General features: G+C 27.8%; 2 protein-coding genes across 2 annotated transcripts in view; one reads left to right on the top strand and one right to left on the bottom strand.

The window, feature by feature from the left end:
* Positions 1–704, top strand: part of LOC119675661 — a 3076-nt gene extending 2372 nt beyond the window's left edge. Inside the window, exons 3-4 of the mRNA XM_038086866.1 lie at positions 313–432; positions 497–704. Of these exons, the coding sequence (XP_037942794.1) occupies positions 313–432; positions 497–704 (328 nt within the window). The remainder of the gene's footprint in view (positions 1–312; positions 433–496) is intronic.
* Positions 705–22188: 21484 nt separating this feature from the next.
* On the bottom strand, positions 22189–71340 carry LOC119686102 (acetylcholine receptor subunit alpha-like 1). Its single transcript, XM_038100567.1, has 7 exons — positions 71299–71340; positions 65045–65154; positions 47206–47386; positions 38071–38531; positions 36028–36242; positions 32293–32558; positions 22189–22611 (listed from the first exon to the last, which is right to left on the bottom strand). Exons 1-7 carry the CDS (start codon positions 71323–71325, stop codon positions 22405–22407), a joined length of 1467 nt encoding a protein of 488 aa, XP_037956495.1. The 5' UTR covers positions 71326–71340; the 3' UTR covers positions 22189–22404.
* Between the last annotated feature and the right edge of the window lie 749 nt (positions 71341–72089).

The following is a 72089-nucleotide window of genomic DNA, read 5'->3' as shown; positions in this document are numbered from 1 at the left end:
AAAGAAACCGTCGGAGACCATATTAATTACAAATATTTCTAACTAACATAACATGATGAATAGCTTAAGTGATACACACCTGTTAGTCTGTCCATCTAAATATCAATAAATTAGTCTTTATTTTTAAATTTACAGATTTAAAACTTAGAACTAATCTACTGTACCATAAGCACTATCTCATAGATCGGTAAAGCATATAAGTAAATAAATATGAAGGTGTCGATACAAAATAATTGTTATTATATATTTTATATTTAGCATTTTAAACCAACAAATTACTTAATATTAAATATACATCTCTTTTAATATTAGCATGGGTTTCAATGGTCATGCATGCATTGCTCGTGCGTTATGCGAAAGTTCCAAATACTTAGGTGCTTTTAGAAGGAAACGTGGCAATATGATTGAAGAAATTGTCAAAACCATTTTCAGGTATTTAGAATATTCTTTATTTTCATAAATTATATGAATCTAATGAGTACAATTTTAATTCCAGTTTACCTACGGAAAATGTCCATTCACATGAACCACAGGCAGTACATCAGTATGATCGAATTTACCGTCGAGCAAAACGTGAGGTTGTTGATTGCAGCACAAAATATGCTGAATGTCAGTTTTCATTATTAGAGCTGGCACTTGGAAAGTATTTGGTGCAACCTAACAAACATGGTCCATTCGTACAACCTATGAATAGTTTTATGTAAAAAATACTCTTATTAAAGCGAAAATAAAAATATGGAGAAAAAATAAAATTGTATCACTAAAGTTGATACGCTATTTAACCCCGTCCTAACAATCCTCAAGTCCACTTCTGGATTCTCAGGAAGATATGCTGATTTAAAGTCCGTTATCAACTAAAAGACAAATAAATGATATGATTTCTTAGCCTAGTTAAAGCCTAGTGTGAGGTAGTGATAAGCCCCCAACCATTATAGAGTAAAAGTGCGTAATAGCACTAACTCAAGGACAAGAAGAAGAAGAAGAAGAACTAGAGATATTGAATATGACAAACAGCTTCTTTACACATCTGCGGTGTTTTCATTAGTCACCTTTATTTAATGAAGAATATAGTAAATAAATTAATTGTGGATAATATTAAATTCAATATATATATACATATACATTATATTATTAATATTTAAACTTTGATAACTTTTAGCTAAGTTGCTAATCTTTGCTTTTAGCTAATCTTTGATTTCAGTTATGTCCGAGTTTCGGATGTGGGACCTATTGGATACAAACTAAATCTTTTAACAAAAGGTTTTGAAATTTGTTTAATACCAAACTAAAATATAGTGTTATTTGCATCAGTACGTCTTGCTTATATTGAAAAATATTTTTTCCATGTAAACAATAATCCTTCTTATTTAACAAACGATATATAATATCATAAAAGTATGAAAGCGAGTAATGCGCTATCATGTTCATTGATGTAAGTCGAAAATGGACATTGAAACTATGCCGATTTTGCTACTATAGTACTATATACTTTGCACAATACTACTTTACATTAAGTGATAAAACATGCATCCAGAGTTTTGAATAAGAAAGTGAAACATCATATGTTTTATTCTTTATATGAGATAAAGAATAAGATATGAGATATTGTCATTTTCAATTTTAATATATATGTATTAAGCTTTAAATTATTTTATGTAATCACCTTTAACAATAGTTTTTTAAAACACAAAAATATATATTGTATGTTATTTCTATTTTATATTATTAAAGTCAATTATGACGAAAGAGAATAGAAATTTCTTAATAGATATTTTTGTTTTAATAGGAAGGTATTTTGAATAGTAGTGAATTACAACAACAAAATTTATTATTATTTATTGAATATTTGGCTGACTGCAAGTACCAAGGATTAAAACTAGAAGCAGTGTTAATTATCCAACTGACCCAAAGCCGTGACTTGTATATTCTAAATTGAAGTTTTGTTAATTTACAATCAAAGTGTTGTTAACAAATTTACTTCCTGTGTTAAATAGAACGAAATCATATTTAAATAATGGAATTATTTAATTATAGTTATTCTTAACAAGTGATGCACAAGTGGAAGAGACACCTAGGAGCATATTTCATGGAACATGGGGATTCAAGCCAGAAGAGACAGGGTCAATACTGTCTTTCATTAAAGAAATCGGACTTGGAGAAACAATCTAATCCGACTAAGAAGCATAAAAGATTTTTTAGGTCGTAGTGTGCTATCCGTTTTCCTAATTATAGTAATAGTAATTAATAATAACAGTAATAATAATAATAGATTTTTGAAATAACGACAGTACGAGATGGGAAGCTATTTTAAGGCAGGAACACTTATAAGACACGTTTTTTTTATATGACTTCACTTTGTTAGACAGCACTTTGATTAAAGTTTTTTTCAATACTTTAATAATTATTAATTATAATCAATAATTACCTATAATTTTAAATATACCGCTAACGGCTAAATGTAGGTTCTCACTAATTCCATACTGTGTAGTTATTGATCGTAATTTTTTTTGTCAATTATTATCTCCAAATCTTAATAGACTAAGCAGCTAATATAGTTGGGTAAAACATGTTAACCTGTATTCAGTAAGTCTAACTCACAACAATGTGTTGAATTACAATCAGTAAGAACCGGAGGTTTACGCGTAGCATCCTGGTATCAACCAGTTCAACTTACTTGCCTACCTGTTGTATAATGACCTGGTAGTAAAACTAGAATTAAGATACAATAGTTCCAAAATTTTCGACTTGAAGTATAAAAATATTCAACTGTGAAGTATTTATCCTTTTTTGATAGCGGTAAGGCGCCTGTAAATAGTCGATGCCTACCACTCATAATTGGAACTCTTAAGCAGAGAGATTTGCAATTAGAGAGAGAACTTTTAACAGTTATTTTAAATGTCTACAATTTCTAGAAATCCTGGATATATTTTTAATAACTTTGCTTTTTATTAAATCTTCTAAGAATCAACATAGAACTAACAATAAGTTATCGCTAATTGCAGTAGTAAAAGAAAGAATGTAAATAACTAATTGTCCTTAGCAAAAAAATGATCCAATTTCATTTCCATGCCGGGCGTCATTCTTCAATAGCCTGGTTTATATAGTTCCTTTTGATTTTCTGGGTTCCAGTGCTTCGGGTAAGATTGCTTTGAAGTGGTTTTAGGTGATCTATGAGTTTGTATATTTGGTGTTACTAGTAATCACATCTGTGACTATTTTAATTTGAAGATCTCCATGAATATTTGGGTTTTTCATATATCAGGAGGCACCAATTATTTACCGAAGAATTTTCGATTGAGATCTTTGGAGTTTTTTAATGTTTGATGGAGATGTACAGCTTTAAAATTCAATTCTTCAGGTCTATATGGGTTTTATCATTGTATTATAAAGTTTCACTTCACTATGTGCACTTTAATCAGCCAGTTTATTTCATCTTGTTTGAGTTTAATTTCGGTTACTTTGGCTTCTATGTACTTTTTCCACGTATTTTGTGTACATTCCCCTTAATACGAGGGGAAGGGCAGGTATCCAGTCGTAGAGTGAAGGTTAAGTGTGCAGTTTTCGATGCGTTGACGTTTTGTTTCCAAAGACCTAAACATTTTCGCAGTTTGTTGAGGTGGTCTTGAACTGATTTAGTGGCTGTGATTAAATCATAGCTATGGTTTAGGATGACACTGTCGTAGATATGTCGTTGGCATATCTACTGGGAAATATGTACACTTTAGAGATATATTACACTTTATATCTCTCATATATACAATTTAATTGTTATATTCTTCTTGTTTTGCGACTTTCCTTATTATCATTCTGATCGAAATAAAACAAATATTTTTTTTAAAACAAATTTTTTTCATCCATTTTTATTTAATAACGCGTAACATTTATTTATAATAATAATTAATTTTTTTTCATATATATATATATATATATTTATTATATATATTGAGTTAATTTTATTAAATTTATTATTTTTAAATTTTCTTCACATTTGCTCAACTTAGTAGATTTTTCTTTTATATTATTATTTTTTATCTATAATTTTTTTCAATGCGTTAAATTATTTTTTTGTTAAATTTTTGATTTTTAAGTTTGTAAAATTTTTTTTTATATTTATTATTTTCTCTTAATGCTTCTTCTCTTTAATTTCATATTTCATATTAATTAAATTAATTTTATTAATTTTTAATGTTTTTAGTCTATATTTATACAGAGTTTTTGTTTTTGTTTTAAATTTGCAGTACTTATTTCATTTATTTATGTTAAATTTAATGCATAAACTTTTTTTTATTAATTTATGTTAGTTTTGCAGATATTTTTTTGTTTTTTGTTTTTTTTTGTTTTTATGCATAAAATATTTCATGTATAATTTTTTAAATTATTTTTAATAATAGAAGTGTTATGTGTGTGTGTGTGTGTGTGTGTGTGTGTGTGTTAGTGATGCCTGTGCCTTAAAAGGAATTAATTAAAATATGCTTAATTTTTTGATACATAATATATATGTATTATATTGTTTTATTTATTTTTTCAGTTGGTATTATTTTGATTTTTACACACATTTATATTTTATGCTAATTAATTTAATTTATATAAATGTTTATGTATAACTTATTGTATTTAATATATTTTTTAAGTGTTGTGTTAGTTTTTACTTCATATGTGAAATGTAAATGCAATTATTTTCTTCTCGTTTTTGTTTTTTGTTTTTTGTTTTTTTTTTTTGAAATTTAACTAGATTGTTTTATATTTTAATAGAATTTTGCTTAACGTTAGTAATTTTATCAATGAATATTGTTTAAATTGTTAAAAAATTGTTTACACTTAACTAGACAAAATAACTTATATTATTACATATTTTTTATATATATATATTTTGTTTTTGGATTTAATATAATTTAATTTTATTAAAATTAAAAAATAAGTTTTTAGTAGTTTTAAGGTAAACCCAAACGAAGTTTTTGGCACAAGCAAAGCCGGTCTGTTCTTAGGGGATAGATCCGCACTTGTGCGCATTCTAACGTAGGGCTAATATAGTGGTGTTGTTTTCCCAGTGATTTGCAAGTAATTTGCTAATATGTTCATCAGTTTTTTTTTTTTGGTATTTCCGAAGTGCTTTAAAATTTTCAGGCTAAACTATTTTTTTAATTTATACTCTTTATATACAAAACTAAACTAATTATAAGTTTACATTAGTACATACAAAAAATATATATAATTTAATTTACTAATATTTAATTATTATAAGTTGACACTTAATAAAAACTTACGTAAAGATTTTTTAAGAGTTATATTATTTTTTATAAACTTTATACAATTTATATCAATAATTTTTAAATTTGGTTTATTGTTAATCTATAGCATTTGCAAATGTAATTATGTGTGTTCATAATTTTTATAGTGTAATTATTAATTTTTTATTTCTAGTGGTATAATTATTTCAATGTTCAATGTGTAATGATGCAAAAAGTGTTAATAAAATGTACTTAATTGTATATATATGTATATATTTTTATAGCTACTCTTAATTTATTTTTTATTTTCGTTTCGTTTTTTGCAGTACTTGCAATATTTGCTATACTTTTTTTATTATTAATATTTCAACGATTTTAGAATTTTTTAATTGTTTTCATATATGAAATATTTTATAAATGTAAGTAAAAACGATACAAATTCACTGCATCAAATTCGTTTGTTCAATTTTATATTATTTTTTAATTAGTTTTGTATTTAAACTGCTAATATTTGTTTAAGTTTAAACAAATAATGTACTTAATAGAACTCATTAAATTGGTTTTAATCGAGCACAGAAAAATGTGTGTTATTAGCAGTAAGGAGACATAAAAGGTTTTTGCAAGTTTGTGAGTATGAAGTATAACTAATTATTCTGTTCGCGGTTAAAACATAAGAAGTAACTGAATACTTCATACGATTATTTTAAATTTTATTTTTAAAAAATTATTGTAATCCAATACAGATATGATATCTCCGGAAATAAATTTTTGCTTATTGCACATTTATAAACATTTGATCTTGATCTTTCACAGTAATTTATTAAGTATTGCATATTTATAAAGATGTTGAAAAATATTTCATAGTATTTGATTGCATATTTATTGGCGCAAATGTATTGTCATTAAAAGACTTGTCTATTAAAACCCATGGGAATTTGAAGAGCTGTTGTATTTAATATTTTTCTGATGATTAAAAGACAGGTAGGTAATAGTATGTGTTCCGGATCCTGAGGAATATGGATTATAAAACTTTATAAATTGGTTTACTAATAGTTCATAACCAAAATGTATATCTACACTGATAACGGAACATAATGTTGATATTTTAGTATAATAAATACTATAGTGGAAATATAGTTTATTTAAGATTCCTATGTCTAATAAAATAAGATGCATATCATACAAATAAGAAATGGTATAAAGTTAAAAATATCTACTTTGTTTCTCTAGTTTTAGTTCACTGCATTATCTAAGCATATGTTCTGTTGAAATTAATATCATTTATGAAGTAATAAATATGTTAAGATTACATCTTATTCAGATATTTAAAATAGATATCTTTATGTGTATATATGCAATTGCATCAATCAGCTCTTCACACTACAAATTTAAGATTTCTTATAGAAGGAGTCGAAACTACGCATTCACATTCTGTTTGTTCCGAAAGCAGCTGTAATTGGAAATTTCAGCGACACGTGCATAAAATGAGAGATTATCAAAGGAATTTGTGCGATAATGCAGGAGTTATTCACCTATACATAAACCCACAAAGAAAAAAAGCAACAATATTTATGTAAGAATAGAAAAAGCTTTTTTTGTCTCTTTTCTTCAGATATACTCGTAATAGCAATAACTTTAGACGGTTGAAGAATATATGTACGTTTGGTTGTAGTTGCGAAAATAGATGATCCAGCCCATGCATAAACAATGCTACGTATCTGAATAATAAGATACTGGAGTAGAATGTTAAGCCGACATTTTAGTGTTAAATACTATATTAAATAATTAATGTAAGAAAAATTGTACAACAGGCTCAGAAAAAAAAATCACTGAAACTACAAAAACAAAAAAACGGGTGAGGGATATAAGTGTAAAATAATAATTCTATTCCTTGAATATGTAGTTCCTTATATAGCAAAAGCCAGTCTCTAATAAATGAAACGTGATCTTATCTCTTAAACTTTCTTTTTCATTACTTGATAATACTTCATACTCCATCATTTAAGTCTTAATTGATAAAAGTGTTTTGGTTAAAATTTAATTGTGAGAAATTAAAAAAAAAACTATTAAAACTCCAATGTTTTTTAAAAGTTCTGTAGGTTAAATAAAGTATATTAAAATAATAAATTGATTATTTTATATTTAAATAGGTTATTCAGTTATTATTTATTTTGTTTATTTTTTGTTTTTTAAATTGAAACCGTTACAATTAAGTGCTCAATTTGTATAACTATTATATGTATTAATTACCCCATTGGCATGCTAATCTATATATATTTATACAAATACCTTAAAACTGTTTAATATTCGAGCTTAACTAGATTATGAGTTCTATATACAAAAAACAAAACAAAAAAAAGAAAACAAATAACAGACAGCTAATAATATATATATATAATAAAATTAAGTATACTTAATATATACGAAGGAATAATATATAAATTTTAATTCGAACTTTTTTCTTCTTCTTCTTATAAGTTTTACAACTAATAATAGGTATATAATAAGAAAAAATAAAATGAAATAATTTATGGGAAGGATTGCTAGGTGCAAAATACTTTAAATAAAATTTTCTCTATTGTCAGGTACATAATTTTTTATTTCAATCTAAATTTTTGTAATTAATACCATTTTATATTCTATTAGAATCTCAAATTTTCTAGATAATTAATACCATAATGTGTTAATTATATTAGCATCAAAATACTACGATCAAGTACACAAATAATGAAATGTGCTTATATCATGCAAAATTTTTACTGTGGACATAGAAATTTTTGGTCTCTGCAAATCGCGTTCAATATCAAGCACCCAGAAACGCCGATTTCTGTACTACATATATAGGGTCTGTAAGGCCCATGTAATGCAGGCGATTATATGATCGTTTATAATTACATTTGTTGTTGCTTCCTATTTTTTAACGTACATTGAAAGTGAAAATTGTGGTGGTCAACGATCATGATCGTCTGCATAACATGGTCTTGAGTAAAATGTATAGGAGTGAAGCAAAGAAGATAAGTTTGTAAGGTAGAGAAGTGGTTAAAAGAGAGTGAGAAAGATAGATAACGATAAACACAAAGAGAATGACAAAAGAACGTAGCGGATTGATACACTTTTAAGGTGAGAAAAGATTTAGGAGTAGTCATAAATATAATTACTTCATATTTTGATTGCTTTTTGGTCCACTTTCCTTAGTAGTTTTCATTATGTACGGTTTACTATTCTCTAGTTGTATTATAGAATTGTAGAATAGTATCGTATTTAACTACTATACAAGTATTAGTTTAAATTGCGGAAGTGAAGAAGCGAAATAAATATAATAGATTTAGATAACGTAAAGAATATACGTACAGAAGTACATATATTACACATAAAATTTCTTAACAACATCGCGAAAAATTTGGGAACTAGATATAGTGACGAATTTCTAAAAATTATAAAAATCATGTATGAACAGTATTTTTATTTTATTTTTATTTTCAATTGAAATAAAAATTCGAGATTAAAAGGAAGAGTTGTTTCAAAAATGAATCCAAAAATACAAAAAATATGGTTTTATCTATTCGGCTTTTGTACATTACAAGAAAGTTCTTTTCTCATTCTCGTTTACTTATCTATATTCATAGTATTTTAAGTGATGTGAAAGGTAAAATTTTGAATAAGATTATTTGTACGGTTACAAGATATTACCTTGCTAAATAGAATAAATGTTGGAGTTATTTTCTCCATACATAGAACAAAATAATGTGAATCCATTTTCATGACTAATAGAGTTTCAGAATTATGTGCAATATAAACTTATTTTCTTTTGAAATATTTCCAATCAGTTTTTTAAAATGCTCCAATTACTTAGAGTTTCCTTTTATATAGCTAACTATTTTTGCAATATCTCCAGTGAGATGAGTTTGTACCTACAATAGGCTGCCAAGGTTTGCCTCTTTACGGTTCTACTCAACAAAAAATACTCAATAGTATAATTTAACAAATTTTTGCGTTGTTATTAAAAAAAAAGGATTTTACGGATATAAGGAAATGAAAAAGAATTTATTAATAAAATTATTTTTAGCTTAAATAATTACTTATAAAAGCATTAGTATATAATGTATAGCTTATATTAATTCTAATTTATAATATATATGTATATATACGTACTACTAGATAGTTAGTTTAGTTTTTTTTTTAAATGACGTCTAATAAAGTCATAATAACTAAATGCGAAAATATGAAATTAATCATAAAAACAATTTATATATATATGTTTTTTTTTATATATTTATTTGTCCAACCATTTTTTTCTATATGATTTTTGTAAGTTGGCGTGAAGATACATACAATACATATTTGTAAGCAGTACGCAGACACTACAAAAAGACGACCTTTGTTTGGAAGACATTTGATTTTATAAATCAGGGTCATGCCGCATATTTAAATATTTAAAATTCATATTTTTATTTTACTTCTTCAAGTTGTTTTGTTTTATATTTTATTTATTTACTTAAGCAACTTTTATATATATATGTATAATTAATCAAATTAAAAAATATATTTTTGTATTAAAAAAATATTACACAAAATTAGGAAATAAGTAAATTAAAATAGTTTAAGACTATTCGTTGTTATATTGCAAATATTAATTCTTTTTAAGTATATGGTATATATTGTACTATTCTGTGGTCTATTAGCTTCAAAGAAATAGTATATGAAAAACTTATGAATACCACTAAAAAGGGGGCTGTTATTTAAATATTGGCTGCTGGATAAAATCATAATAAACATTATTTTTTTTTGATAATTAAATTTGTAAAGGCTTTCATGCGCCAACCTGGTTTTATTAATTTTTAAAATATTTCATTAGATATATATCGCCGACGCTTCAAATATCTTTGATTTTTTATTCAGAACAAGTTGTTATAAACTTAATAAAATCTATCAAAAAGTTTTAAAATACGATATTCATGAGCAAGTCATATGAGTTGAGTATAATTTTTAATAACGGATGAATAAATAAAAAATTTTAAGCTTTAGATCACAAAATACACTAATTGTTAACTGCTTAATTGAATCAATAAATAAATTTCGGAAAACCTATAAATAAATTTCAAACTTTGGTTTTGACTTTGACTTTGGTTTAATGAGAAATTATATTATTTTGTTTTTATAAAAATAATGCTATAAGAACAACATTTTTTATATTTCTTTAAAAAAATAGGTATAGTTTCAGAATAAAAAAAAGTTTTTAAAATTACCGTTAGTATTTGATCATTAATATAGAAGTAGTTTAAGGGGTATTGACAGAATAGTTTTCCTAACTTTTAAACTTAATTACATATCACAAATTAAATAAAATTATTAAAATATATAGTTGAAAAATATTAAAAATAACAAAATGAAAATATTAAAAAAAATTAGTTTTTAAACACAATTGCATTTACATTAAATTATTTTTGAGTGTGTTTTGTTGTGTGGTGTTAATGTTATAAGCAACCCAGTAGGAAAATTTGACTTCTATGAAATGTTGACATAATATGTATATGCGAGAAAGCTGTTTTGGGCAAGTAATATTATTTTAAAAATTATGAACTAAGTTTATGTTATTTTGAATATCTTTAAGTTATCTGTGGCTAAACCCAAAATTGTGCTGAATGAGTTTTATTGCACAAAAACAACAAAATATATTTTGTAAGTAGAAATCACAAGAAGAATTATGTACTGGTGAATACACTAATGCTAGGTGCATTGATATAAAAATGTAAAACTTGATAGGAATGTAATGATTTCATTATCTTTATTTAATTTGATAATTAAAATTTCTTTGTATGTGGACAATTTTTTACAACTCAATTATATTTGTAAATCCAGAATATTAGTTTCAACTTACTTTGGCTAGCTTTATATTAATAAAGATAGTACTGCATGTAAAATAATAGCATAACTGTAATTATCATAATAATAATATGCAATGCTATATATGATTAATGCAGGAATTTAAAGTACTATTTTAAAACTAATTTTAATAAGTATGTAAGCCGATTATAATAATTGTGAAGATGTTATTTAAGATTAAATTGTGTTTCTCTTGCTACAATTCTTAATTTATATCCACGAATCGTTAAAATAAAGTTGAATAAAACATTTGTTAAAAAATTGAAAAATAGCTAAAGTTACAAATATAATATTATTATCTATTACATATTTTTTTCACTAAGAATTCATGTAGGTCTTGCACTATAGGAAAGGGCTTAATATATATGTTCCTCATGATATCATTTAAATATTGAGTAATATTGAGTAAACAATTTAAATAGATTTATTAAAAGTTAATTTAATTCCCATTTGTAGTTCTAAATTCAAAAATAATTGGTAGAGTTTTTGAATGTGTTATTTCAAGGAAAACAGATTGAAACAAATATTATTTCGATATGTTAGTAACATTTCATAGGAGAAGTAATTTCATTTAACTTTTAATATTTTCTTTTATTTTTAATCCTGTTTTCACTATTCATCATTATTTTGTAAAATGTTCTTCTATTGGTGGAAAACTTTTCAATCTTTCAGAAATAATCTAACAAATTTATGTTTACATTTCATTAATTGTAAAAGGTTATAGTACATTACCAACTTAGGGTTATGACGTTCAGAAAACTGTTAGTATTTTGAAAAGTTCGCCACTTTATTTTTCGAAAGAGAACTTATACATTTAGTGGGTAAGAACAGAAAGAGAGTTGGTAGAAAAAGAATGTCATATAGTAACAGAGTCAAAATTTAGTCAGAGGAAAAAATGTTATATTCTAACAATTAAACTGAATCGATTATAGATTTTAAATTAGCTTTGAAAATTTTGAAAATATTTCCTACTGGGTTTTTGTGTTAATCTTAATCTCACTTATAGTTGAAAATTTTGTGTGCTTCAGTTTTATTATAACTTACACTAACTTTATACAAATTTAGTTATTATATTAATACTTAATTTTAATTATATATAATATGTATACTATTATATGCATAGATAAAATTAATTAATTTCATTTATTTATATCTTAAATGCATATACTATAGACTTACCCACAATGTTAACTTCGAGCCCCGTTTTTGCTAGTTTACAATGTTTTGTTTAGCAATCAAAATTATTTAGTTTAACTAAATTTTAACTTAACATTTATATAAATATAACTAGTTCACTACATTAATGTATATATATATATATATATGTATTTAATTTTAGTTGTTATATTAGTCTAAACTTATTGTAGTTTATTGAATATTTCATATTTTTGTAGTGTTAACAAAAGTTTATTTTATTTTACAATGAATTAAATTTTAGTAATAATTTTTTTTGTGTCTTTTTGTGGCAGTTTTAATTTACCAATATAAATGTTTTAACATATAACTATATTCATATGTACTTATTTATAGACATATATGCACATATGTATATATGTTATGCTTACAAATATTGAATTTATACACTAAATACCCGTATTTATTTTAAAATTAATATCAAAAGTATTTTATATATTGAAAATGAAATAAAATAGGAAATTAGCCTTTAATTTACAACAGCATTAATTTTAAAAATATTTTATAAATATTTAGATAAAAAAACGAATAAAACCTTTTAGTATTATGAAAAAATTTTGCACTTTTTATATTTTTACACATACAATTTTTTATCTAAAAACACAACCAATGAGAGCATATTTTTTTAATTAATTATTTTATTTTCGTTTAATAAAAAAAATAAAAATTAAGTGTATTTTTAAATTATTATTATATATTGTATTTGTTTTACATATTTAATATATATTTAATAATAGCGTGTTGATTTCCCAATTTCAAAATAAACATATTTCACAAATAATATTGTTAAAAATTATGTCTTAAATATGAATATATATGTATTAAGCTTAATTATTATACACGACTTATTATGTTTTTTTAAAAAATTTCAAATGTGTATTTATTTGTTTAAAATTTTATTTTATTTTTCATTGGATTATTTTGTTTTGATTGTCTAAAAATGTATCGAAAAAAACGAATATTATTGAAAAAAAATTGTATTTTAGTGTTTTCGCTAATATCTGCAAGAAGCAAGTATAGTGATCAGAAATAACCAAGTAGACATTATCTTAATAAGAAACATATTATTTCAAAAAATCATAAAAAATTAAATATGAAAATAGGAAAGAACATAAAGAGGGTAGGATCGTGTATAGACCCTGCCTTAGTAAGAGATTATCGAAAGATTAATGAAGAATCAATAGAAGAGAATAGATGCAATGAATAATTAATTATAGATTATTGTAGCAATTGTTTCAATAGAATTTTGGATACTGAAAAAATCATTATATGAATCATGAACTCAAGATTTTAAGTTAAGATTAATCTCAGTTTGCTAAGACCTTAATCAGTTTGTAATGACTAAACGGTAATGACTATATATGTGGGGACACGTCATTTTGTTTTGGTGTATAACATCTAGTATATGAGTTTCACTTACGACACTTAACCAGAAGTGAACCATGGAATCCGGATACAAAAGATGTCCATAATGATATTAACTAAAATACAAACACTTTTTCTTAAACTTTTGCACCCAATTAAAGTATATATAACTGGTCTACTTCTAACTTCAAAGTTAGCCCGTCTTTTATCGGTTGTATATTTATTCACAGATTTATCTGCGAGTTAATTCTGTGATAGTTAATACTCCAAAGAAGACTCTGAATTGTATGAATGTGATGATGAAACGTAATTTTATCATCAATTCGATCATTTTGCGTTCGTTTATTATAATAAATCGAAATAACTAGCTTGAAAACGTGTTCTGAAAAATATTTAAATTTCGATTTATTTTTATAAGTTGCTTGAAATTTTTTTTATAAAATAAAACCTTTTATAAAAATAAAAGCTATTTTGACAATTAGACTTACTCCTTATAGATTTTGTAGTAAGTTTGAAATATATCGCAGCCCCTATCCCGTCAAAGAAATAACCCAATAAACTATACCACAATTGCTTAGATTTAAAAAAAAATGATTATATATAGTTTAGATGGGGATGGTAATTTTCTGATCACGATTTACAATTCACAATTTTAAACTAAAAATGGTTTCATGCTGTGATTAAAATAATTTTAATGTGTCAAACACAACAACAAAGAGAGGAGTTTAATTAATAATGTACACATATGTAATATATATAAAATCTAAATTGTACACTGTTAATACGTATATTCAATTTCAATTAGGCTTACATAATTAAAATTAATTATTTACAAGCATTTTTTAATTAATTTACTGTTTGTTTACATATTTGCATTTTGGCGCATTGTTCTTGTTTGGTTTGCATTTATTTATATGTTAATTATATTTAATATTTAATGCCATTTTTTGTTTATTTTAATTTAATTTAATATTTAATAGGTGTTTTTTTATGTGTAATTTAGTTTATTGTGTGCAAAGAGTATGTTTTATAATAATTTTTTGCATGTTTGATGATAATTTTTTTGTTGAATATTTTGTGTAATTTTGTGTTTATTGTTTAAATTTTTAGGATTTGTGTTTAAAATTTATTTGAATGTTTTTAAAATTTTTGTATGTTAAATATAATTTTACATCAGACTTTAAAATTGGGACTTACATCAGTTTGTTATTTGTTAATTTTTATATTTTTATGTTTTTTATGTTTTTTATGTTTTTTATAAACAAATTATTAAAAACACAAAACTGCAATTCCCGTGAATTAGTATTTTGCCATTAGCTTGCATTTTTTTTATATTTGCTTTGTTTCCATTTAAATTTAAATATATTTTAATTTAATTTTTTTTTATTTATTATGTATTTAAGCTCCATTAAATCGTTTACATCGTTTTTAACAATAATAATTTCTTTGTTTATTTGTTTTTATAATTTTAATTGCCAAATATAATTTAACTATAATTTTTTATTATTTTAAAGCATTTTTACTATAATTGTTATTTTTTTTTTAGTTTTTGAATGTGTTTTTAGCCAGTTTTGTATATAAAAAACTATGAGACCATTTAACATTTAATTATAGACTTTATTTCATTTTTATAATATTTAAATATACATTTAATTCATTTTTTATTTATATTGTTTGCTTTAAGATTTAATCATTTTAATTTTTTCTTCTTTAATACTAAATTTCAAAAATGTTAACTTTGCTTTATATGCTTACAATTTAAACAATTTAATTTTACATATTGATTTTTTTAACTTTACTTTTTTGTTTAATTCCATGAATTTCAGAACAACCACAAGAAGTAAAGCAGAAAAGTTAAAATTTTAAAACGAATTTTAAAAAATTGTTATTATTAAAAACCGATATATAAAAGAAATTGAAAAAAATTACTCTGAACCTAATTTATGAAAGTAGTTACATCAGACATTAAAACAATAATTTTAAAGTGAATTCGCTTTATATATGCGGAATGTTAACAATAATTTGTTGAATCATCTACAAATTGGGAAATACTGCATATAAAGTACTATATTAAATTGAAGTCATATCACCGAATATAGTCTATCATTCATATCTTACCATATATATAAACAAAGAATTACAAAGCTATAGTGCAAACTGCTATAGAAAAGCAGAATAAGAATACAAAATAAAAAAGTTGAATTAGAACGCTAAAAAATGAGTAACATAATTTAACAAAAGTGCCATCTAATGCACTAAAAAAATCAACAAAATGAATTACTAAAGCAGTTAAGTCTGTTATTGACAACATATCATTATTATGGAGTAGAAAAAAATGTAGTACAATTTAGAATTCAATACAATTTAGAAAATCGAGTGCTACCTAGAAGCACTTAAAATACGGATAATAGATTAAAAACATTTCTCTATTGTTTTTCTAAGTAAAGAATTTTAGTTTTGAAAAGGCAGAATAATTTAAAAAATATTTTGGTTAAAGTTCTTGTATTAACAATATTAATAATAGATTAGAGCTTATGGGCATTTATAATTTTAATTATAACATTTGCTGCTCAGAGAGAGACGGGAAAATTAATTTCAATAATAAATATTTTCAAATTAATATTTGGGAATTCATATATAAATTATATACTTAAAATTTTAATATATATTATTTAATTATTTTTTTTTATTATAAATTATTAAACTCATCTGAATTATTATAGTGCAAAACAAAATAAAAAATATGTTAATTTATTTATGAAAAAATAGTTCAGATATCAAAACAAACATTAAAAAATTAAAAAAAAAAATAATATTGAAGGGATTTTCAATTAAGTTCTACTACTAAAAAAAGGTATACTATACCAGCATATTATATCTATGCCTATGCCAGTAAAGACATAATATGCAATATCCATATATTATTTGCGAAATAAAATAAAACTTCTACCTATTATGAACACGATCACTATGCAATATGTGAACATTGTGATCCTCCGAAATAATTTGAATTCCACCAAAACAGAACAAGAAGCAAAATTTGTTGCTTTAATTGACCGTCTTAATAGGAGATTTAGTTTGGCTTGTCAAAAGCCTATGGAATAAATAGGCCGGAAAGTCAATTGTATTTAATAATGACCTTATTGAACTTTTTTTTCTAATTGCAATAAACTTTGTCTAAACGTATTTGTTTTGCCAAATCCCTCTAATCAAAGGATATTATATTTGTATTTTGAAATTATTTTAGAAATTAAAAAAAAAAGAAAGCTAAAAATCTCTATCGAGTTTCATTTAGCGAAGTACTTGATCTTGCTGAAAGCAACAGTGTTAACTTAAAATGGATCCCAGAGCACAGCGAGTTTGAGGGAAACGAGAAATTAGATGAACTACCCAGAAAAGGGGCGTCCTTATATTATATTAGGTTACAACTAATCTGCGGTTCTTCATGGAGCTTTTTCAAACTTAATGAATTAATGAATGACTGGAAAGAGCAATTTAGACTGATTGGGATAATGCAATTGGTTGCAGACAAGCTAAAGAATTCATGCCGAATCGATTAAAAGCCAGAACCAGTGAGATTCTAATGCTTCACAGAAAAACCATCCGACTTGTGACAGGATTTCTCACTGGACATTGCAGAATAAAAAAACATCTATCGAACCTAGGTATTACTAGAGCCGATAGCTGCAGACTTTGTTACGAATAAGTGAAAACAGCAGAACACATTCTGTGTCCCTGTGATAGTTTCGCGAGACTCAGACTTCAGTACTTATTGACTGCCTATTAACTTAAAACGAAAATATGCAATATCTCTCCAAACGACTCACTAAAGTGAGTTTATCACAATTATTCTCAGAGGATGCAGTGATGTGGTGACAAGTTTCCAATCCGTCAAAAACCAAATGAATTAAATCAATCGGCATATCCCACTAAATATATGCGAACCATAAGTGTTTAAATTATTTAAAAAAATAATGGACCAAAGTTGTCTATATTTAGTAATCGACGAAAAATATTTCCACTAATTGATTATTGATCTAAATACTTAAAATTCAAGTAGATTATCTTAGTACTTGTATTTATACAACGAGTTGAAAGAAACTTCTATATATGCTTCTAAACAAAATGATTAAGTAACTGCTCCATAAAAGGACAAGCTGAACTATTGACAGCTAATAAACTAATATACTAGTTCATTAAAATAAAATCAAGACCACCACATTAACATAGCGTTTTATGATTTTTGATAATTTAATGACATGCTGGTCATATTATTGTTCAACATACAGATTTGTATTGATTACATCTGGTAATCAGAATGCGTGTACCTAATAATGACTTATAGCACCAGGCACTTCTCCGGCTACCTTAAGACACAGCCTTAATTCCATTACATAAATCTGTTTTTAAGTACTGGCAAAGTTGACTTCAATCGTTTCCATAAACTTTATGAAGATTGTTATTAAAGCTGGATGGTTTAGTGGAGGTGTTTGAAGAAATTCTGAAAATTTTTCTAATGGTGTCACATTAATACCAGGCTTATATAAATTCAATTTTCTACGTTTTATATATATTTAGCACTGCCAAACCTTCAACAAAATCTGTAAAGTATTTATTAAATATTTTTTAATTATATATTCGACTTCCACCAGCAAAACTTGACTTTACAACTTAATGTATCTATATAGTTATACACACACATATTGAATTCATAAATTTGCTTTAAGTAGGTTCAAGCCGTATATATAACATAAACATATATAAATTATAAAAAATATATAGAATTTTAATAAATTACATTGTTGAAATTTTAATTTGTTGGGAGATGTACAATATATACTACGTAATACCTATGTACTCTACTTTTTAATATTTATCCAACCACAAGGTTGAAATTTTAAAAAGTCATTTTATTTAAATTTGAAAAATATTTATTTTTAATCAAACTTTTAATGAAATAATGAAACTTTTGTATATTTTACATTTTACATTATTGATTTTAAAATTTTTGAAAATAATTAATTTTTTATATTTGTTTTCCTAGTCGTAGCATTTCTGTTCGGTTGAAAATAATCTTTAGTTTATTTGCAATTTTCTGTTGGCATTTTTAGTTCGTGTTTTATTGTTTGTATGAATTATTTTGGTGTTTGCTTAAGTAAAACTATTTTAATTACTTTTCTGTATAAATTAAAATTCTAGCAGGCATTTTAATTAAATATTTTCACACTTCACGTATCAATAGCACAAAAACGGTAAACTATTTGAACAACTTAAGCACTCATCACACAAGAATTTCAATTTCAGTCATTTTAAAGTGAAATTAAAAATATAGAAAAGACAGCTAATATTTTTCACAATAATTACAGATATGTACCATATACAATTGTGTACCAGATATAACTAAGGGGGACTCCTAATAATTTTTTTAGAGTTGTTTTATGTTTTTAAACAAAAACAAGAAACGTTACCTTTTCAGATTTGCTTGGACTGGACTGTCTTTCTACAAAGAAAATAGAGACAGCTCGAATTGGGTTATGTTATTATAAACGGAAGAGAGAACTTCAGAAATGTGATTTCTAGATAATATTGGAGAACTAAAGGAATTATTAATCTCTGATATACGTTGTGAGCAATCTAACATGGATAGAAAGTTACGATCATTTTCCTGGGTGCCACAGCTACAAAACTACCTAATCTTTCTATCAATTTTTTTGTTTTCGTAACGAAATTTTTGAAACATATTTATTATGAACAATGAGATGAGTTGTTATTTGCCCTGCTTCGAGAAAGTTTTTAATTTTTGATGGATTACTTAATATCCAAAACTTTTGTGTTAAATTGAAACATTTTGACACCAAATCAACCTAGAAAAGTTAATAATTAAATTTCTAGTAAGGAGAAAAAGGTATACAATTGGTAATTTAGATCTGACTTCTAATATGGAAAGTAAATTCGTAAATATAAGTGATTCACAGCTTTTTTTATTTGGAAAACAAAACACTTAGATAAATGTTATATAGTTATATGACAAATGGTCATGGCATTTTTATGCCTTTAATGATCATGAACCCATCTTATGCAGACAGTCAAATCACAACTGTTACGTACATACTATTGCTACTATTTTGATACTTTTTATTTCCAATTACGCACATATATATATATATAAATTTATATATATATATATGTAATTGCTATTCAAAGCTAGAAATTCTGGCATTTATTAGTAAACAACACTGTTCTGATGAGCGTGACAATTTACACAGAACTACCTCTCTGTATCCGAATTTGTGTTCTTACTTCCAAAGTCAAATTTTAAATGTACATTAAAAACAAAAACAACTACAAATTTGACGTTATCTAGGTTGAAATGTCAAGTTGTGTTATGATATAATCCCAGTAGATCCTTTAAATAAATTCTCAGCTAAATTTTAATCACTTCATTATTGTCACAAATAGTTACTTTAAAGTCACTTTAGTAACATATAAGATAATTTTCAGTTATTCATAACATGGGGTACATTTGGTTAGGTTGGAGTGGTGATCTTAATGTACTAAAGCTCACTTTAGGATAAACAATCTTTAATTAGCGGTTATCGTTGAACAAGGTTTGAAAATCAAGTCTAATAAAAGTGAACTAATCCATGTAAACAATAGAGTATAGTTGCTCTTTGTTTAGTACGCTCTAGGCCGGAGGCCGGAACGGAGAAGCTGTTTGAATGAAGTAATAGCACATATAATTTAATGTGTAAATAATATAAAAATAATATAGTTTGTCAAAATAATAAACAAATAAGAATTTAACTGAGAAATATTTAATTCTTATTTAACGAAAAATGCAGTAATAAAATATTGATCATATTAATAGTTAATATAATAGTGTTTTTTTTTTTTTGATAAAGAAGGTGGTTTTTCATCGTTCATATATTTTCTTTATGGAATAATTTTATTTCATAATTTTAGGAAATTTTTTTTAATTATTTAATGTTTTACTATATACGCTTAGCACTATTTAATATTTTCAAGTTGCCTTGCAAATTTTCATATACATATACAAATGCATATACATACATATATAAGATATATTTCTATAATTTAATATATATACATATATATATTATATATGCATATATATTATATATTTTTATATATGATTTGACACATACTTATGTAAGTATGTGTACATATATATGCATTGATATATATGATATTTTTAGAAACTATACATATTAATAATAGTTTTTCATCTCAAGTTTTGTTGATTTTTTATTTATGTTTATGTTTATGTTTTGTTTTTTTTATTGTTAAACTAAATTAATTTCAGAATTTTATACGCTTTTCATTTGTTGGCATTTTGAGCAACAAATTTTAATTGTTAATACTAAATTTCTTATGCATAAATTGTTAATACACGTACTTAATAATTTATTTAATTACATTGAATACACAATTAAAAACTTATACTAAAAATGCTTAAAAAATAATTAAATTTAATAATAATAAAAATTCAATTCATTTTCATTTTCATTTAATGCTTAAATGAAACGTCAACACATTTAAACTTTAGTTGAGCGCACACACACACGCAGACATAAACAGCACATTCAGTCGTTGAATTAAAATTTATAAATACAAATACAAATACAAATACAAATACAAATATAAATACAAATATAAATACTTTTCCATGTAGTTTGCCTTAGAACGAAAAGTTAAATATTTTCCATTATTTTCTATTTATTGTTAAGTTACTGGAAAAAATGTTCGTATTATTTAACTTAAAATAGTGGCTCGGCTCGCGGCTCCGTGGACCTGTGGCTTGGGAGCCGGAGTGAACCACGATTTTAGTGCAATTGTTGTGTTTCTTTGGCTTAAGTGTTAATCGGGGAGAGAAAATGCTTTAAAAATTTTCAACAATTTCCATTTTAAGATTCATATTTTCATATTTTCATTATAGTTTTTTTTTTACTTTTTGGTTTTATCAAAACGGAGTACCTAAATTTGCGGCGTTTTTGCACACAGTTTTTAATTAGTAAAATTTCCATAATATATATATTTTCTTTTATTTTTCATATATTTTTTTGTTAGTTTTTGCTAGTTTTTGCTTATCAATTGTTTTTTAATTTCGCTTAGTCAAATCATTTGTTTACTCTTAAATGCTAAAATTTTTCTAATATCTTGTTTTTTTCTTATTTTTCATTTTTGTAACTATTTGCCTTAATTTTAGTTTTTATTCAGTAGAAAATAATGGCGTTTGATGATTGTTAATTATGCTTATCCGTCTGTCTTTCATAAATATATTTCAATTATTTGTTATTCATTTCAAACTAGTACAATTGTTAGTTTTCTAATTATTTTCTTTACTAATTGTTTTTGTTTTTGTTTTTCAGTTTTTGTGTTAGTAAATTTTTATTATGAAAATTTTGTATCGTACCTGGATGGCTGAGTGAGTTGAGTCATTGATTAACTCATTTATGTGCTCTGCTCTTCTCCATAGTCACTCACTTCATTCGCTCTCCCACTCACTCCCATTTAATAACTTGCTATTCTCCTGCAATTCTATTTTGATCAATTGCTCTCCTAATTGTTGCATACGAGTATTTGTTGTGTTATTGTTCGCCGTTGCATTCTCGTTGTACAGGTATTATCCGCGATCATCATCGCGTGCGGCGAACAGGGTTCGCATCGAGCTGGTGATTAAATTCCACCAGCCCGCTGCGAACCCAAGTGGACGCTATAAGCTGTTTTCGCTACCCATTTTAAGAAGTTCGAATTTCTTTTTGGCAATTTTCGAATATAGTATATCGATTGGTTGTGATTGATCGTACAAACTAGGTGCTTGCAATATAATTAACGCTGTACCAACAACGCAAGCAATGGCAAATATCCATAGGAATAGACGATCCAGCACCATGGCAACATACTTCCAATCTTCTTCCACCTTTAATAAGTAAACAAAAAAATCAGTTATTTAAAAACAAAAATCAGTTATAAAAAACAAACCACATTTAAATAATGTGGTTAGAATAAATATTTATAAGAAACTATGAATTTTTGTCAATCTTCTTTTTGTTACATCCTATCTTATATTTTCTGTAGCATTCTATTTTCCTAACAAATGAGGTGTTATAGAAATCATGATAGCAGAAGTAAGAGCTTTATCTTGTTTATTGACATAAGTAATCATTACAACATATTTCATTTTGTTTTTTCGATTTAATTAAGAATTTATTCCGAAACGATTACAGTGGTTAGCATACGAAAAAATTTGAAAGACACGCTTTCCCCATTCATGTGACAGTGAATCAACCTGACAACTCTATAAACTTGAGAGAAGCTCCATAGATTTTGCATCTATGAGCTATGGAGTACACTCTCATCCCCATTCACAGAGCCACAAACCTGATAAAAGTCATTATAGGCTTGATCCAGTCTCATAACATATCTTCGTAGTATGAAGAGATCTATTAACACCAACACCGTAGTGCTGAGCAGGTTAGGCTTTACTTAAAGTAGTTGACTAGCACGTGTCTACTTTAGACTTGATCAGTATAAAGATCTGACAAGAGTCGTCAACTGCCCAAGTTAGTTTAATTAAATACTTGTAAGTTACTAAAAAGAACACAATAAAATTTCCTTTTTTAAAAATAACGAAAATATAATACAAACTCACAACTTTGATGATTATAGCTAATACTTTTTAATGGGAAATTTGAAGATATGGATTTAGAAGATAATTTGTAAATCGTTTGTATGAAAGCATAATGGTTAAACAACAAAAAACAATTGTTGAGTTTGGTGTAGCAAGTAAATTTTTAAGTTATTGACAATAATTCTATACTGCAAAGATAACCCTTTAACATTCATTATGATAATTACTGGAGTGTTTGCTGACCTTAATATGTTTAATAAAAAGTGTACATAAAAATTAATTTTCCCACAATAGCTAATTATGTACTTCCATTTACAGAATGACAAAAAAATATTAGTTTGTAACATATTGAGTTTAACTAAATTATGTGGGTAATTTGATTTCAGTTCCAAAAGTAACTCGTAATAATGCAGGCTTTAAGAGGATTCCGTGTTTTTTCTAGAAATAAACCTCCCAAGAAAATACATTTCTTATTTGTTTTTGGCAGGCGCATGATAATTATATTTAAAATGTTCGGTTTCAAGAACTACAAATATAACACAAGACTTAACAGATTGGAGGAAGGACACTACAATTTTTACTATAAGTGCTTAACTAATTTAATAAAAATCTTTTGCCTTTTTATACAATTCACACATGACGAATTTTCCTTCACTATATTTTATAATTGCTATCTAGATAGTGACTTTTGTGATAATGTCAAACTACAATACAAAACTCTACAATTTATTATAGTGGTGCAACGATCTATATCACTTCTCATATTTTATTATAAGTTTCATTCCACAGAACAAATGAAAATTGTCATATATATTTGTAACCAATTAATAAAGTCAAACGAAATTCTACATAAAAAAATCAATTTCGAAATAAAATATGAAGACTTCGGTATGATAGTTCTGATCAATATGAAGAAAGTCTTTCTATTTGCAGAATGTATATCATATTATCTATACATAATGTATGTGGCCATTTGGTATAAGTTTTTATTTGAAATAGTTTTTAAAACGATTCAAATGTATCACATTGTTCTGATAACACAGCAGAGAAATATTTCACGTTATGCACAGCTTATCTTAAAGGATGTGGAGTCTTCAAGGAATATCAAACATTGTCACCAGGAACTGAGAACTATTATACGTTTGACTGAGCACCTAGAGAAATGTCAGAGAATGTTTCTGGAAAATGTGAATTGGTTTAACTGGATTATGTTTTCGCATGTAGTTAGTTATATTTTCAATACTTATTTGGGTTTATACTGTCTAATATACGCTCACGATTATCTGAACATAATAAAAACGTTTTTCAGCTATATACCGTTTGTAGTTAATTATGGTATAAATATGTTAATTCTTACTAGTCAAAACGACCAATTCAAAGAGGCACATAAATACACAAAGGATTTGATTTACATAATATCCACAAAACTGGAAAAGTATTCCGATAAAACAAAATCGTATGCTGAATGTCAATATATGGCAAGTCGATATATAAATAATTTTATATTTAATTCATCTAATTATCAAAAATTACAATTTTAGGTTCAACATTATTCATTGGGTTGTTTAATTAATTTCAACTACTCGCTTACGCTACTTGATAATCTGAACTTAAATCGAGAATTCGTATTCGACTTCATAATAACAGTGATTCTTTACGCTCTCTCCTGTCTGCAATATAACAATAACCTTATGTCCGAATATGGAGAATGCTTTTTGTGATTATTATAATTTTTTTATTTTTAATTTTTTTTTATAGATTTATATAATTTCTTACAGTATATTAGATTCAAATAACTTCACTAAAAGTCATTTCTTGTTCAAACTTACAGATTAATAAAAATAATTCAGTACATTTCCACATATTAGACTCTGTCAGATGATATGTATTTTTAAAATTTAATAATTAATTAATAAGGAAATAATTGCTTTATCTACAAAAATGAACATCTATCTATCAGTTCATCTATCAGTTCAGATTCACATTGCATGCCTTTTTGATCAACATCGAACATAAGAAGATTTCTTTAAAATAAAATTTGGATATAAAAAAATCGTATATCACATAAGACAAAATTGGCTGTAAGTTTGTTAGTTTTTCTTTAATTAAGTATTTGCATTTGTATTGTTAATTTTTGTTCTTTAATGTTCTTTTAAAATATCAAACTTCAACTCAACTCAAAAACTTAATACATTACGTAGGGTGTATCAACAAAAGTGTGTGTGTGCGTGTGTGTCAATACGTACACACGAAATTAAAAAAAATTTATATATACTAGTATTCAGCGAATAATGGGAATTCAACATTTAATAACGAGTTTATTTGATCTGCAATTTTAATTTCTGAAATTAACAATAACGACGAATGTAAGTTTATTGAACTCTATTCGACATTTGTAGAAGACCTGTTCGGTGTAAATAACTGAACTAAATACGGGTTCCATTTGGAACCAATAACGGAACCAACAACAATAGCAATAACGATCATGCACTGGAGAAACAAAATCTACTTGAACACTAGAGATCCAAACAAGCATGTGGTAGGCAAGAAGATTCATTGATCCTGAACACATCCAAATTGACGCTATCCTAAACATTACCAGAACAATATTCAACTCTACACTAAACTTCTTACAGGACACTGTAAACTCAATCACCACATGAAGAATTTAGTTGCGGTTTATAAGTGATTCCTGTCCACTCTCTCATGAGGAGTAGCAAATATTAGGACATATTTTATGCAACTGCCAAGATTACGAGATTTATAAATAGTCTAGAATTGTTTTAGTTGGGCTTTTAGGCGTACAATAGCTCTTTTAGGTCGGGGTGCATACATAGCCTATTATTTAATAATAATAATAATAACGATCTTGCATATACACGTAGAAATCAAACTTTTTATTTTATTTTTAGTTAAGGGGAAAGAAAGCAGCAGTGGAAATAACAAAAATATATTACGCAAAAAATATACAAAAATATATACATTTTGACTTCACATGTTGACGAAGGTCTTCATATTCCTTCATTTTATTAACAGCGAGTAGTAGCCAGAACAACAACAACTGTTTTACAAACTTGACTGATAAAAATGCTCGCTTTTACGTTGAGAGTATGAAGCTTTGTACGTGTGATATTTGTGATATTTATGGTAGCAGTTAGTAAGGACTTTAACCTGTTTTTTTCTTGATCTACCCACAAAATATTAAGAAATGTGTTACATTCGACACTGTTCCAATGCACAACTTTCAATTACAAAAAAAGAAAAATAGACGAATATGTTTAATACTGTGGTTTTTCTTATGTGGAAGCAGGGTTTGTATTTGCTCACTTATGAGAAACTCAGGCTCATGAGCAAGAACCAATTATTGCGTGAGCACAAAATTTGCTCATGAGCTTGAGCTCAAAATTTACTCATGTGCGTGAGCCCAAAATTCGCTTATATTGAAGAGCTGCTCATCAGCGCTAGCGTTCAATTTGCTCATATTGAGGAACTGCTCGTGAGATGTCACGAGCCAAGAGCTCAACTAAGAAGCCGGTTTACTGGAAATAGTTATTTATTACATTTAAGGCATATAAAATTGATTACACTTGTTTTTCTAAGCAATTAGTTTATTACGTTCACAAAAAACCTTAAAAAACTTAAAACACTTGATTTAAAATAAAACGATTAATTAAGTAAACACAGAAAATTAAAAAAAATAGTGGTACGTGCCAAATTGTGCAACGAAAACAACAACAACAATGTCATATATTCTTCGTTTTCTAGCATGCAGCACTTTCTTGTAAGCAGCGCATGAGTCTCATGAGCCTCAGCTCGTACTCTTGCTCACAAGCGTGAGTCAATGTATAACGTAATGGCGGCTCTTGCTTATGAGCGTGAGCTCTGCAATTTGGCTCGCTCGTAAGCGTCAGCAATCGTTTGAAAAGAGTTGCTTGCCTGCTTATGAGCTGTGAGTATAATGAGCTGAAAAGAACCACTCATGGGTACGCAAATACGAGCTCTGAGTAGATGTACCTATATATACTCTGCCCATGTTATAAAAAATCGTACAAATAAATAGACTGTACTCGAAAGGACATTTAAGAAAAAGCTATAAAGAGCGTAATAAGAAGAAAGGCAAAAAGAAATTAAAAGGAATAAAATAAAAAGAAATTAAATAAAATATTAAATATTTGCAATGTTAGAAATGTATATACACAGTATTGTGCAATATGAAGATACGCAATATCTGCTATCGATTAAGAAAAACTTGATCAATATATGATATAAATTTGTGACTGTGACGTAGTAGCTTAATTTGATAATTAGCTTCAGTATTTTGCAGCGATACATGGCGCGTTCTAATTTTAAGCTAATTGTTTTTATAATGAAATTTGTTATTCGACTGTTATTCGACTGCGTAGAACACTCCATTCTTATATACATGTTAGTATGCCTACAAAGAAATAATTATCAACATATGTAGCCACATAAGTAGGTATAACTATATTATATGCAACGCTAAAATATCAATGACTATCCATAAGCAAAAATTTCCAAAATAAACTCCGACTTTTCTTTTAGGTGAAGCAGAATTTGAATGTGAAAATATGATTTTGTGACCGGATGGTTAGAATCAGTTCGATGCTGTTATTATGATCTTTTACTAAACAATTGTGACCTGACGTCACTGATATAGATAATATTTGGATTTAATTAAATTGAATACGACCTGTTCCGAATGCTACTTTTTAACTATTTTTCTGCTTATAAATGAAATTTATAAGTTAAAATTACACCTAATTTTATAGTTGAGAATGTAATAAAATAAAGTCTTTTTAGAAAATTATTTTTATTAAAAAATGGTAAAAAATATTAGTTAATTTGTACTCTTTTTTCATATTATATACTTAAAAAGAACAAAAGTTTTATGGCATGTAGTACTATATGTGTTGAATATAGTCAAAAGATGTTATGTGGTTAATAAATTTAAATTTTATTTAGTAAACTAACAAAAGCTCCTATCTGTACGAGTTAGATATATTGAATTTGTAAATTACGTTTCAAATTATTTAATGTAATTCTATACTGTAAAGATAACTCTTTAATATAAATTATGTTAATTACTTAATTACTGAAGTGTTTGTTGACCTTAATACGTTTAATAAAAAGTGTACATAAAAATTAATTTTCCCACAATAGCTAATTATGTACTTCCATTTACAGAATGACAAAAAAATATTAGTTTGTAACATATTGAGTTTAACTAAATTATGTGGGTAATTTGATTTCAGTTCCAAAAGTAACTCGTAATAATGCAGGCTTTAAGAGGATTCCGTGTTTTTTCTAGAAATAAACCTCCCAAGAAAATACATTTCTTATTTGTTTTTGGCAGGCGCATGATAATTATATTTAAAATGTTCGGTTTCAAGAACTACAAATATAACACAAGACTTAACAGATTGGAGGAAGGACACTACAATTTTTACTATAAGTGCTTAACTAATTTAATAAAAATCTTTTGCCTTTTTATACAATTCACACATGACGAATTTTCCTTCACTATATTTTATAATTGCTATCTAGATAGTGACTTTTGTGATAATGTCAAACTACAATACAAAACTCTACAATTTATTATAGTGGTGCAACGATCTATATCACTTCTCATATTTTATTATAAGTTTCATTCCACAGAACAAATGAAAATTGTCATATATATTTGTAACCAATTAATAAAGTCAAACGAAATTCTACATAAAAAAATCAATTTCGAAATAAAATATGAAGACTTCGGTATGATAGTTCTGATCAATATGAAGAAAGTCTTTCTATTTGCAGAATGTATATCATATTATCTATACATAATGTATGTGGCCATTTGGTATAAGTTTTTATTTGAAATAGTTTTTAAAACGATTCAAATGTATCACATTGTTCTGATAACACAGCAGAGAAATATTTCACGTTATGCACAGCTTATCTTAAAGGATGTGGAGTCTTCAAGGAATATCAAACATTGTCACCAGGAACTGAGAACTATTATACGTTTGACTGAGCACCTAGAGAAATGTCAGAGAATGTTTCTGGAAAATGTGAATTGGTTTAACTGGATTATGTTTTCGCATGTAGTTAGTTATATTTTCAATACTTATTTGAGTTTATACTGTCTAATCTACGCTCACGATTATCAGAGCATAATAAAAACGTTGATCAGGTATATACCGTTTGTAGTTAATTATGGCATAAATATGTTCATTATTACTAGTCAAAACGTTCAATTTGAAGAAGCACGTAAATACACAAAGGTTTTGATTTACATAATATTCACAAAACTGGAAAAGTATTCCGATAAAACAAAATCGTTTGTTGAATGTCAATATATGGTAAAGCGATATATAAATAATTTTATATTTAATTCATCTAATTATCAAAATTTACAATTTTAGGTTCAACATTATTCATTAGGTTGTTTAATTGATTCCAACTACTCGCTTACGCTACTTGATAATCTAAATTTTAATCGAGAATTCGTATTCGATTTCATAATAACAGTGATTCTTTACGCTCTGTCCTTTCTTCAATATAACAATACCCTGTTATCCCAATATGGAGGATGCTTTTCATGATTATTGTAATACTTTTTTATTTTTAATTATTTATTTTAAAAATGTACTGAATGTATATATTGCATTATTGACGGTTAATAAAAAATGTATGTAAAAAATATATAATTTGTTAGAGTATAAAATTGAAATCAATTTACTTTAAATTAATATTTTGTACTTAATTTAAGTTGCATAGAGAGCAGATTATAAAGTTGTTCTTACTTAACCATCAATTTTCATTTAGTTGCTTTAGGCTTTAATAATCAGAGACATGTTTTTTCAGTGGATGAGTCTTGCTTCAATAAGTCTTGCTTCAATAAGTTTCGCCTCCAAGATAACAGAGCTTCCAGTAAATATTGTGTTTACTGCTTTTGGCATAGTTTTGTAATTTTTTTGCTAAAAGAAATTTTTTGTTAAGATATACCCTCTTCTAGTCCTTTTTCCAGTACAAGAATAATATTTAGTGGAAGTATTCGGGAAATATTCATATATTCAAACCTTGCTATTTTAACCAAACCATGGAAACAATATTTTACTTTAAGTTTGTTTCAACTCACATATATTTCAATATATGTATATATAATATGTATAATATGTTGATATAAATGAATATTTTCCACGATATTTACTAAAGTAATTCTATCAGATAATAAAATATATTATATATACTTTAGTAAATAATGTAAATTCAGTTTTCATTATCCAGTTAATTTGATCTAAAATTTGAGTTGATGAGATTTATTTAACGATTGTTTGTTTTTCTAAATACTCTACTAGGCGTCTTTAAAACGCCTAAAAAATTAACACGGAAATTTATTCAACTTTTGCAGAAGATTATTCATTGTAAAAAATTGAATTAAAAAATGGGTTCCATTGACTCCAACGCCTATCAATAACGCTACCAATAAGGAGAAAGAAAGAAGAAATAAAAATAACAAAAACAGGAGATTCTATACAGAGAACATATAACATTTTGACGCCACATACTGACGAAGTTCTTCGTATTATTTTGCTTAAATAACAGCGAGTAGAAGGAATAACAAGAACAACCGTTTTACAAATTTCACTGTAAAATGTAACCTGGTTTTTGCGTTTCCTACCCACAAAATATTAAAAAAAATCCACAAATATATTTATACACACACATATGTTATGTGGATAATAAATTTACAATACATGTTATAAAGCCGTATTTTTTTTCTTTCAGAGTTGTAAAAAACAGCATTAAGTCTGGTTAAAACAAATTGGCATCACTTCTTAAATATGTCCAATGATTTTTTTGAGACATGTTTTTTGTTGTATAGTGTACAATTTGAAATATAATAATTATAAATACTAAAAATTAATTAATTTAAATGAAAAAACAAAATGAAAATGAGTATTTGTAGATTACTTGACAAATTAATCATTATTGATAGTAATGAACTAGAAACCTTTACTCCTGAAGCAGTCGAAGGACATATTCATGCGCTCATACAACTAAACTACTTGTATTTTAAGAGGATTTAAAATCAATCTCTAAATTATGAACTAAAAATATTTCAAGAGCTGCCACTTAACATTTGCAAATTAATGTGAATATCAAAAATTAACTTTATTTGCATTAAAGTAAAAACCAAAGAAGGAGAAAAAAGTGGCAGCATACAATCAGTAGATTTTCCAAAATATTTTTTGCTGTCATCGATTGGAAGCAGGAAAAAGGTTGATGAGCCTCATTATACCGTAGCTTTATGACATTGATATGGGAACTCACAATTTGAACCACTTGGAACCATACAGTTTTACGCTCTTTTGATCTTCATTTGCTGGTTCAATAAATTCACTTTTATTTTTTATGCCACAATGCACTTTTTGATTTTTGCACCTTGATTAGAACCAATTTTACATACATACATACAGGCCCGCACTAATATGGGTATATATATAAGTGCACCCAAATGCTCATATATAAGTACACAACCACTTACTTAAAAATATGTTGGAAAATGTAAGAGTTGGCATAATCAGGCCATGCACCAGCAGTTAATGCGGGTTATCAAGTGTATTTGCAGAGGAAAAAATAGAATAGAATGTAGTTGGCAGCACTGACAGATGATGAATGTCTTCGATGCCTGAGGAATTTTTTTTATCAGTTTGTTTTTCTAATTTATTTTTTTGCTTTTTTTGAATTTTGTTTGATTGAATACATGAAATTAATCTAAATTTTACCTAAATTCAATCATTTAAAGCATCCGAAGTGAAATAAATATAATAGTATTGAATAAAGTGTTAACAAACGAACATGTTAATTTTGGATTTTTTTATAAATAAAGTTTGAAAATATGTGCAATATTTTTTCTACTAAATAAAAATGTATTAATACAAATTCAAATAAAATACTTACACTTTCAAATTTATCTTTATTTTTCACATGTTGCGCTATAAATCTTGATCCTTCTATTGTCTTCTCCATTTCGCGCATATACGGCTTATCAAATGTGGGACTTAGATCTGCTTGGCAACAGCCTGGACTTAAATCGCCATTGCCCGATGGACTAAATAGGTCATCGTCTGCTCCAGGTAGTGGCAGTGCTGAGGGCAGGGGTGGATCACCAAAGCAGGGCGCTACGCCCCCTGCTGCGGCCAGATCAAAACGATGCGCAGGTAAAGCTAAAAGGATGAAACGTGATTTATGCATTGATTATTCATTATTATTTTGATTATAATAACTAAAAGAAGAAGAAAAAAGTTTTACGTCAACTCTTTTTCAATTTTCAATGTTATGGCACACGAGCTTTGGAGCAATAGAACATTTTTCGGACAAACTTTTAAAAACAAATGTTGAGAAATTCCTGCTTTACTAGAGTTTTGACAGCTAAGACGGTTTAATTCCTGACACTTGCAGTTCAAGATTTCTATTCGGACAGTTCCACCAACAGATTTTTCCAAAAGCATACTGATGGACTTGATTAAAAATCAGAAAATTGTATTGCATTTGAAAATGGCATTACAAAAGAAAGTAACTCTTCTATTCGTAAAAGATTTCTTGTCATAAAGAACAAATACTGATTTTATTAAGAAACAACCAAAAGAATATCTTAAATCATTTTCTTGGACTAGCGGAACTTCATACTGGAAACCAATAAATATAAAATAATATGATCAATAATATGACCACAATCTATTGTAAAGAAAATTGTCCGAGTAGAGTTGGGGGGATGCAGCGAAACTTATTTATTGATCAATAAATACCAATAAATACGTATTTATTGTAAAAATACGTATTTCTTTTAACTAGAATGAATGACATCCTCAGGGACATCAAGCTTGATCCCATCAAAAAATACATAAAGGACAGAGCCCTGAAATTATTTGCGAAAACTGACAGACATACCAACACCGCGTTATCAAATCTCAAAATGGTTACAGGCTTCTCGGTGTGGTATGCAGATCTGAGGTCAATTAATGCTTAGTCTTATGAAGTGATAAACAATAATCTAGTCAAGGTGTAAAGAGGGGGTTTGAAAATACCTCGAGTTAAGAAAGAGTAAAAGTTCTTAAGTGCACTAGCTCAAAACAGCTTCAACATAATAATTAAACTAGAATTACAGAATACGTGGCAAGGAAGAATAAAAAAAGACAACTAAATCTTTTCTGCGTAAATGTTCAAGTGTTCCAAAAATAAAAAAAATTCAACTATGAACTGTTTGGAATGTAATGTTCATCACATACTAATGGGCCATGCTAATGTCTTAAATAAGATAATAAATAAAAATTTAGCTAGTTATAAAAAATTAAGAGTTTCTTTACTGTATATGATGCTTCTAAATACATTTTTGAAATATATGAGCGAACAGTACTATTGGAGATTTATTTAGAACTTGAGACAGAAGCTGATAAGTAATTAATTTTGTAAAATTTAGAAAAAAATGTTATTTAAAGCACTTCCCCCCTTGGTAAGGAGTGAGGTCCATGCAACCTCGGTTGATCTTTGGTTCATAGAACCCGGTGTAAAAACGCAACTCAATTGGTTAGGATAGCTGAAGCTGCCTGCACTGATCCCCGTGGTACCAGATACACATTTTTGGTCAAGTGACCAGATGGTGCCGGAGTTTTAGTCTGTTTACCAAACCTCTCTTTATAAAAGAATATAAAGGATATTGAAATAAAACATATTTATATTTTATGAGAGAATATATAACCTCTTCATATAAGATATTTTTAAATTTAGAAGACTTTCACGGATCACCACTAAACTTAAAAGTTCCATGCGGAATGGATATTTTTATCTCGCAGTTATATTGAATTTAATTTGAATTTGTATTGAATTATACAACCTTTTCTTGAGAAATAGTAGGTTTTATTGTAACCTAAAGGTATTTACTTTAAATAACTGATGACTACATTGCTGTGTCGTCTATATGGGAAGTTAAAAAGGAAGTATTAGAGATATAATAGACGGCAACTGACTTTCTATTATGTCATATAAGATAATTGAGGTTTCAAATATACGTCTTACCATTTTTACAATTATAATAATTTTAGGATGTCTGAAGTATAGATACATGAATCTTGGCTACATAATAAAATCTAAAATATGAATTTGTTATTTATATATATATCTATATACTCGTTTTTACCCTTTTCAATACCAAAATTCAACTGGTTAGGATAATTTTAGGATGTGTCTGAAGTATAAATTTATGATTCTTCGCTACATAATGGAACCTAGTAGATGAATTTATATGCATATATTAAATATATTAATTTATACGTTATTAATTTATATATATATATATATCTTTACCTCTTTTAATACTAAAATTCAACTGATTGTTCTGTCTATATGCCTATGTTATTGTAAGCATAATACAAATACATTCATTCCTTATGATACATTTCTTTTATGGTTCTGAACAAATTTTGCAAGAAGATATATTGTGTAATAATAGCTGAACTGATTTTGTAAGTCATATTATCTTTGTTTTATTTAAATTTTTGTACATTATTTAAATTTTTAAGTTATTTTTAATTTTGAAGTTTTAAGGAATGAGTTAAATACTTCCGTTTAATAATTTCACGCTTTCAAAATTTGTAACTTTGAATTATTTGTGTATGAAATGTAAATTTTTGTTGTAAAAACTATAACGTTAAAGATTAATTAGTGCGTAAAGTGTAAAAAAAATTATGTTAATTTTTTTCAAATCCAATATTTTTATTTTGATCTCCACAGGCGGTGTTGCGTAATTCAAAAGGAAAGCTCTCAACTTAACAAGATACTGACGCTTCAGATTACACTTGTTAATAGCAACTTAACACAGCATCAGTTGCATTAGGGCATAACTTTGATTGCAACAAAAGTTAACTGCAAGAAAGAAAGAAAAAGGACTAAGGACTAAGACATTTGCAGAAGAAACTCATTCATCTTTTATCTTTTCTAGTGCTTTAATTGTGCACGAACGCAAACTCGAATGCCAGTAACTTTTCAAGAGTTTCGCTGCACCGTTATTTAAAGTCAAATGTTGGCAGCGTCTTCGGAAACACCCAAACGCCCATTTAAAAGTTGAAATTTTGAAAATTTTTTTCTTCTCGTTTTACACATCTACGCTTTATCTACTTTGCAAAATCAAAAATCCGTCTACTTTAATAATTCTTCGTTGTTCCTATTGGACTTTCCTGCTTTCTTTGCAACTCCGTAAATTGAGATTTTTTTCACATTTTTTTGTTGTTTTTGTTTTTTTTGTAAAAGTTTTCCTTCCACTACTAGCTATATTTTTCAAATTTTTTATTTTCATTATATATAGTTTAATTTTTTTCTTTTGGAACTGCTACTTGCTTGTAAGCATAAATTTTAACAAGTCTTTTAGTTGAATTAAGTTGGCAGCACTGACAAAGTTTTGCAATACTTCATTGTGTAGCACTGGAAAGTCATTGAGAGAAATTACTGCAAATTTACATAGCTTTGAGGAATTTGAAACGAAATCTCTTTTAATGCAAATCTTGATTAAAATGTTAAATCGAAAAGTTTTTATTAAAATTTTAGCATAAAAATAAATTGCTTTATATGAAGTTTCTAAGCAGATTCATAAATAAACGATTCTGAAATTAGGAGAAAAAAATGGTGTTTGCGAGAACTCACCCGGTATTCCATAATCGCCGCTAAAACGTTTCGTGTCGTAATTCACAAATTTATCTACGTCAGGCGGCAGATGAAAAACATCTGTCAGCACCTCAGGCGGCTGCTCTTCCTCGCTGCCATCGTCCTTCTTTGGTCGTTCGATGCATAACAGTTTCGGCAGAATTTGTATAAAAAGACGCTGCACCCACGGTGCCATTTTATGCGTCACAGGAGATCTAAAAACGTTAACGGTGAATAATAACACAAGATAAACAATTAGCATCTTAAAATCATATAAAATGAAGGAAAAACTTAATTAGAGCTTAATTATTTTATATAAGGTTAAATTTGTTTTTTAAACTTTAAATTCACTTTTATTTAATTTTTTAATATATTACAAAAATTTTAAAATGGAAATATTTTAAAATGTACGGAATAGCTCTAAGCTAATAAACGTGGTCGTTGTAAGGGGGCGGTATCATTACAACTTCCATAGAACTGGCATTAGTTAAAAATATTACCATTCAAAATGTCAGGCAAAAGCTTTAAGTTATTTAAATTGCTTCTTAAAGGAGGTTTTGAATTATCATCCCTATTGCGTGACTGGAAAATAGGACGATTTGAGGGATTGCCCTAAGCTAAAGGGAACAGTTTGTATTAAGAAACTACTGTTGAAATGATTATCATCATAGTAGTCAAAAATTAGTTACAACTAGAATACACAAAAGTCATGACTGAAAAATAGAACGATTTAAGAGATTGCCCTAAGCTAAAAAGAACAGTTTGTGTGAAGAAACTATTGTTGAAATGATTATCATCATAGTAGTCAAAAATTAGTTACAACTAGAATACACAAAAGTCATGACTGGAAAATAGAACGATTTAAGAGATTGCCCTAAGCTAAAAAGAACAGTTTGTGTGAAGAAACTATTGTTCAAATGATTATCATCATAATAGTCAAAAATTAGTTACAGCTCGAGTACTCAAAAGTCATAAATTAATAATGATATAAAGGGACTTGTGTGATAATGGTAATCACACTGATTTTAATTGGTCTGTTGACAATTTTGTTCTGCACAAAGCCAGAACTAGGGAGCTTTTATTACTGAATAGAAAATATATTCGACTTGTTACATTGCGGAGTAAAAAAACGTATATGGAACATAGGTATTACTGGAGACATTGTTACGAAGAACAAGAAACAACACTGTGTCACTGTGTGGTCTCGCCAGACTCAGACTTCGGTACTTATCAACTGTCTATCCACTTACAACTGCATTAGGCAACATCTCTCCAAAGGACATAATGACATTTTTAACTGCTACTTCGTCTATGGAACTAAAGTGGGTTTGTCACAATAATCATTAAAGGACGCAGTGACGTGGTGTAAAGTTCTCAACCCGATTAAAATCTAATCTAATTTAAGGTCACAAAGAAGTTATTTGTAATAACACATAGAAGTTTTATAGTGCGCTATTTAATTTCTTGAATAGATATTCATCTAGTTTGGATAAGATAATCACTGTTTGGTTTTACTTTCACATACAATATCTTTTGCTTATTGGTGAATTTAAGAAATTCTGATAAGTACAAAAAAAAAATATGCCATAAGCAAACCATCTCCAGAAAATCAGTACAGTTTAGGTTTGATAATGTCATCCCACAAAAATGTTTTAGAAAATGGTAACTGAAAAATATTATAGGAAGAGTTTTGCTTCTACATTTTTGATCTTAAGAAATGGTCTCGATATCAAACAGAATATGTATGTTTGCTAAGTGAAGAAATATTCGACAAAGATATTCTGTATATATATTGGACAAGGAAACACTGTGTCGGTATGATTTAACAAACCATATCCTTAATTTGGACTTTGGACATACATAAAGCGTCACTATCGGACGCTTTGTATTCACTATTATTTCTCTAAACATAGTCGAATAAAATTTGTGTTAAATTTTGATACTTGATACTTTTCCGATTATCTACTATACCAATTTTGTTAATAATTTTTATTAATAATTTTTGAAAAATTTATAAAGTTATTTATAAAAAAGTGGACTTACCTAAAATTTACATTCAGCACCGCAATCGTCACAACAACTGACAGCGTAACCAGCATCATAGTAAATAGCAGGTATTTTCCTAGCAGCGGTACCGTTAGTGATGTCGGCGGTATAATTTCGGCGAGCAGCAGAAAAAACACAGTCAACGATAGCAAAATACTTATACAGAGTGAAATTTTTTCACCTGAATCGCTTGGCAGATAAAATACCAAAACCGATAAGAATGAAATACCCACGCATGGAATGATCAGATTGACAGTATAGAAAAGGGTCTTGCGTCGTAATGTTAAATTAAAAACAATATCTAAATATGGTTCCTCGCAACAACTGTAAAATTTCTCATTACGTACAGCGGGCACTCGCATTATATCCCATTCTACGGATATATAATAATCTTGTAGGTCGATGCCAACTTCGATGTTATCCGAATCGGCAGTTTGTTTTAAATGGCGCAGATCAACCTGCAAAGGAAAAAAAAAATAAATTAAATAAAATAATTTTCATAATATATATATAGGTAATAAAAATTGAGCTTGATAATATACTTTCAGATCACAGTTTAATATAATTTAATGCAAAAGCTCGAGAGAAGATTGCGAAACAATTCTATGGAAAGGCGATATAATGCTAAATAGTTTCAAAAGCAATCAGAATAATATAATAGAATGGAATAGAATAAAAGGTTGCTAATCGAAAAAAAAATCAAACATACGTTGAGGATCTAATCAGCAATATGACATTCCCGTCCAACAATAAAGCAGCGATAACTTTACCGGCTATCAACATAGTCTTTGCTTCTAAGACCTTTCATTTCTTTTGTTAAAATGCCTTCAATATTTGGTTCAACAATAAGGCATATGCGTGAAAAATCCATAAAATTTGGTTAAACCGTTTAAATAAGGTCAACAAATGCAAATTGACGACTCCGGAGAAAATTTTCGTATAAGTTTCAATCTTGATAAAAATTTTTCCAAATATTATTAAGAGAAATTCTTATAGTTTCAGCAAGCCTTTTAATTGTTTCTTAAGGAAAATTAAACACTATTTGATGAATAGTGTTGTATATTTCTTGGTCAATAGCAACTCTTTTTGGTTACCATTGATAGCTTTAAAAAGTTTCTTGCTATTGTATATAGAAGCGTTGAATTCATCAAATATCTATTAAATTTACAATGAAGTATTATATTTCAAGTGGACAATTTCAATCCAGAGTAAAACTGTTTATTTCTGAGCACTTGCGTCGGTCAATTACAAAAATATATATGATATTTTGAATAATTTAAACAGTATTGTTCATAAACTGAATATAATATTTTTTGCCAGATGATGATGCATGTTTCTCATTGAGTAGTTTACTGTTCTACTGTAATAAGGCGGGTCTAGTCTTTGTATTCACTTGTTTGTGCTCCATCAGATTAGTACCTGATCAAAGTACCTCTGTTTTGTCTACATAATACCATAAGTCATCCAACAGAATGAGAAAACAATCAGGACATCTGTAATAATTATGTCATGAATGTTAGATATCTAGTTCAAAACATAAACAGAAACTGTTCTATATATATATATGTTCATTGGAGATATCTAGTAGAAAATTTAATATTATAATAGAGAATAATAAGTTTCTTATATAAAATTTCTTGAAATATTCTTTGTAATGTCCTTAAGTAATCTTGCAGCTTTTTCTTGTTATTAGAGTTCATAAATAGAACTTGCACATTCTGTGAATCTTTGAATTTATTTAAGTTCAAAATAAGTGTCCATTATAACTCATTTCTTGACCCTAAAACATTTCTTACGATATCGAGTGATTTCATTACAGCGTCGTAGAAGCACAACTTCATCATTAAGCATCGCCAACAGTCTTGCAACTCAAGTAAATCAAATTTACGAATACTTATATTTTTTATGGTTGACTGTACAGTGCAACAGCCATCAATATGAGGACGAACACAATCACACACACATACGTGGAACACTTTATATATATCATGTTATAATGGTTTTTATTGCTTTGGTTTGTTTTTGTTGGGCTTGTGTGAGCACGTCTAGCATAGCATTTTAATGTGCCATCGGTCATTTTGCGCGTCATCAAACTTGTTGCGTTTCAACGAAAACAATACCAAAGACAGCATAAATTTTAAACACACATAAGCCATAATAACTCCAGCAACAAAGGCAGAGCACAACGACACCAGAGTGGCAGCGATAAAGCCTTGCAATCAAATTTCAACTGCATGGCCGAATCATTAAAATTAACAACCAACAACAACGATGACGACACCGTCGAGGGTGACGGAGCAATATACTACGTTCAACCAACACAAACTTTATTTGAACATTTTGGTAGAAGGATCCAAACCAATGGTAAGTATGCTTGTGTGTGTGTGTGTGTGTAAAAGTTCGCTTGTGTGTTGATATATTTGCGCTATTGTGCTGTTAAAACTGCAATAAAATGGTACGCCATAGCGTATACTCAACGTATGAAAATTATGACATGGCGATAATTTTTACTCTGACGATAATCATTATTCACAAGCACTTTTCATCTAGCAACGCAACTGACCACTGTGTTGCGTTCTTTGTGGGGGAGGGATGCCTGTGATAATATGGGTTTGTGGATTTGGTTGAGCTTTTCTTGTTGAGTAAAGTTGTGTAAAGTGTGTGCACTGTACCCAGAATATGGCAAAGTGCGGGCTTGTTACTTTAATGCAGCTGTGCTCAGTGGCTGTGCTCAGTGGCTGTGTTAAACAGCGGCTATGTATTATGAGAGATTTTAATAAGTACAGTACGGAAAAACGAATAAAATACTAAAAAGGGAAAATAAAATATTTTTACACTTGCAGTAACATAAATTATAAACTTATGAATACTTAAAAAAGGAAGTTGTGTGAATAATAGTTTTATGAGCCAGGTGAAATATTAGTAAAATAGTTTTTAGAATTCTAAATGAGTTTAGAGGAAATAAGCTAATTAATTATTTAAATTGCATATTAAGTAGAGCAGAAAAAGTGGCTACATAATGGCTGCATAATAAGCCAAAGTCACTTGTATTAAGAGGAGATAATTTCAAATTGATATGCGTTTAGTTAAGTTCCTCTTTACGTAGATATGGTAAAAAGAGTTAATCTAAAATAGAAGAACTTAAGGATATTTAAATACTTATATACCCTTATATAAAAATACTGTTAATAAAGCGCATGTTATCTGAAGTGCTAGGCAATACAAAATACATAGCTGTCCGTTGAAACTGCAGTGGGTATAACTTTTGAACTGGAAATAGCACTGCGTCTAAATAACGTCTAAATATAGTTGATTTTATTTCTAAAATGTTTGTATGAGTATGCGTACGTCATATCGTCACACTAAATATCATTATACTAAATTTTGTCGTACTAAATAGTGCCACATTAAATATTGCCACTTGAAATATCGCGACACTAAATACCGTTTTACTAAATAACGTCACAACAAACAATCAAAAACCACAAGTGCTTATTGAACACCTCAATCTAATCTAACTTATCCTGAATCATAGCAAGTACGTTGGCAAACTCTATGGTTTTAGGTAAATAAAACTACACTTGCGACGAAAGCTATTCGTCAATTTAAGTTAAGTATCACTTTAAAGAATAAATGTATGCTCAACTGATCACTTTGAAAATTATTAATGTGATGATTATCAAAGAAGAACATAAGGTAATGCATTGCATGAGTCGAAAAGTTAATCAATATTTAAAGGAAAGCTTGAATTGTTTTTAATAGCTCAAATAAACGAAAAAAAATGGTGCCCTGTTGAACATATTGCCAATATATAAATTATTTAATTTAAAGATAATATAAAAGTAAAATTTACTATAAATGCATATATAAATATATACATATGCGCAGCTTGCTATGACGACATGAAGACATGAGGTCTGAGACTGTTATATTAGCCGTCGATGTTGAGCGGTCTTTTGTCGAAAAGCGGAAAAATCAATTTGAACGAGATGTGTTTAGAACTCTTTGTGTGCTTTGGAGATGATTTTGTTAAACTTTACTGTCTTCTAGCTCCACATTTATGCAGGGTGCAGACCATATATTGTCGCACGGCATGAATAAAATTGTTGTTGTTTTCAATGTAAATTATATTATAAAATTGAGATTGAGAGAAAAAACAATAGGTTGATTCAAATTCCGGCATGAGAGCCGGCATATTTATGCCTCGGCACTAAAGCAAAACAGTGTTGTTTAGTAATAAATTTAAGAATTTGTGTCTTTTAGGAGCAAATTTACCCAATGTCAGTACGTTTTAGAGAAAAAATGTCTGTAAGCAATACATTCTATTTTATAATAGAATTTATAGTAGAATAATTATAATAGAATTTTAATACGTTTTGAAAAATAAAATGTCAGGAAGCAATACAGTCTATTTTATAAACGGTTAATAATCTAATTATTACATTTTCCGCCTTTAAGGAAAGGCGTATAATTTTGTACGTACTGTTAACAATTATTATAAGATAATATAATAATTAATTAACATTTTTACAGGGCCCATGATTTTTTCCTTGCTGGTTTTTTTTTGGTGGCAAATTGAAAGTAAGTCCTTTTAAATTTAGGCACAATTAAAAAGTATCAAAAAGTAGTAAAAATACAAAATTGGCAATACTGATGTGACACTCTACATAATATGCATTTTCAGTATATAACATGGCCCTAAGAGCTAGAGTTTCGAGACTATTTCGTTCGAGACTATTTGAGACGAAAATTATAAATTTTTTTTATAAAAATAAACCATTTTCTAAAACTTTTGCTATTGGTTTGATAAAAACCAATTTCAAATAGAAAAAAAAACACAGCATCCTGGAAAGTTGTGGTCCATTTAAGCTATAGTATTTCAAATTATTTTTTCCCCTCATTATTTTGATAACTCTTATATTACAAAATTGATGCTTCAACATTTATAATTTAATTTTTTTTTTGTGTTTGTTCGTAGTAAATCAAATTCGAGTCAATTTATGAGAACCACTTAAAAATTGATTTCTCAAGCATGTAATACTAACAAACAATTTATCAATATCTGAAAACAGAACAATTTTTCTTTAGAAAATTTTATTAATTTCTGGAAATAATCAAACAGAACTCAAATCTATCTTTTGATTCCTAGTAGCTTTTACTAACATTTCCACTTGCAATAAAATTTCAATTTTCGACAATCTACGCTTGGCAAATTGGTAATTTATTATTTTTTAGTTTGATTTATGCTTAAAATTTTCTTTTATTTTTTTAGCAGCTGCTAAACTTTCTGAACTCTAAAATTCAGTTGATATATTGAAAATTTCGTAAAAATGAAAAAAAAAAAAATAAATAAATTCTTTTAAAACAAATTTTTAAGCGTTGGTATTTATATTTCAAATCGTAGCAAATCAATTTGCTATTAAAATTGATTTGTGAGCCTGTGAGACTGTGAGACTGAGAGCTCATTTCTGTGACAATTCACCCGCAATAGGAAAATTGCTGAAGAGTGAATATAACAACAACAATAACAACAACTACAACAACATGGATAGCAATAAATTTATTTTATCCAACATTTGTGGATTTCAAATGAATTTTCAACAAAATCAAAAATGCTTTGAAATTGAACGTTGACAAATTTTTGACATTGGCATCTGTGACGTACGAGCAGAGCAGAGCAGAGCAGAGCAAAGCACTTCAGATACCCCCATTACTAAGACAAGAGATAATTTAGCGTTGGCACATGTGTACGTATGTTTTTCTATGGAACCATGTAGCTTTAGATTACAAGCTATATATTACCTGGCATTTATTTGTACTTCCGCTGCTGCTGCTGTTGATGTTGTGTCAACCTAACAATTCCCTTTCATTTATTTTATATTTCCAAGTTCATTTATTTAAGGTGCACAATGGTTGTTGTTGTTTGAAAGAAAGGTGGTATGGTACATCTAGCAATTGAATTGTACAAATTTTGATTGGCAAATATATGAGCTTTTACATACACATACCAAAGGCACCGTAGTATTGTGTGCATGTGTGTGTGTGTACATTTGCTTGTGTTTCTGTGTTATCAACTGCGCGTGCATATGCTTTGACACGCTTATCTCAAACTAACATTACACATTGTAGGTGCTTTCAAGCGCATATTTATCCTTGTATGTAATTTGTATTTGTAGGTGTGTGTGTTTGTGTGCGTATACAAGTGTGGCTGTTTGCCAGAAATCAATGAAGCATAATGTACTGTTATGCGTACTCATCAATAATGTTTTGCGAAAATAAATGGGCGTGCGATAAAGCTGACAAAAGCATAATGAAAATAATTTTTAACTTGATTTTTTGTTTTGTTTGAACTCTGCACCGCGTAGCAACACTTTTCTATCTTTGATTGGTACGAGCGGGGGAAGGGGGATTGTTAAATTTTTGATTTCGTCATTTTTCAATTCCATTTTACTTTATATATATATGTATTTTTTTTTGTTTTGTTTTTGCAATATGAATATTGTTGAGCAACAGTTGTTGTGCTTGCTCACTGACACATAGATCGCCATTTTATTTATTTGTCAGTCAATATAATATTTCGTGTTATGGCAACGCTTTTGTTTTATTTTTATTAAGTTTGCGTACATGTGTTCGTGTCTGACAAGCTGTTTTCCGGCGATAATGAACTAGCAACTTTATATGTTAACAGTACGCGCTCGATAATATCAATACTGTCTATCACACTTTTTACATATTTATATAAAAAAAAATGTAAGAAGAGTAAGTTATTTTTTTTCTCTTTTATTGTTGAAAAGGTTAAGTGGGTTAATTTTATTCAAGCTTACCGGGTTTTGACCGCATTATCTCTAAGGTAGATGAAATTGATTTATAAGCCTTTTTTTAATAACAACATAAGGAATGGAAATTCCTAGGTTTTGATGACCGATGAGGTTTTGAGAATTTGTATGTTAGACTAATTTTAATAGTGTAACAATAGTGTAATAGTGCAATAATAATATCTAATTTAATAGATATATTTCAGACTTTGTAAATGATGGAGATGTAAAGTTTAATGGATTGTAAAGATAATGTATTTAACATTGTGTAAATAATAAAAATAATTAAGATTTTGTATATTTAGTTACTAATATTAATAAAACAAAAGAATGGTTAAAAACTAAACTGTTTTTGATTTAGATTTATAATAATTTTGTTTTTTTACGGGCTTTTTGGTCAATAGTTAGATAATAATCTTTTTAAAAAATTTTTATTTGTTTTGAAAAGATTTTATTTTAACCGATCATGATGATGCCTACAGATTATAGTTGAAATATCGGTTAATATAAAATCTTTTAAAAACAAATAAATTTTGTTTTAATAGTTTATTATTTGACTATTGACCAATTAGCCCATAAGAAAATAAAATTATTATTAAAAATATTTGGTCATTAAAACAATAAATTAAAAAAGTTTTAATAAAAGACTGATATTTTCTCGATTACATTATTCTTTAAAGTATTCAAAAGAAAATATATGAATGCTTTTTTCATATTTAACGTACACACAATAAATTTCAATTAATTAAATTTCTTAAATATTTTACAATCAGATGCTGTGCCCTGAAGAACAAAGCCTCGATCCTTTCCAAGGAGGAAACTTTTTCTAAACGCATAGAGGAATTTCTTGAAATTTCAAGTGGGGCGTTAAATTATACTAATACATCTGTTGAAAATGTTAAATCTTATTGGCGTGTAATCACGTTAAAAAAAAGACTCTATGAACATTCGGATATATACTTTAATTTTACAACCACTTGGTGGAGCTATTTTATAATAATTTATAATATAAATATTATTTGTACACCTTTTTAAAAGGTTGCCACCCATTCTTTATGTTCATATTAGTTACGCTTACGGCTGTAAGTCATAAGTCAACAATATTTTATTGTGTCACGGGTGCGGGCCAATGTTGCTGTTTTGTATACTTCAAAGGAATGAGTTTAGGGATAAATTTAGTTGATAAAATTATAAAAAACATATGAATAGTTTTTAGATATTTGTAAACCATTTTTTCATACATAATTATTTATACTTCATTTAATGGATGAAATAAACTATTTTTAGAAAAAAAATAGTTTGAACAATAGTGAATTTTAACAACAAAATTTTATTTTTATTTCATAGAATTATGCCGTTCCAAATCTTTCTATATAATTATTTATATTATATTATTATTTATATTATTTAATATATTATATATATTAAAGTCTAGTGCTTGCATTCATTTGAAATGAAAAATTGATATAAAACTCCATTAAAAAAAAATATTTTCCACAAAATTTAGACATTATTTCTTGATTATTTTTTGATCTAAAATTTGGACATTGGAAAATAATTTCTTATATATGAAGTGTTATCTTGATTTTACGTGTGAAAAGGTTAGTACTAGGCTTAAGTTTATATTTGAATTTTAAAAAAACCCAAAATTTAATAATTACTAATGCATTTATTATCGTGCGTTGCCTGTATCAGCTTTCAACAATGAACAAATGGGAGCACACATGTTTAACTTTATTCATGTGTTTCATAATTTATCACACAAAATACGTGTAAAATGCACAAATATCATAAATTTAAACAAAAGTAAATAAAATATTGGAATGGAACTTAACAACAGCAGCAACAACAGCAGCAACAACAACAGCAACAGAAGCGAGAGCAACATCATTGCCATCATTTCTATTTTATTGTTGCTTTTTAAATGTTTTATTGCGTTTTGAGAACACTTTTATCAATATGGCGTCAACATTGATATCCTTTTTAACAAATGTTATCCTTGCTTTGTTCTTGGCGAAGACGCGAGAAATGAAAACAAATTTCATTATAGAAATTGACAGCAACACAGGGATTTAATGGATTGTGCTTTCAATAATAACACAAATATACTTCACACTATAACATTTCAGCCGTTATCTGTCCTGGCAATGAATTTCTAACATTTCTCGATTATTCCATTTTTTTGCGTTTTTACAATAATATTTCGGTAATAATTTTATTTTATTTTGTATTTTGAAATATTTTTGGCATTTTAATTGTGTGCGATTATTGTAGTAAGCAAATGGCAAGTAAAGCAATTTAAATTCCTCACACTCACCATGTAACCATCATACGTCCATGAACCGAATTTCATAAAACATGTCTGCTCATCGAACGGAAAATATTCGACATCAATTTCGCAAAAGGACTTGTAAATGGCGGGTGGCTTCCACACCACTTTCCCGGTGTGATGCAAAATTGCTTTTGTCATTATTGTCACTTCGTAATTGCCATCAGCGCTGAAAAGAGGTAAAAACATTAAATGAAATATTGCGAAAATATAATTAAATATATTTTTAAAATAATGTACTTTAATGATTTCGACTCAATTTTATTGAAGGTAAATATTCTTAAAGTAATTTTAAAGTTTGGAAAAGTGTCAATGAAAAATAAATAAATAATATTTAATTAAAAAAAGCAAAAAATAAATAATAATTTGAAGTGTAATTAATTTATTTAAATTTAAATATATATAAATTCATTGCAAAAAATCAGAATATGATTCAATACACTAATTAAGTTACTTGCGGAAACTCCAATCTCACTCATTACTTTCACGCAAGCAGTCAATGTTCAATTTAATTCACATATATAATACTATACCAGGTGTACCGGTATGAAGTGAGCGTAAAGATACAAATGTTCCGACAGGGACCATTTGTTGTGAACGAGCCTTTATTTCTTTTTGTTTGTTTGCTATGACATGTGTGAAATATATTTAGTATACATCAAGTCATTGAACAGACAACATTTGCGGAAAGCATTAATTTTTTGTTTTCATTTGAAGAAAAGTGGTGCAGAGTCGCATCGAATGCTTGTCGAGGCATATGGTGATCATGCTCTATCAGAAGATGGTTTCAACGGTTCAGAAATAATGATTTTGATCTGAGAAATGAAGAACGTGGAAGACCGCCAAAACAGTTTGAAGACGCCGAATTGCAAACGATATTGGATGGAGATGACACTTTGGGTCAAAAGCAAATGGCAGAAATATTAAATGTTGCACAACAAACAATTTCTGACCGTTTAAAAGCTATGGGAAAGATCCAAAAGTGTGGAAAATGGGTGCCACATGAATTGAATGAATGGCAGATGAAAAACCGAAAAAACACTTGTGAAATTTTGCTTCAAAGACACGAAAGATAATCGGTTTTGCATCGGATTGTTACTGGCGATGAAAAATGGATTTATTTTAAGAATCCTAAACGGAAAAAATCATGGGTTAACCCGGGACAACCATCAACATCGACTGCAAAACCAGATCGATTCGGCAAGAAGACAATGCTGTGTGTTTGGTGGGACCAGAAAGGTGTGGTGTACCACGAGCTCCTAAAACCTGGTGAAACCGTCAATGCTGGTCGCTATGCATTGATCGAGAAACGACCAGAATGGGCCAGAAGACACGGCAAGGTAATTCTGCTCCATGACAATGCACCTGCACACAAAGCAAAACGAGTTCAGGATGCAATCAAAACACTTGGCTGGGAGCTGCTACCCCACCCCATCCGACTACCATTTGTTTTCATCGATGGGACACGCATTGGCTGAGCAGCACATTGATTCCTACGAGGAGGTCGAAAATTGGGTGTCTGGTTGGTTTGCTTTAAAAGACGAACAATTTTTTTTTGGCGTGGTATCCACAAATTGCCAGAAAGGTGGTCAAAATATGTAGAAAGCAATGGCCAATACTTTGAATAAAATGTTTTTTACTTTCCTATTAATAATTAGTGTTTTATTTTCACCAAAAAACGCTCATTTCATACCGGTACATCTAATATATAGTAAAGCTAACCTTGACCGGTGTTAAATCTCACAAATCACGTTAAACTACTTTAACAAATACGCACTGCAGATACATACTACAGAAACTCAATTTTTTTAAATTCGAGACAAAGAATTCTACTTTGGTTCGAACTCTATTCGAATATCGAAAGTCTAACTTCAAATGTGTTTATTGTTGCATATTTCGAAGGTTTGAAGTTTTAATTTAAAATTTAATTTTAATTTCTTTTATGAAATTTCGAGTCAAATTTGCCACGGCGAAGTTTGATTTTAAGAATACCTTGTTTTCTTTGAAAAATTCCATTTCAACAGCGAATTGGTTTGGCGAATAGCTGGTGAAACATTATTTCTACACTAAAAAAATTTTATTTTCAAAAGTATTAAAATAAAATACATTTTGATTTAAAATAAAAATTTTGATGTATTATTACATAAGAATTGGTATTTAAATTCTAAATAAAATTAGAATATATTTTAAAATCTAGGCTGGTAGCCACGACCCACTAATGCAAAGTAAACATTTTGTCAACTACGCCATTTCCACGGACAGAAATTAGTTATAATATATTAATTCTGTGACTTTAGTTAAAAAAAATTTACATAGATAAAACACAATCTACAATTAAAATTTAAATAAAATTTTATATCTTAAATATTTACTTTTCCAAAGAAGTATAAAGAAGCTGATATCAAAGGAGCAAACCCGCGGTTCAAAGCTTTGACGAATTCGACTTGAGTCGGCGCATCTTACAAGAATTTGAATTGAATTCTGGATAGCTTTCAAAAAAAAAAAATCGTTTAATGGAGTTTTTGTTAACTCGATTCGAATTTGAGAAGATACCAAAAATGCAAACTCGTTATTTGAACTTTTAGCGGATTTAACGCTATACCAAAATGGCGTACATTTGTCATTGGATGTATTGGGAAGGACCAAAATTAGAATTCGTGAAAGGTAAATTACAACGCTATGGAGAGCAGGATTGTTATTGACAGAAAATGTTGAAGAAATTGATTTAAAAAAACTTGCAGTATTCATTTTCGCAATTTTAAAATTTTAAAATTTTAAAAAAACTTGCAGTATTCATTTTTGAAATTTTAATATTACACAACAATTTTTTAAATAATATCGATATAATAATATTTTAGTTTGGCTTCTTGTTTTCAAATATTAATTGTAACAAATAGATCATTACTTTTAAATAATTTTGAAATAATAATAACTGATTTTTGTAATAATAATAAACAGACTCATCCGATTTTTTAATATAAAATGCCCTTATGGTCTTTTTGAATTTAGCACAGATCGTGTAGAGCAGTGGTTGCCATCCGGTGGTTTTGGAGATGATTAAAAATGGTTCGTGAATCAAATTTAACAGGTATGGTCCACTGAGATCTCCCTGATTAGAAAATAAACACAAAAAATTTCCAAGTAATTATATACATATTTTATAGCCTATGTAATGTACCTATGCACTTATTCATTTTATTATATATTATACAAGAGATGCATATAGCAAAGCGTATTAAAATAATCATAGAGTTTATTATTCTTAAACTTTCTGATCCCTACGAAAAACAAAATTATCATAGCAGTCTTTGGTCAAAAAAAAAGTTGGATACCACTGGTGTGTTGCATTAGTCAAAGTGCCATCTAATAGCAGTAATACTGCAAAAAGTAAGTAAATGAGAAATGAAAGCGAATAAATGAAACGAATAAACGAATAATTCTATTTGAACAGCATTTAAATCGAGGAAGTATAAATCAAAAATGAATTGATAAATAACAATTAAATTATAAATAAATATAGTTTAAAAGTAATTTTTAATAATATTTTTGATCGAGAAATATTAATATTTTGATAAGTGTAAAATTTATTATTTATTAGTTATGATGAGTTAAAAGGATAGCGACTTTCTTTAACTTGCCAAAAAACCAAAAATAATATTTCTATAAATTATAATTTAAAGCTTTTATATTTTTCTCGAATAAATCACAAATTGGCACTTCAACTTAATAGCATCTAAATTTGAGCCATTATCCAAAACCAAAACCACATACCCTGCTCTTCGCATTTGTGTTTAATGGTATTAAATTAGTAGTCGGAGAAGGAGAAGAGAAAAATTTTGTGTATTTTTGTGGCATGAAATTAACTGATTTACGATAAATTTTGGTATTCTCAGAAGTACTTTGCGCTTTGTTTCCTTTAATTAAATGAATTCTGTTGACAATTTTATTATCTGCGTTGTCCTCTTATTCAATTATCTGCTATTCTTCGTCATTATCTTTTAATGTATCTTTATATATTCGAATAAGTATCTAGACATTCGCTTTAAGTTTGTTGCTTATTATTTGGACTTTTTTTTATGCCACACAAACTTATTTCATATAAAACAGATAAATGTGTGTACTTGTATAAGAACACAAAAAAATAATATTGTAAAAAAATTATATCTAAAAATATATAATAGAATGAAAATGAAAAAAATATGAGAAGAAATGACTTAACCTAATTATCGTTTTATTGGTTCTATAAAGTTTTTATAAGTATATTTAAACTTTAATAAACGAGTATTTAGGTATAGCAGATATGTGTGTTTATACAGAACTCACCACATCTTGGTGTAGAGTATATAATTTACTTCTTGATATACTTCTGTATATCATATTGTTATTGTATCGAAACAGCTTAGTTGACCACTAAATTATTATATATAAAAAAATAAAATAATTTTGTTATAAACACAAGTAACTAGCATCTCCAGCTCAACAAAGTGCTGCTGGCATGTTGATTGTTGTTTTGGAAAAACATTTTCCTCCCCAATAGCCATTTTCATCCCATGTACCATCAGCCATTAATGGTCTTAATAACAACTGAACTTTGCTGTAACTTCAGTTACGTTTCATATTATTTTCATTATTAGTCTCCCATGTAATATCAATTTCAAAGAAAATTTATTTTGTATATGCGGAACTTTTTTATGTATATTAAAGTAAATAAATTATTCTAGGGAATTTTTTATTAAAAAATTTTAAATAAGTGATCATCAAAATTATGAAATTATATACAAAAAAGGCACAGTTGTGCTGGTACTACTATACTATTATAATAGTACAAAAATCAGGGCGAAGGACTTATTGGTCCAGTTTCTTACTCTTAGTTAACTTTGAAATTAATTTTAGTGTTAACTCACAAATAAATAAATAGTAAATATGTAGTACAATAACTCGAAATATCCCTATTTTTCGAAGTAAATGTTAAAGCTGGAGTTTTTAATATACTATAAATACAAAAAACGTATAATTTTGTTTTTGTTTTGTATAAATGAACGATAAGTTTCACATTTTAAAATATAAATATATTCAATTAAAAATATTAAACAGAGTTTTAACCATTAATAAGTCACCTATATCAATGAATCCGCGAAAAAACTTGATAGAATCGAATAGGCCATTCAGTTTAATGGTCAGGTGCCTTTTTGAGAAAAAAATTGGACACAACTGCTTTGGATAAAAAAAGAAGTTTGTAAATGAAAGATGTTTCTAATAAAGTGATATTTCGGGCAATTTCTCAAATAAGTAATTGGTGCCTTCTTATGACTACAGTGAGGCATTCTTTCTTAGTAAAACAAAGCCAGGTTATTTGATCGATTATCACGATCTGCATTATCATTACAGCAAGATTTCTTTGTTCCAGAAGATAAAATATAGGCTCCGTTTAGAGGGATAGTTCTAGACTTCTACTTTGTGACTCTTTGGATTGGATCTGATGATTTCTAAACCTTAAGTTTCCATTTCAATCTGATTTTAAAAATTTTGTATCTTCTGTTTAGTTATGGCCAATAAGGAAGTTAAAAGATCTGCCGTGGTTGTAGTGCCACGCTCCGTTGGTACACAATACCCTCCTTATTTTTATTTTAATTCTAAACTAATCAAGTGAAAATGATAACATTAAAGATTAAATGAAGAATCGCTTTACGATTCACACTCTAAGACGACGAAAAGTGTTATAAAGTAAGAAATTAAGAATCGTAAGTTAACATTTTTAAAAAAGGAACACAAAATATATTTATAAAAGTTAGATGGATAATATTCATTAAAACAACTATAATTATCGTTCTTTAATTGAAAGATTAATGCTTATAAAAAGGGGGAATAGATTTTTAAAAAATTGAATACTAAATTTAAATGATCAAATTTACCAAGAGTCATACCCATTAGTTTAATTTAATTTTTATATCATTACAAGTATTAGAAGAAATAGTAATTCAGTTTACAGTGATGTACAATATTGGTAGTAGAGTTAGATACCAGAGTATTATGATACTAAATATGTGATTATTTGACAAATCATATATGTGTAATAAACTAATGAAACAACGTGATTTGAATTTTTTTTTTAAATAAGAACAGAAAAACCTAATAATATTAGTGAAAATTCATGAATCTAATGACTTTAATCTATATGGCTACCTAATTCAATAATATTATAGAAATGAAATTAAAAAAAAATAGTGCAATGTGGTCTACAAATTGGCTTTGTCTGGAGGGAATGTTTATATTTAATTAAAATAAAATTTGTCAAAATTTGCGGTTGTGTTTTAGAATATTTTAAGCTATTAGAAATATGCAATTTATTTTCAATTAGCGCTAAAACGAAATCAAAATAAATGGAATACATTGCAATCGAAATGGATTTGAATTAAAATAAATATAAAAGCAAATAAAATACATTAAGCATAGTATTCCGCCCCCAATGGCAATAAAACTAGAAAAATGTATTTGCTTGGACCTACATATAAACAAAAATATATTTAAATAATTTTTTATATGAGTAAAAAATACCTACTTTAGCAACAACTGTCATAAACAATTATAAAGCTGCAAGACCTTGTTGAACGCCTAAAATTATGCTAACCAATTTTATATATTAAAATTTATTTTAGATATAATTTTAAATAAAAAATGTGGCACGTAAAATATAGTGAAAATTGTGGAAGTACAAATAGAATGGAAATGATTCCTTAGTTTCTTTTTAATCTTTCTTTTTAACTTTTAATTTAATTTCAAATTAAATCAAGTTAACTTTCCTAGTGAAGAGAACATCAACTATCTTAATGTAGATGGTTAATTTAGAACAATAGTTTCAATTAAAGTATATTTCGACAAACATTTTATCGAAGTATAATTAAGGAAGTATTAATAATAAGAATTTATACACTAAAAGGCTTTCACGCTTTGAGAGATACGTTTGGTGACTAAACATTAAAAACTTACCCGTATAAATATTTGTGAGACTCTGTTTTTAACTGTTGATAAAATATGGATTCGTCACCATACTCTAGAAGTCAAAGTCAAACCAGAAAATCTATATTGTTACAAGAGTAAGTTATAAGTAATAATATTTGATAATTGCTTATAGTCTTGTTATCGTGATCTTGCTATCTAATTATATAGAAGGATATGTTTCTGATGGACTATATCGAAAAGCTTCATGCAGTAACCGATATAGTTTACATATCTTTAATTAAATAAGTTCGTCATATTAATTGAGAAACTTCTTTTTTGGCAAAGAAACGATTATCTTATCAAGACAATGCACCGATTGTCGCTAAGAAGACAGCGATTGGGCAACATGTATTACATTTCAAAATGGGAATTTAAAGAAAGAAGACAAAGTACTATACTTAAAACTTATTTAGTATATCACTTTATATTTTATCTATGGCGGTGTATATAGCTCTTATACTCGTTCTGATGTAGTAGAGAACAGGAAAACTTTTTAACTTAATTTGTGATTATTATTGAAAATGTAAGGTGTGGTGAATGTAATCATTTTGAAAAAAAATTAAATTTTTAAAGTATAGCAAAACAATATCCTTCAATTGGTTCCTGTCTAGCGTACAGGCATTGAAATTGTAAAATAATTTACTAGAATCATTTTTAATGAGGACCCTTCTACAATTGCAATTATTTGTCAGGTTGCATAAGTCTGTTCCGTGATTAGTTATTGAGAGTTGGTTTCAACCGGAATCAAATAAATGGAGACATGACCATGGTTGACGACCTGATTGGTTTCACACGAATTTAGTGGAAAGGCTGTAAACTCACAAAAGTCTCGTCTTGACTTCACTAGTAACAGCTGATGTCTATTTTGCTTAAAGACGATGACGCTTTTGAATACTCTTTGCTTTTCTTCTATTTTTTCAAGACTCAGATTTAAAGTTCTTGAAGCTCCTCTTCTATACGTTCTACTTTTTCTCATAAGTGATGTTCTTAGGTTAAAATGGTTATTTGTTGGTTTTCGATGCTTTTCGCCTGCCAAGGAAAAGTGCCTCATAATATAGATCCGAAGTCACACATGACGCTATGTGTCTGTTCATTATTATATGTGATATATTTTATATTGTGAAGTAATCTCATATTACAACATCTCACATTAACAGTAATGTTAGCAGTGCTTAAAACAGTTTTTTTCATTAGATAGATTATAATTTAATTAAGTTTAACAAATATTTAATTACTTTGAAATTACGGAAATTAACAATCATTTCATCTGTCAAATATAACATAATTGTATCTCATTTATTAAAACTTTCTGGGTTATTTTTAAAAATAGTACTGATATGTTGTTACTATGATTATAATCACAAGACTCAGTTGACTTCATAAGTGAAGCCAAATAACCTTCCCTCAATTGCACAAATTTCGCTGAATCCTGGTATTGAAAATTCATTTTGTGTTTGACAAATAGGCATGTTATGATCTGACATAATCCTTTTGAAAAATTGTACACCGTGCCAATTGCAGTTTTATTGCAGCTGTCAACAAAACCTGCCTAAACTCTAGTACTAATATTGTGCGGTATGGCATTACATTTTCACGCCATTGTATTTGGTGGCATTTGAAATGCACAAAAGAGCGGAAGGCACAATTGTCAAGCAATACAGCAATGATGGCAGTGTGAAAGCAACAACAGCAACTAAACAACAACAAGTACAACAACAACAATTGCAATTTCTCTAATCGTCTTAGCTGCAATGAGTAGCAATTGCTGCTTTTGCCGCTTTTACCGCGGTTGTAGCAATAAAATGCAGGCTGTTGTTACGGTATTTCGGTTGCTAAATGCGTTTAACCGAAAATTTATAAACAAATTTTGGAATTGCTTATGCACACGAAACAGTTGCCTTTATGTGTTGCAGTATTGCATTATATATGCACAAAGTTTTTAATATGCACTTTTGGCAAATTCAGCACATTTGGCATCGAAATACTAACACAAAACAGCGTCAAAGTGCACTTAACTATTTACATTTCCTTTTAAGTATGTTATGTACAATAAAATGTTTTTTGTAAAGGAATTTCACATTATAAGGATTATTTAATGAAACATTTTTATACAAAGAAAATTTATATTGTTAATAAATTCATCAATATATATATATATATATCCAACATTTATTTGCATCAAGAGTGCTGTAATACAATCTACGCAATGTATTAAAGGATTTTATTAATTTTTTTCATCAAAACTGGTAACTTTCCAGCTGATCAATAGCAAAAATAAACAATGTGAAAAATTTGTTTAAACTGAAATAGCACAAAAATGCTATAATTCATCGCGTTTTGGACATAAGCACGCACTTTTTGTTTGCTTAACACTTTGGCCAATTTGTTTCACCGAAAAGTATGCAGTCATTTTTGAATAAAATTTATGTCGAAATTTTCTCTTAACGTATACAGCAGGTCCATATATATGAGTATAAATATATATATACTATATATATGGTAGATATATTTGTATGTACCGATGTATAAATTTTTAATAGCAATGCAGTTGCACAGCCATTCAGGCAACACAATTCCACATTGACGTTCCATGGAAACAATAAAATAAAAATTACACTATAAAATGTGGCAATGCTGTTATGTCTGTTTTTTTGCAAAAAAATTTTTTAAAATTAGTGCTTGAATGTAACACAAAATTTGTTAAGCATATGGAAATTTATTTGTTTATAGAATTTTATGAGAGCGTAAAATATTTTATTGTAGAAGCGAAAAAGTGCCGACTGCATAACATTCAAACTAAAGTTAAAACTAATTGTATTGTATGTTTATATTGGATTTATTTATTACATTAAATCGAAATATCACTATTTTTTGAAATAAGTTGACCATTTCGTTTTTTAAATTAATTGAAGTGATTGATTTTGTTTTTGGTTTTTTAATTGCGTTCTATATACAAATTGTCTAAGTTTCACACATACTAATGAGGACTATAGAATTATCTCATTTCAGATTATGTTGATAATTTCATCTGATAAAGCTCAACATTTAAAAACAATCTTGTATCTTACATATAATAAATCTGATATAATAATTTGGAAGAAGTAATTAATAAAGATTTAAAGACCTGAAAAATGGTGACCAACATCAATAAGCAAATGCATTTAAGCTAAAACCAGTTGAAATCACAAAAGTTTCATAAAGTTACCTTGAAAATTGGCTTGAAAATGTGATGGTCTAGAAATATAAAAAACGAAGAGCTTAATCAATGTTAAAACTATTTCAATATCTAATTTAATTCACATTATAGTAGGTCGGCTGTCACTTTTGGCCAACTTCTCATTCTTTTACTTGATAGAAATGTTTTTAAGTCAACTCAAGTTTTGAAACCAACCTAAATGTAGAGAATAATAATTAGACATGTATAAATAAATTTAGACATTGAAAGACACAAATATCGTAAAATCGAGCACGTTTTTCGAAGATGACATCAGACTTAATTTTCGAACACTTCAAATACATCTCACATATAGTATCTCGTCGGAGGTGCTGAAGATTCTTAACGATATACAGTATGTGATTTGGAACAATACAGGTACACAAAAAATCTCCTAAGTTGGGCATCGATACCGATGCTCAGAACTGGCAACAGTGGTTAAAAAATTACAATTTCAATTATTGCAATAAATGCTTCAGCTTTAAATTAAAACTTAACAATATTGGCTTTTAGGTTTCTCGAACTACAACAACAAAAATTTATTTTATGTTTTTTTATTAATTGAATTTTTGGTGTACCATACAGCTTGGCAGATTTTAGTTTCTTATAGCATCTATGCGAAGAAATTTTTAAAGAAGTTTCTTTAGACTCAAAAGTGTACACGACTTTATTTTATGTTTTAAAAAAGCCATCGATTAAATTGTAGTCACATTTGTACAATATAATTCACTACTAACTGGTTGATTTCCGGTACTTATCTATTATTAATCTTTTTAGTAGCAGATGTGCTAAACATGTACTTTTTTTATTAATCTGTAACTGTAGATGTGTCCTATAATGATTTAGTTAACCGTAAGAGACTAAACATTTCATTAACATATTAAATGTAACAAAAGTGATGTGTTAATTAAGATAAAACTATTTTTCCACGAAAAGAAAAATTTTTGGTATAAACAATTGTATTAGGATTTAGTATATAATGAGAAATACAATAGTAAACTAATATATATATAATAAAATGAAATAATAAAATTGATATTGTAACGTAAATTAAAATCAAACATCTATTCTAACATTACTAATATGTTATAAAAATTTTTAAAGTGATTGTGATTGTAATTGTAATTCAAAAGCTTTTACGTATTCAACATTACAATTCTCATTTACTATGCAGTGTAAATAATTTATAAAGGCATCTGAAAGTTGAACACATGTGAATATGAATTAGTTTAATATGTATATTGCGGAAATTATATACTGAGTTCTAATTACTATACAATCTGCTAAGTTATAGAAGTTATTTATAGTAGCTAGAAATTTACTACCTAAGTGACACACACGATAAAATTACATTTGGTGCACATTATAACAAGTCAGGTGCCACTTCTGGCCAATTATTCGGCTTTTCAGTTAGTAAAGAATTTTCTTGTATTTGGAGATCCGTACCAACTTTAAATGTGCGTGAAGGTTTTGCCAAACCACTTTAAGGACTGTCATGTACCAAATATTGCTTTTCAATTTAATTGAGAAATGGACATAGGCATAATATCAATAGAAGTTGGGTTTTGACCAGTTAAATGTACGAATGGTTTTCGTAAATAATGTAATAAGGGGATGTTCTTTTTGTTTTGCTGTTTAACACAAAAGAGAATAAACTCATATCTTGGCAATCCTATCATTAAGTACAGAAGGATACTTTAGTGTGAATAAATGAAGTACTTATTTTTTGACTTTTAAACAAAAGTGGATATATGAACCATACTGCTATAGAAAACACGAGCCGTGCAGTGAAGCTTAACATTGAAGTGCAGTGAGAAAACCGTGTCAACTGGATAATAACCACCCAGAATTAAATAAAGAAAATTTCTGGATTTGAACATTTTGTTTTTGTATCAGCTGTCATCCTGTAATTGTCACCCTGAAGTGACGTAGGATTAATTTAGGATTGATAATTAATCCTAAAAGTACACTAAGACAATTTGTATTTTGAATTATATGCTTTAATTATGTTAAATATAGTTTACTTAGATTTTATGAGAAATTTCAAAAAAGTGGAAAGTCAACTCTTCACCTGATCTAGGAGATCAAAACCTTTAAAATAAAATCCCACAAAATGGGAATGCTCAAAACCGACAGTTGAACTAAAATAATAACCGATGCGCTCCGTCAAATCTTGCAAGCAAGGAAAAACGTCCACCTCTTATTACGTTATGAGGTGATTTGGAATACCAGTTGACAGTTCATGAAACACAGTCAATGATGCAAGTGTTGAGTTCTCGTTGCAGTTCTCTGATAGAGATCTATCTTTATCAGAATCAATGTAAAAAAGGATTTTTGACATTTTAATAACCAAGAGACCTAAAGCATACGGTTCCCATCGTTGGTAAGCTACATTAATATTTAAATTTTTTATTGAAAGTTTACACTAATTATATTTATAACATGATATTATGAATAATTATATACGAAAGTAAATTATAGGATCATAATAACTGTTCCATTTATTGCATAATAATCGAATATATTTATATATTAAATCTACAAGTCTATAATTCTATAATAATTTGATTTTCTATTAGTCTCTACCAGCCTATACCTCTCATTTATAATAAAAGTATCTTTGGTGATGACACAAAAAGTATATTTTAAATTTCTATACCAATTAAATAAAAACTATAGTTAAAAACAGTTTTATTGGCGTTGCTAGTTAAAACTGATTCCAAACTGAAAAAAACTGCATTTCCTTTTTTCTTCCAGCTTATGCTGTATATGTACATTATTTTGTTATTGTTTTACTTATTTATATTGTATTCGTAATAAAATTGTTATTATTTATTTGTTTTATTATAACTGAAATATCTTTGACTACGAGTATTATATGAAATTGATTATGTATTTAGCTCATATGTGCTGCATTGTTTTAATAATTGAACAAGCGCATCAATACCATTGTATAGAGAGATAAAAATAATATCAATAGTTTTCTTTTGTTTTTTAAAATTCATATAAATGTATATACAATAGTGTTGTCTATTATCTGACATCCTACAGCACGTATTAGTAACATATTAATTTTTTATGACATGCACCATGCACTGGATATTACTATTGACATGCAAATAACAAATAACTTCTGAAATCTATGCAAATTTAATATAAATTTTTGATTTTTAAATTTTTACAGATGTGAACATATTACCCAACCAAAAAAATATATTGAAGCTATAAAAAGTTTTTAATAAAAAATTTATAAATATTTCATGCATATATTAACAAAATAATGTGTCAGAAAGGCGAATTTGAAATATAAAAAAAATATATTGTATAAATATACAACATCATCTGCTATAGTTTGTGATACTTCGATGGATTAGGTTGACTAATTTATATGGATAAATGAGTGGATGACAAACTATTTGGTTTCCATATTAGCATTTAAACGATTTTACGAAATATAGTCCAAAGTTTTAACACACACTCTTATGATTGGTATATTGCACTTTGATGTTCAACTTTTCATTTAATAAATAAAACAATTAAATACAGAAGTCCATAAACGATCAGAACGTAATCCGCCTTACGTGTGAAGTCTAGAATAACTTTCGTTAAAAAATTTCTAATAACAGTCTGAGGTAAGATTTTTTTAACACTGTGCGAGAGCAAATCTACACAGCCACAAAGAATACAATTAGACATTTCGTCTTTTTGTATGCAAAGATGATATTTTGTCATATTGGATAGACCTGCGCTACAGGTTGAAATATATCACAAACAAACTAAGCTGTTTATAGTGGATTCCTATTAAATATTGATAACAGAATAGCTTTGAGTAATATAAGAAGACACAATCTATTCTCTATTAAGAGTTGTAAAATTTATTGTTATGATTAAAAATTGATCTCAAAGCATTTTAAATTATAGAGTAGCATAATAGTTCTCCGTCAAAACTGCGTGATGTAATATAAGAATAGTCATTTTATACTTTAGTATTCTCCAATAATACACAACAAATATTGTCTCTTGAAATTTTCCCTTATAGCCATGCCCTTAATTAATTTTCCTTTCCCTTAATATTTTCTAAAGAAATACACTGGTTTTAAATAGTAGCAGTAGATAAAATCTTAATACTATAATAGGACATAATATAATACATTGCTTTTTAATAGTAGCAATAGATGTGATCAAAGTGATATTATTGACAGTACTGGCACTAGTTATTATCAAAATTAATACATTAGAATTAAATTTGTTGTTGTAAACAACTATATACTATATATTGATACTAAATATTGATATACTATATATTGATATTGATATTGTATATATACTATATATCTTTCTATAAGCGAAGTATAGCATGTATAGACTTGTCATACATATAATTCTATTCATATAATAATTGTATATAATTATTATATATATAATATATATATATATATTATATATATATGTATATAATTATTATATATAATTCATATATAATTGTATAAATGCATATTAATGTGCATATAAATAATATTGTATGGCTAACGTATAGTGCTGTGAATATGCCCATGCAGCACCATCCCATCACCGACTTTACCATATCTAAGCAGCCAGACTGCTGCAATATGAAACCTCACTCTACTGAGATAATAAAGTGTTTGCATGCTACTCTGCTGTGTTAGTGCTTGCCGACGTACTAACACAAGAATCAAATTACTAAGTTCATGGTAGAGTAAGAACCCAAAAATAATAATTCAATAAAGAACTGTACTTCAAACTGTGTGGTCGTGTTTGATTTAAGTTCTAATAAAAACGTTGTAGAAGTCCCTAATGGGTACAGGCTTTGTCAACTCATTAGATATATAGTTTAAATTCTAAAATCTTTTTCTTTCTATTAAGTAGATATAGAACATTGGACAAAAATTGCTTAATTCATTTCAGACAATAGGTTGTAATTACAATTTATATATGCAATACATAGATATTAGAGATATTGAATATAAATTACAAAAAGTTATAGTCAATTTGTTTTTAAGCAGAACTAAGTGTTAAAGTCATAATTATTGTATGAATTAAAATATGTAGAATTTTGAAATCAAGATATTACTCGTATGATAGAACTAATTGTGTGAATAAAAATTTCGATTCTAGATCCAAGTAGTATCCCATCACGAAAGAGATATGGAAAACTTGCACTTACGGCTACTACAGTTTGGGATATGGCAGTTTTATTAGTCTCATTAGGTGATTGTAACACTGCGACTATTGAAAAAGTGTTGTATCCATGCTCTATTCATAATCACTGAAGTATGTCTTTCACTTATGCTTTATTCAAAAAAGTTTTAATTTATGGACATATTCTTTGTGGTAACTTTTTCCTTTATATTATTAAAAAGTGGATGTTCTTCAAAAATACGTCAGGATGTTTCTGTGTCACCCGCACATAGTCTGTATACCGCACCTTACGTTTATTTAAAAGGCAATGAATGTCATCACTCCAATAATTTAAATTAAATGAAGTAACTTAAATTATGTTCTGTCCAGATTTAAGAGATATTTGTTTTTAAGAGACATTTTGTCTTTGAGTAGTTCCAGAAGAGGAATTATAACAGCTAAATGCATACTATGTCTTAGAAATCTTTCGTAAAGATATTCCTATTTCAAATCGAAGAACCGCTTTGTCAATTCAATTAAAAGTTGAACTCGGTTAATGAATATATTAAGATAGTTTCTCACTGCCTAGGAGCAGGCAATAAAAGAACAGTTGAATAATAGAATAGAATAATATAACAGGCATAGTGTTTTTTCTCTCCTTTCCCTTTAATTTTGACAGCCATTGACAGTCATTGAAAGCAACCTTAAATTTAATCGGCATTATATTTCAGATAATAAATCAAACAATTTTTCATTTGAAGATATAACTACTTCTTAACAAAAAAACCATATGCACATGGAAAAATTTTAATGACACATTAGATATTATATGAAATTTTATGAAATTCATATGAATCAAATAAAAATTCTTCCCAATTTATTAAAGTTTTTTTTTATTACCAATTCCATCTCTAACACTTAAGAAAATTACACCAAATTTGAGATATCAAAAAATTTTAAAAGCAAACATAAAACAGAGAATTAGTTAAATTACATAAAATTTACAGAAATATTTTAAAAAGGATAATTTACGAAAATCCTGCAATTATCGTATTAAATTTAAATTGCGTTTTCGTTAACAATACACAAATCTGCTTAACAATTTTGGCTCATTCCACAAATGGGAAAACATTGTTCATTCCCAGGCATTTTATTTGCACTAATTTTAATATATGGCTTCATTATTTGGTTACAATTTATACGAAGTCTATCCTTACCACAGAAACAAAACAAAAAAAAAAATAAATAAATAAAAAAAAAACAAATAACTAAAAAATATAAGAAAATATAGCGAAAATACAGGACAAAAATTAAATCAGAATAAAAAGTTGGAATTCAGACTATACACAGCATCCAGTCGACTTTCAGCAAACGAAGTGCTTTGTCGCAATTTTTATTTCTTTGTTTTCTTAACTGGGAACATTTTGTGCTGTTTTTGCCACATCACACCCCAGTCAACTCCCAGCTTTTACGGACTCGGATCCGGATACAGTTTCCTTTTGTTGTTGGCAAATGAAATTTAAGCTTTTTTCAAGCAATAAATTACAAGTTTTTATGACGCTGAAACGCCTCAACAAAGCAAAACAAAAGCAGAAAAATCCTCGTCTTCAAGCTCGTATCGTAGAAGGCACCGAACATTAAAAAAGTTGAGATGGCGAAAGAGAAAAAGGACATAAGGATAATACAAAGCCGCTAAAGTACAAGTGCCAGTATTAAAATTGCGCTTCAAGTGCGTTAAGTATTGCAGGAGTGTGACATAAGGGGATCCATTCCCTCACTTCTCCACCATTCACTTCTTCTGCTTCTTCACTGCCATCCGCTGCTCTTCATCAGCTGCAGTAAGATACTCACTCGTAGTATCATGGTTGGGAGTTTTTGCTTGGGTAGCTGGGGTAGCTGCTGCTGTTCATTGTTGGCTGGTGTCAATATCATTTAGTTTTGGTTCCATTTATTTTGTTAGCTTTTATATTTTGGTTTCTTTATTTATGGAGGTATTTTAAGAGTTCTTGTAATGCCTGTTATCAGGCGACATTTGCTCATTTGGCGCGTATTTACACTACTACGGCAGGGCGTATTATATTAGATTCTAAAATATTTTTTCTTCATAAATTTTATGTATTTTCAAATGCTTCAAGTAAACTTCAGTACTCAAATTTTGCTAATAATTAAGCCTGTAAAATGTTGGCGACATTAACAAATTTATGAGAACTCAAATATTTGAAAAAAAGATTTAAAAAAAATCTAATTAGGCTTTGGGTTGTAATTTCATTCTAATCAAGAAAATTACGTTAGAGCAGCTGTTTGAAAGCAAACTCACTACAGTGGATTAGAAATTCAAACACTTTTTTATCGGACAATATGTCGTGTATTTCAAATTGTATTAAATATACGCAAAAATAGAACTAATAACTCCATATACACAATTCCAATAATAATTTGAATTAATATGTTAAATATATTATTCAATAAACTTACTTATTATACAGCACAATATCCGGCAGCCAAATATGTTCTGATGGCACGTGCAATGTATCAACACCTCCATAATCATCTGGATTCCATTTTAATTTATAGTCATTCCATTCCTAATAAAGTAAATAAAAGATTTCAGATAAATAAGCTAAATAAGATATTTATATATATATTATTTTACGACGGAACAATTTCTAAAATAATGTCTTCACAGGCTAATAGATCAATTCTATTTTTATTATGTTTTGTTATTATTATTATTTATTGACATAAGACATTTATATCCATAGTCTATTATAACATTTTTATCAATTCTAATAATATAATATATTTTGAAAACATTTTATTATACAAAGTGTAAGTAATTATTTGAATAATTTGATGTATAACTTGGACCAACACGCCTTCTCAGTTTATCGCCAATTCCATTTCATTACTATTAAATTAAGAAAGAAATCTATTATCGATATGTTAAAAATATTTATTGAATAATAAGCTGGTTTTGTCAATGCTGTGTTCTAAGACATGTTTATGCAAATCCCTATAAGTTTTTATATTGAATGAAAAATTAAATGCACGAAGATTGTGGAAATTATTTCAAAACCCTCCTTTTTCATGGTAGAACAATTGTGTTGCTTTATGAATATTTTAAAATTGAATTGATTCTTTCTATTTCTTATTTATCTTAAATTCTTCTTGAACTTTGATTATTTTCTTGACTTGTTGTATTGAGCCAAAATTACGACATTCGCCAGTTATTTTGAAAAAATATTTATACTTTGTAAGCAAATGAAAAATACTATACTATAAATGATATTCAGTAAACAATCAATGTGTTATAGATAGTTATTATAAAGTAGCTTATTAAATAGATTTGATACTAATCGATATTTCGCCAGAGAATCTTTAGTCAGAAATCGCCAAATTTAGAATCTATTAAACCCTCGGAAATGACTTTACCTCTTGAATGACTTAATAACTAAAAATTATGAAGGAAGTATTATACACAAACAAATATGTATAATGTGTAGATAAAATCAGACATACCGCAAGGAAGTATATTGGACCCAATGCTTTATGTATCATAAACGTGTAATGTGTAATCTCTATGTGCATAATTGACAATGTAACGAATATATATAAGGAAAAAATAAATAATATACTCTTAAACAAATTTAGTTCATATCTCTGAAAGATAAGTCTGAATTACACTCAAAGTTAAAACAAGTACACTAAATACAAGGCGATTGAAGTGTTACCAACTACACACAGGTATATCAGTCAATCTGATATTGCCAACAACGTGAATTTAATACAAATTAAATTCATTTACCTCTAAGTCTCATAGAACAAAAGTTAATTGAAATGGTATTTAAAAGTAATATTGTATTATATTTGGTAGAAGATCACAACTAGCTATTGTTCGTGAGCTCAAACACTTCAAAGTGAATAAAATGTTTGTGTATTGCACCATAAATCGCTATAAATCGAGAAAATGTTTCAGAAATTGCTTAAGAGTCGTAGGCACGCAAACATTTCAGTCGTAGACTATGAACGTTCCAACAAGAGTCGGGACCGGTATCGGTTTCATAAAGCTCGTGTGAACTAAGAATGCTTAAAAAATCATGTCCCACACTTCATTTTGTCCACACAACTGTTTTCGAATTCGCTAGATTTAAATCTAATGGATTTTTCCGTTTGGACTATTTTGGAGAGTACGGTGAGGACTAAAAAATATGCCAGTATAGATGTGCATGCAACTGATTTTTTTAACGGTTTGAATGCCATAGTCGAGATGAAGGCAAAAGGTAGCCATATCGAGCTAGAGTGAATGAATTTTGATATTTAGATTATTTTCACAAATTTTTGCAATTTGAATAAATAAAAAATTATTTCACACAAAGAAGATAAGGCCGCTTGAAAAGGTAAGACTTCAATCGTTTAATCCTGTATATATTATATTTTTCTAAACTTTTTCTAATATAAATATATAATATATATAATATTAATATATTAAATATATAAATTAAAAATAAATTTAAAAAAATGAAATATTAGATTAAAATAAACCAGCTAAACTATTTGCAATTATTGAGTATCTAAGGATTTATTCACTTATGGAATTCGAATATATTTTTATTTTTGACTGAAACTTAGTCAAAACCTAAAAATTAATTAAAAATATTTATATAAACAAATATTAATTAATAGTAAATATTTATTTATACCTATTTAGTAACTATTAAGCACGATTGCCACAACTCATTTTCGCGAGCTTAATTACGAGTATCTACACAATTTTTAGATACATTTATGTAAAAATAATTCTGTTGCTGATTCGAGTATTTTTGTCATGTTTTTCGCTAAATGGTTTGTAATCTGCAGGCTTTACCAAATATTTTTTTAATTTTGTTTGGAAAAACAACAAACTAAACCAAAAATAGTAATTAAATTGTAGAAGGGAATTGAATTTACATATTTAAGCAATTATGCATGAATTTCATAAATTAAGTAGATTTCAACAAATTTAACACATTTTGCTTAAATTTGCATAAATAACAAAAAAATCGTTTTTTGTCGTTTTTATGCATTTTAATTTGTTTGTATATTTTATAATAAAATTTTGTTGTATATAAATTTTGTAATTTAATATTTTTAAAGCAAAATTGGTTAAAGTTGAATTGTTAAATAGAAAAATATATTTTTAATTATTAAACTGACCGATATGTAAAAATAAAAACAAAATAAGCTTTTATTAATGATTACATTATTGTCCTACTTTAGATCCACAAATTAATCCATAATCTAAAACAAGTACTGGTGTAGGCAGCAGAAACTAAACAAATCTTCCGATTCACTGTAGTGTTTTTCAAGCGAAAGGATTAGGGAAACTATAACTTGTCTGAAAGTGAATGATATATTTAACAGGAATATATATATATACTATCAGAGAGTTTCTGATTGCCACACATGTAAATGAGCATCTCACATTTAAATGAGACGTCAACGCAGTTCATAGGGGTGCCAGTCATAGGAATATTTTCAACACTTGTGAAGTAGACGGGCTACTCAGAAGGGGTGCTTCAGAATTTCACTCGAAACATCTAAACAATCTGGACAGATCGTTTACATCATACAAACTGATACCGAGTTTATTCTATGCTAAGCTTTTTAAATATGAAACATGAGAAAACTCAACGATATGCCGGTATCTGTATAAAATTTGACCATGTCCCATTAAAATGAAATCCAGTTCTCTCATTAATTTACTCCCTAGAGATATCAGTCTTGTGGTTGTCTTATTTATAGGACATTGTAGATTAGGTAACCATGCAAGAATATTGAATCTCGCCTTTAATTACACGTGTTGCAGCAGTGGGGAAGACGATAAAACTGCCATTCAACTGCTTTGTCTTTGCCCAGCTTAAGCACGGCGGCGACTTAATAATTTAGGGGTACCCTTCTTTGAGAATCTTAATGAATTTCAAGATCTTCCACTAAACAACATTTTAAGATTTTCCAAAGGTTTTAGGTGGTTTTAAGCTTCGAGTATTTCCACTATACGGTAACACTTTTATAAATTAATATAATATGGGTCTCTATATCTGCATAACATATTCAGTTGTTGCAAATTTAGAGATTGTCACAACTGGAATGGAATTAATATTGTTCGGACATAAGAATAAAATGAAAGCAACCGTTCTACTGTTTTCTTGTTTACAGTTAGCCGTAAAATACAGAGTAAAAATTTTAGAATTACATTGGATAAAAGTATGGTCAAAAACCTAAGCAGCATTGGCATCAGACATCTCATATTATTAATTTTCGCAGATCTGGGAGACGAAGTATATATCATACTATATAAAATATATGAAAAGCGCCTATTATATTGGTGGACATAATGGGATAAATGATCTTTTGAGCGACTGCGGGGATAGCTGTGGATCCATAACGAAAATGTTACTCATCTCGTCTTCTTAAGGTCTCCATTTTTTCATGACACAGATTGCATTGTATTCGTTCGCTATATAACATTCTGGTTAAAAAAATTGAACTGAAAACGAGATTCAGGTTCAGTTGCCAAAAAAAGTTTACAATTATAAGCAAGCCATTAAAAGCCAGAAATTTTAAAGTTAACTCACTGGCACGAAATAGCACTGCATTTTCGTATAATAATTAAATCTAAAATGGGTGTTCCAATTCACTTCTTTAAACCTCTTATTAGTTAGAAAGTCGCTGCTAAAGCATAAAATGACTGAAGAGCAGAACAAACTTTATATGTCAGGCTGAAAATATGACACAAAACAAGAGACGCTTTTCTTAATTAAAGTAAGAATAACTTCGGTATAATAAATTAACATCCATTCTTACAGATCGTTGCTCGGTTGGTATACACAAGTGCTATTCGTATTCGGTTCTATCAACCCTAAAAAAATTTGTGTTTATTTGTGTGATGGACGTTCCATTTCAATTTGTGATTTCCCTTGACTTTTGCTCACGAAGTCTTCGATTAATTTTATTGCGAATAATATACGCAAATCCGAATATTTGAAGAACCCGGAAGAAATGGTTATGCATTTGTTTAATCGTATTTAGTTTTCCATAGGCGAAGGAAGGGTTAACTCCTTGGCAGATTTTACTTTGATCAATTGGCAGACATAGCAAAAGTCGACCAATTAAGGTTTAAAATCCATTATATAGTTTACTGGAGAAATTCTCTAAAAGATACGCAAAACTTATTATTTTACATCCTTTATAATTGCAATTTCTTATTAAAAGAGTAAACTTTTTTCCATGGACATAATCTAAGACTACTTTTTAACAGCACTAAATAATTTTTAATTATTCTATACTTTCCTCGCATTAACCACATTATTTTTCATACTTTGATAAAGTTTGCGATCACACTTAATTATAAATTATGTGGAGATTCTTCAACACCCAACAACTATAGCAACAGATCATTTTAATAACAGATAAATTACTTCAAATGTCGTAGATGATTTCAGAGTCTGTGGGTATTATAATTAAAACTAGTGACGTTAAGTCGTTCAACAGTCGGAACTCAAGCCAAAAGAATCCTATTGCACCAATTTGACTTCTAATTACATAAAGCCCTTTAAAGCTATGTGGAAAAAGCTCTGAATTAAGTCTGGTGAAGAGTTCTTATTCTGTACTGGTGACTGAAATTCCATATAAAACAAATTTCTTCTGTGCGTTCTTAGACCAAGACAATCAAAAAGAATATACTTAGTTGTCTCTTTATCTCCGAGGCTTAATCTGCATTCGGGATTAGTAGATCGTTGCAGTTAATGTAGGTGATATTTCAGGTCAAAAAGACTCATAATGAAACCCGTTAGTGGGATTATGGTTTGATCAGTGCATTGCTTTGTCTGAGTCCAGTGAAATCTTCCCAATACACCAGACAGAAAAAATTCTTCCTCTCCCTGTTTATTTCTTTCATACTGGCCCAGAGTTCTGGGTAGCTCATCACCTAGATGTGTGGGTAAGTTTTCAAAGTAGTGTTTTGCTTTGGTTAAAGCCAATGGCATTTTTTGTCATTTCATATGCTTTGCTGATATAAATATTAAGTGATTGCAATTTGTAGTAAAAAGTTTTTTTTAAATCTTTTCCTAAAGGAATTCATAAGACTGTTAAGTTAAAAGTTTGTTAAACTGTTAAAATTGACATTAATTAAGGAAGTTGAAATATTTTCGAAATCCTTTTTTAAAACTTGACAGTTTCTCTATAAAATAGTTATGTTTATATTAAGATAGTTTTTATGATTGTTTTTCGCGATTTTTATGATTGTTTTTTACGATTTTTATGATTGTTTTTTAACGTTTTATGGCGGCATCCACTGAGCACGCACTGAGCAGTGAAGTCGCCAGCAATTTTTAAAATGCTGTAAAAAATTTAGCACCGATTACCAGATAGAAAATCAACAATTCCAATGCACTTAAAGGAATTGGAGACTTAAGTTGAAATGCATTCAAAGGTTTTAGAAGTTTTTTTCATAAATTTTATTGTAAAACATTTTTCAGTTAGTAAAATTTTGCTACAGCATTTGCTATCAATTTTAAATAACTTCTGATAATCTTTATGACAATGAACATTCCGCACAACTTTATTATATTCCTTAAAATTAATAATGATGTCTTTATGATACATAACATAGCTTTTTGGATTGCAATCATCAATAACCAAGAATCAGTAATGAAAAACTATGTGTAGTAATAAGGAATCTTTTCACTCACCTGTTCCACCCACACATTTGTCGTCATGATTTGATTTTTTAAGTTCTGAAAAAAAGATAAAAGAAAAACTGTTTAATTCCAAATTAAATAAAAATTTACTTCATATTTTATGTCCTTAGAAGGACATACAATTGCAATTTGTAATTTCGTTGTACAAGCACTTTTGAGCTAAAAACTAACATTGAAGCTTATGTGCACACAAGTTTATAGAAAACCGATTTATCTTAAAACTTTATTTGAAGTTGCACTTTAGGACTCTTCTTGGTTGTTATTTGAGTTAGAAAAAAGTGTAGAAAGTGCGCAAGAAATGTGCTCAATTTAATGTAATTTTAGATATTTTTAAGTGTACTTGAAGTGCAGTTCGTTTTTACTCTTTTTCGAAATGTAAATATGTAATTTGAAGGATACGCATATCTCACATTGAGAGTACATATATATATATATACTATAACATAGTACAACATATTGAAAGAAACTGAAAACTTAATTTACTCTAAAAAATTATCTTTTTCTTTAACAGCTTTATTTGGACATATTGATTGGATAATTATTATTTCTTACTTAAAGATAATACTAAAAAATATATATACTAAAATTAAAAAGTTTTGTTAGTGGTTGAGATAGATAGGGTTAACTACTTCTGAAACGAAGTATAAACAAATTCATATCAAATAAAGCTATTTTTGAAAGTTCAGTACTAATGTGAACCTCTGTGTGCCAAATTTTGTAAAATTATAACGTCTTGCTTCTATACAATTTGCATTTATCGGTTATAAATATTTACCCACAAT

The sequence above is a fragment of the Teleopsis dalmanni genome, chromosome 2 (genome assembly GCF_002237135.1).
Source record: "Teleopsis dalmanni isolate 2A chromosome 2, ASM223713v2, whole genome shotgun sequence".
NCBI classification, from domain to species: Eukaryota; Metazoa; Arthropoda; class Insecta; order Diptera; family Diopsidae; genus Teleopsis; species Teleopsis dalmanni.
This window is presented reverse-complemented; position numbering and strand designations above follow the sequence as displayed.

What these genes read in the sequence shown, in the direction of transcription:
- LOC119686102 (XM_038100567.1), bottom strand. Translation starts at nt 71,325, where the DNA reads ATGACGACAAATGTGTGGGTGGAACAG. An exon ending in GATATTGTGCTGTATAATAA is followed by an intron (nt 47,387 to 65,044) that starts GTAAGTTTATTG and finishes ACCTCTTTTCAG; the next exon opens with CGCTGATGGCAATTACGAAG. An exon ending in GTGCTGAATGTAAATTTTAG is followed by an intron (nt 36,243 to 38,070) that starts GTAAGTCCACTT and finishes TAACGTTTTTAG; the next exon opens with ATCTCCTGTGACGCATAAAA.